At 39.8% G+C, this 65,463-nt stretch overlaps 2 protein-coding genes and 1 long non-coding RNA gene across 3 annotated transcripts; 2 read left to right on the top strand and 1 right to left on the bottom strand.

Annotated features, from left to right (window-relative positions):
- The first annotated feature begins 5,047 nt into the window (after nucleotides 1–5,047).
- Nucleotides 5,048–5,906, top strand: LOC120568661. Its single transcript, XR_005640743.1, has 2 exons — nucleotides 5,048–5,222; nucleotides 5,535–5,906. It is a non-coding gene; the product is annotated as an uncharacterized LOC120568661 (long non-coding RNA).
- A 30,691-nt stretch (nucleotides 5,907–36,597) lies between these two features.
- amy2a (amylase alpha 2A) lies at nucleotides 36,598–45,144 on the bottom strand. The gene is made up of 10 exons (XM_039816711.1): nucleotides 45,033–45,144; nucleotides 44,571–44,745; nucleotides 43,892–44,038; nucleotides 43,263–43,460; nucleotides 42,239–42,469; nucleotides 41,424–41,557; nucleotides 40,984–41,206; nucleotides 40,074–40,195; nucleotides 39,813–39,938; nucleotides 36,598–36,828 (listed from the first exon to the last, which is right to left on the bottom strand). Exons 2-10 carry the CDS (start codon nucleotides 44,736–44,738, stop codon nucleotides 36,639–36,641), a joined length of 1,539 nt encoding a protein of 512 aa, XP_039672645.1. The 5' UTR covers nucleotides 44,739–44,745; nucleotides 45,033–45,144; the 3' UTR covers nucleotides 36,598–36,638.
- Nucleotides 45,145–63,332: 18,188 nt separating this feature from the next.
- LOC120567855 lies at nucleotides 63,333–65,202 on the top strand. Its single transcript, XM_039814936.1, has 3 exons — nucleotides 63,333–63,703; nucleotides 63,817–64,080; nucleotides 64,202–65,202. Exons 1-3 carry the CDS (start codon nucleotides 63,447–63,449, stop codon nucleotides 64,227–64,229), a joined length of 549 nt encoding a protein of 182 aa, XP_039670870.1. The 5' UTR covers nucleotides 63,333–63,446; the 3' UTR covers nucleotides 64,230–65,202.
- Nucleotides 65,203–65,463: the final 261 nt, after the last annotated feature.

Raw genomic sequence — 65,463 nt, 5'->3', positions numbered from 1 at the left:
TTGGCCAGCACAAGCAGAAACAGCAAAAGCCATGAAGACAGAACCAGCAATACAGCACACTAGACAATGTCACAACATTTAGTCTAGTAGCTATGTGTGTCACAAGTTGTGTAGCAGTTATAAACATTCGAAGCAAAAGCTGAAAGACAGGTCTATGTTTTGCCCTTAAGGACTAAACATAGGAGCTCAAATATCCCAAATGCTTCACTCTAAAACATTTGAGGTCATCCTGTGTCGCTGAGAATTTTGGGTTGATTTCGAACTCGGCCACAACGATAGCACCAGTAAAACAAACTCCTTTGATTTAAAAAGACATGCTTAGCATTTATAGATCATTAGCACAAGAGATCTCTGATTAAATTCTGATAAGATCATGTCGAAAGCATGTCAAGGCTACTTCTGTTAATCATAAACATAACATGCAAACCCACTCTTCCTTCACTAAAATTGTATTAACAATCATGTTGCCTGGAAATAGAAATTGTGCTGTGTACATTGCATTTGTCCTTTATTAGAAATGTATCTACACAATATTTAATAAAACTCTCCAAATTACAGTACAGGCCAAAAGTTTGGACACACCTTCTCATTCAATGCGTTTCCTTTATTTTCATGACTATTTACATTGTACATTCTCACTGAAGGCATCAAAACTATGAATGAACACATATGGAATTATGTACTTAACAAAAAAGTGTGAAATAACTGAAAACATGTCTTATATTTTAGATTCCTCAAAGTAGCCACCCTTTGCTCTGATTACTGCTTTGCACACTCTTGGCATTCTCTTGATGAGCTTCAAGAGGTAGTCACCTGAAATGGTTTTCCAACTGTCTTGAAGGAGTTAGACAGAGATGCTTAGCACTTGTTGGCCCTTTTGCCTTCACTCTGTGGTCCAGTTCACCCCAAACCATCTCAATTGGGTTCGGGTCCGGTGACTGTGGAGGCCAGGTCATCTGGCGCAGCACTCCATCACTCTCCTTCTTGGTCAAATAGCCCTTACACAGCCTGGAGGTGTGTTTGGGGTCATTATCCTGTTGAAAAATAAATGATGGTCCAACTAAACGCAAACCGGATGGGATGGCATGTCACTGCAGGATGCTGTGGTAGCCATGCTGGTTGCAGAATGCCTTCAATTTTGAATAAATCCCCAACAGTGTCACCAACAAAGCACCCCCACACCATCACACCTCCTCCTCCATGCTTCACGGTGGGAACCAGGCATGTAGAATCCATCCGTTCACCTTTTCTTCATCACACAAAGACACGGCGGTTGGAACCAAAGATCTCAAATTTGGACTCATCAGACCAAAGCACAGATTTCCACTGGTCTAATGTCCATTCCTTGTGTTTCTTGGCCCAAACAAATCTCTTCTGCTTGTTGCTTCTCCTTAGCAGTGGTTTCCTAGCAGCTACTTGACCATGAAGGCCTGATTCGCGCAGTCTCCTCTTAACAGTTTTTCTAGAGATGTGTCTGCTGCTAGAACTCTGTGTGGCATTCATGTGGTCTCTAATCTGAGCTGCTGTTAACTTGCGATTTTTGAGGCTGGTGACTCAGATGAACTTATCCTCAGCAGCAGAGGTGACTCTTGGTCTTCCTTTCCTGGGGCGGTCCTCATGTGAGCCAGTTTCGTTGTAGCGCTTGATGGTTTTTGCGACTGCACTTGGGGACACATTCAAAGTTTTCGCAATTTTCTGGACTGACTGACCTTCATTTGTTAAAGTAATGATGGCCACTCCTTTCTCTTTACTTAGCTGATTGGTTCTTGCCATAATATGAATTCTAACAGTTGTCCAATAGGGCTGTCGGCTGTATATCGCCCTGACTTCTGCACAACACAAGTGATGGTCCCAACCCCATTAATAAGGGAAAAAAATTCCACTAATTAACCCTGACAAGGCACACCTGTGAAGTGAAAACCATTTCAGGTGACTACCTCATGAAGCTCATTGAGAGAACATCAAGGGTTTGCAGCGCTATCAAAAAAGCAAAGGGTGGCTACTTTGAGTAATCTAAAATATAAGACATGTTTTCAGTTATTTCACACTTTTTTGTTAAGTACATAATTCCATATGTGTTCATTCATAGTTTTGATGCCTTCAGTGAGAATCTACAATGTAAATAGTCATTGAATGAGAAGGTGTGTCCAAACTTTTGGCCTGTACTGTATATTAAGACCACACCTGCAATGGCAAGGTCCTGGTGTACAGTATGTGTCAAGTTATTTGAAATTGAAGGTGCATTACTGCTTTAATCTCCACACTGGATTAAAATGCCAGAGACAGAGTCTGGGCAAATCCATAGCTCTCTATTCATAGAGGAGTGCTGGCCCCTACTCATATGTATAATCTGTTTAGTATGCCCAGGCAGGTCTAGTGCCTTTCCTTCAGATGCTCATCCCTTTTCTCTCCTTCTATTGAATTGTAATAGGATATTTAAATTTAGAGAATGATGTTACACATTAGGGGGTGAAGAAACAATTCCCTGTGGTGACCATTACTCTGCAGACTAATGGGGGAACACCCTGCTGAGATATACAGCGTAGCGTTATCTGGTGACAAATGTTTGTTTTATGCATTGTGGTTTTCACATTGTGAGCTGCAAATTGATATTTTGGGGATTAACTCTTCCATGACTCTAAATGGTAATGTAAAAAAGCCTTGAATTCTTTTGTTTGATATTATAGATGCATTTCCACATTTATATACACTACTGTATATAAATCATTTAGGAGGATCAAACCAGCAAAGGGATTAATAAACTTAAAATAAAAATATTTAAATCCAAATCCATTTACAGACATATAAAAGCCTGGTACAATATGCTGAAATGATAACGTAATAACTTCTATCTGTGCTGAAAAAAGTATTGTAAATAAAAAAATATTAATTTTAAAAATGTTTCAGGCTGATTTTCTATTTTCATATTCCAGGCCATTGCCCTTCCAATTATCTTTCCTTAAGGAACAACACCAATTATTCACGTTATGTTGTTAGTTGTAGGGGCATGTCTTTAGAACATTACCACAAAAAGAGGACAAAAAAGGAGCCTGCACACTGAGGACCCTATTTTAACGATCTGAAACGCAAGTGTGAAACGCAAAATGCAAGCAGCTTTGTGGGCGGATCTTGGCCGCTGTTGCTATTATACCGGCGGGATAAATGAGTCTTGCACCCGACGCAAATCTTAAATGGGTTGGTCTGAAGTAGCTAGGTGTGGTTTGGGCGTAACGTGAAAATAACCAATCAGAGCGTCATCTCACATTCCCTTTAAGAGCAGGCGCGCTTGTTCCATGGCGGATTGCTATTATGACGGCGGATTTGCCTGGCGCAAGCTAGCGGGAGCTGTCCGAGATGCGGCAAAGTAATAAATGCCCGTCTTGGCCGGGTGGCGACGTTGCTGCGGCCTCTCGGGCGCATCTCCTCAAGTCTGGAGAGGATTGCTGCAGCCATGGAGCGTGGGCCTCCAAACGCACCACCTGCACCTGCTGTGCCCCTTCCTCCTCCCCCCACTCCATCTCTGTCCACCCGCTCCATCCGTGTAGATGAGAGAAGTGTATGCGCGTTGGGCACACGCTACATTATGGCCAAGCATGCACCCCTAAAATAGCATCTGAATAACGTGCTACTGACTTTAGACTAGCGCCACTGACTTTAGACCAGGTTTTTCCTGGTCAGTGGCGGAATTGTTTTCTGAAACTGCAGAATAGCACCAGGGAACGTTTGCGCTGGAACACGCCTCCTCTTTTCGCTGAACCGCCCCCGGGAGCGCAAATACATTCCCTAATTTACCGACGTGCGACTGTGGAGGGAAAAGTCCGCTGTGCGTGGGGTGCAAAATAGGAATGATACATGCGTCGGTGTACAAAGGCACTTGCGCTGAGTGCAAGATAGGGCCGTGAGAATGAAACATGTGTGCTTGTAACTCCTTTTCTTAACAAAAGAGTAAATATACTGAATATGCACCTGATAAGAAAGAGTGCTGATCCTTCCGCTGAATGTAGAGACAAAAGTTTTGTTTTCATTAAATTGTTGCACAATTGTTGCGAAACCTTCGCCCTAATGACTTTTTGTGGTGATAACAAGGTGATAACTTGTCACTGTTGTGGTTATAGCTTGTTCTGCTGCCCACAAGAGGTTGATAAAATCAATTGTTATTCCTTTAAATATATGGTTTTAGTTGTGTAACCTCAATCATACCTTAACCAGACTTAAGTGATCACAAGTGGATATTGAAGGACTAAACTCAAACACATTTGAGGTCAAACCTTTACAGATACAGTTTGTTAAGTTTGGACATTATTTCTGCTGTTTCTGTACAAAGCATGTATTTCTGATGCAAAATAGTCCGATATAAAAACATTATACACAGTTGCACAAGATTATTAGGAGATAATTTTGCAACTTGTGAATCAAAGTGATATTGTTATATTTGTGGGACTTTTTCGAAGCAGCAATGATACACAGAGTAAACCTACTCTTCACCGAGTGAGTGGACAGAGTGTGCGCCAGTGGTGAACTTACATAGTAACACAATCATGGGTGGATTACCAAACAGGCCTAGTGGGCCCATGGGCCCATAAGAGAGCCTCTGTGTGAAGTATGGAGCTAGATTTGTTTCTTTATTACATGCGAGAAAATAAATGATCTGAGAGGAAAAAAAAAGTTTGAGAGCAAAAGTTATCACACTGATAGCAAAAAAGCATTTTATGAGAGAAAAAAAAATATTTGAGAGAAAAAGTTTTCATACCAACAGCAAAAAATAATAATATTTGAGACTAAAAAAAGTTTTGAGAGAAAGTATTTTCTCATAGAACATAAAAAAATATAAATTTGAAATTTTTTAAATTATTTCTGAGAAAAGAAAATCTCTCTCAAAATACTTTTTTAAACTCTCAAATATATATTTTTTGCTATCAGTGTGAAAACATTTTCTCAAAAAAAAAAAAGTGTTTCTCTCAAAACGTTTTTCTTCTTGCTCTCAAAACCTAAGTCTTTGCTCTCGATGCAATTTCTTGCTCTCGTGTCAGGATTTTGCTCTCGCTGTGAAAATAATGTCATGGGCGGGGCCACGTTCCTATTGGCCAGTCGGGTGAGCACCGTCTTGTCTTGGGAGTCGAACTGAATCATTACACTGGCTGAGCAATGCCAGCCAGGGGTATCCAGATACATTGCGCAACAAGGAACAATGGCTGCCAGGTCGACCAGAGAGACCCATAAATGTAAGTATTTTCGGCTTAAAGAATTGATTTAAAAATTACGACAGTCTTGTTTTGTGCTCTACACAATCATGTACATAGATATTTGTAACTATATTTGTAACTGAAACGTTTTTAAAAATCGCTAGCTTGCTATGCTAACGTTAACGTTACATTGCTGATTTGCACAACAGTCCCGCATTTCTCTGCCTTGACTGCATGCATGTCTACATTGTTAACTAAACTCCATTAGCAGCGAAATTAGTTTGATATCAGTGCATAACACTACTTGCTTTGGAGACACATGCTTTACATATACTGTCCTGTATCACACAGGGACGCCGGAGGAAACCCAGCAGCTGATCCACTTTCTGGCTGAGAACGAGCAGTAATCATGTGTAATTCATTCCTGTTCATGTACCTGTACATTGTTGTTGGTTATGATACAGGACACTAATGAAAGAAATGGGGTTGGAGGGAAAGGTTACTGGCCAACAGGCATCACACTATGGTCTGGAATTTCAGAATAGCTGTAGTTTTGTTTGTTTGTGGTCTTGTGTGTCTTTTAGTTTTATACATTTGAGTGCCTTTTTTAGTGTGACATCTAAGTTATTGTTCTAATAGTTGATAATGGTTCTCTACATTTTTCTATAATGTTTTTGCATGTTATGTTTATTTTTTTGGGAAATAAAGACTTTTTTTAACAAAGTGTTTCTGAACATCAATGACATTCAAAACAGTGATAACTGAAACAGATAAACACACCATGCAGTGTATAGAAATATTGATTGCAAACAGACCTAAGTATATATGATGATGTACCCAAGTGGCGTCTCATTTCATGGGGTATGTTTTCAACAACCATAGTGTGCAACAACCATACAAAGACTATTTTACACAAAACTAGGTGGGACACTTTCAAACGGTATATCAATCACTATCTAACGTTGGCTAGCTATAGGGTTGCCACCTTCCATGCAGACTAGCTGAAAGTTGTACAGGAGGTTGTATATGATGATCAAGCAGTTACTCTTCAGGTGCTTTGAGGCTAGCAAGGGCAAAGGTAGAAACTAGCTCACTAAATAAGGAGTGAAACTATCTAAATCAACATATTCATTTGGCATTTGATTTAAAAATGGTACAAACCAGGTGAGTTTGCAAGTTTACCTAGCATGATGGCTAATTAGTGATTAGCTTTTCTAGCAATTAGCATGCTAATAATATAATACACATTCATAAATATGAGTGCTATTCTTTGTCCATGTCAATCTGACAAACGCATCAGTAATGGCAAACTAGCTTACATTTAGGGTTAGCCTATTTAATGTTTAATCTTCAGTGATGCTGAGCTTGCTCAGCCAGTGTAATGATTCAGTTCGACTCCCAAGACAAGACGGTGCTCACCCGACTGGCCAATAGGAACGTGGCCCCCCCCATCGACATTATTTTCACAGCGAGAGCAAAATCCTGACACGAGAGCAAGAAATTGCATCGAGAGCAAAGACTTAGGTTTTGAGAGCAAGAAGAAAACGTTTTTGAGAGAAACACTTTTTTTTTTTTGAGAAAACGTTTTCGCACTTAGCAAAAAAATATATATTTGAGAGTTTAAAAAAGTATTTTGAGAGAGATTTTCTTTTCTCAGAAATAATTTAAAAAATTTCAAATTTATATTTTTTTATGTTCTATGAGAAAATACTTTCTCTCAAAACTTTTTTTAGTCTCAAATATTATTATTTTTTGCTGTTGGTATGAAAACTTTTTCTCTCAAATATTTTTTTTTCTCTCATAAAATGCTTTTTTGCTATCAGTGTGATAACTTTTGCTCTCAAACTTTTTTTTTCCTCTCAGATCATTTATTTTCTCGCATGTAATAAAGAAACAAATCTAGCTCCATACCTCAGTGTATCTTCAGGACTTTGGAGGGGCTGGGTACTCTATGCAATATGTGCCCTTTAACCCTGTGGGGAGAACTCAAAGCAAGTACAAAACAACAGCAATATAAGCTATGTCTAAGGGGCCTCAGAGGTGGTCACAGACAAGGAAATCCTGTTGATATGCATCGATATTGTCTCATAATCCGCCCATGAACACAATACACACAATGCATAGTATGCTATCATTTTCACTGGAGATAAAGAGCTAACACTGCATGAAAAGTGGGATTTCCGTCCCCGTAAATGCCTGTAAACGCCCGGAAATCCCCCTAATTTTCGGCAGTTATCGACAATTTACAGTCTGCGAACATCACGTTCGTCTGTGCCACATATTGTCGGAAACGAACCATGACGTATGTGGAGAGCCCCCGCGGAGGTGTTAATGGGTCTAATTAGAATATGAATAGACGCCTGGCCAGAGAACGTCTGGCCTGGCTGAAATTTCCTCACTCACTATTGGCTGAAACCACTACTTTTAAACAAGAAAAATCTCTCGTGATTGGTTGACAGGTCTGTCACGGGTTAGGTTATTGGTCAACCTGGGCCATTATTATAATAAAATTATATTTATATATATATTTATTTATTATATTTATTTCATATATACTATGTTGTATATTCATGTCATGATTATCATAGTTAAAATGATTTGCCAGGAACGTGCGGTTTATTCAAAGATAGAGCTTTATTGACACAAAACGCAAACGCATTCAGAAAAAAACTGTACAGAGCATCGGAGACACACAGCACACACAACAAATATCCCTCGCTCACGAGAAGCAGCACCGTCCACATCTAACCCGCGGCCGGCTCGGAGCTGTTGGTAACCGGTGTTATAGCCCTACTGGTTTCTACACTAACTGGTTTCCGTATGTTGTGTTTACCTAACCGCTGCCGATGTGGTCCGCCTGTGTCACCAGATTCGTCACATAATCACAAACATATTACTGGTGATTTTCAAATCGTTTCCCAGATCTACTGTCGCAAAAATGTTTGTCTAAGTAATCGCCACATCACAGCCACCTACAACAAAAAAAAAAAAATTTTCAAGTTCGGGTCGAGCTGGTTTCGATCTTGTGGCATAAATATAATAGTTAACACCTAAGTCGGCAGCTCTACACAGTGAGCTATTATAGCTCTGGATGAAGTTGCTTCCAATCACCTATCTATTAGCTACGTCATCACCCAGGTAACAATTTGATTTGAGCTGATCTAAAACAACTGGTTACCTGGGCTTAGTTGAGGAAATACCCGATGGTAGTTTTCACGTTTCTTTCCTCACATCTACGGCCATATGGACTACTACTACTTCATCACAGCCACCTACTAAGCTACACATTGGGACTGATACATATGTTTTAACAGTAACGATAACTCGTGGTCTAATACTGTCGATATAGGCTACACAATTGTTACCACCGAGTCACAGAAAAGTGGTAGTAGGCTGCATGACTCAGTTTGAATGCATGGTCTTCATGATTTACAGTCATCGTCTCTCCTTCTGTGTAACCTATATGGTATGACATATAGTAGCCTAATATATACCTCAGAATTTGCAAAATAACGGCTTGTAATACAGTGTTAACCTACTTGAGTTTGGCCGCGAATTAACCAAGCATGTTAATGTGTCTCTAATCGAATCATTCCATCCAAACTGATGTAAAGTTGTTCTGAAATCTAACTCCGACACAGCAAAGTAGCTATTAGTATTTTTTAATGAGCTTATTCATCTTCAGTGATAGGAGTTTCTCTCTGGGTTTAACTAGTGATGGGCGAACGAAGCCCTGTGAAGCCTCTGAAGCTTCTTCCTGATTGTATTGCAAAATGATCCGAAGCATCAAAGCATCGAAGACAACACAGTGACATCTAATGGTCAGGCAGCAGAAATGACAGCGGCAATGAACTCGACACAGCCAAATGAAGCTTTCAACACAAACGTAGGAGAGACAGAATGGACACATGCATATGGCACGACATGACTGAACTTGAATTAACCCTTGTGTTTTCTTCCCGTCAACCTTGAAAGAAACACTTTTTCCCGACGTTTTTGATGCCTTTTTTTCACGGTTTGTTTAAGCTTTTTCCAACGTTTTAAATTGTTAAATTTTTCTTCTACACATTTTCAGCTTATTTCTATGCCCCATATTTTCTGATATAAACCAAAAATTAAAAAAAAACGGTTCAATGTGACCCGGAGTCAACACAAGGGTTAAATGACATGAACATGACATGACGGAATTAAAAATATAAAACCTATGTTTGAATGTTTGGATATAACATTATAATATATAAACTATATATAAACTACTGTGATCAGGATTTGAATGTAAGTAGGCCTATGTTTAATTAGGCTAAATATGGATTCAATAAACTGCAGCAACAATGCCACGTTCTACCGCTATGTAGAATTACGTACAGGTGTATGTAAGTATAGGCTAATTTCTATTAATAGGCTAATCAAATAAATTGCAAGCCACACTCATAAAACCCGCGATGTTCCAGTGAATCTAAACGGCAATTGTTACGCGAATCAGTGACAGCAAACCCATCCGAGTCTCAGTGACGTTCGGAAGCTTCGGACGTCATCAATCGTCTTATTTCAATTCGATACAAGCTCCAACACTGGGTTTCGAACCAGTGTGCTTTGCGGAGTGATACAAGCTTCGGTTGCCTCGGTGTCAAAACGTCCCATCACCAGGTTTAACCCAGTGCGCCCCTTGTGGACAAAATAAACACCAGCAATTACAACATGAGAAACATCACATTCATAGCCTTAATTATTACAAGCCACTTCCAAAAACGCATTCATAACGAATCAGTACAATTGCAAGAAAGGCGAAAAAGAAAGTTGATCTGTATATATGCCTTAATCGCCTCCCAGTGATTGCTAACATCAAAGGAACATTTTGTTTTGGGTTGATCTGAAACAATAATAGGCCTATAATTTCCTCATTGTAATATTGTAGCCTCCCTTCGGCGTAGGCTATACCCGACTCTGTTGCGATTCCTCTATCAACACTTTTTAAATGTAGGCTATAGCGTAATGTCCACAATCACATTATGTAACCTATATTAGTTTTTGGAAGTGGCTTGTAATAATTAAGGCTATGAATGTGATGTTTCTCATGTTGTCATATGCTGGTGTTTTATTTTGTCGACAAGGGGCGCACTGGGTTAAACCCAGAGAGAAACTCCTATCACTAAAGATGAATAAGCTCATTAAAAAATACTAATAGCTACTTTGCTGTGTCGGAGTTAGATTTCAGAACAACTTTACATCAGTTTGGATGGAATGATTCGATTAGAGACACATTAACATGCTTGGTTAATTCGCGGCCAAACTCAAGTAGGTTAACACTGTATTACAAGCCGTTATTTTGCAAATTCTGAGGTATATATTAGGCTACTATATGCCATACCATATAGGTTACACAGAAGGAGAGACGATGACTGTAAATCATGAAGACCATGCATTCAAACTGAGTCATGCAGTCTACTACCACTTTTCTGTGACTCGGTGGTAACAATTGTGTAGCCTATATCGACAATATTAGACCACGAGTTATCGTTACTGTTAAAACATATGTATCAGTCCCAATGTGTAGCTTAGTAGGTGGCTGTGATGAAGTAGTAGTAGTCCATATGGCCGTAGATGTGAGGAAAGAAACGTGAAAACTACCATCGGGTATTTCCTCAACTAAGCCCAGGTAACCAGTTGTTTTAGATCAGCTCAAATCAAATTGTTACCTGGGTGATGACGTAGCTAATAGATAGGTGATTGGAAGCAACTTCATTCAGAGCTTTGATAGCTCACTGTGTAGAACTGCCGACTTAGGTGTTAACTATTATATTTATGCCACAAGATCGAAACCAGCTCGACCCGAACTTAAATGATTATATTGTTTTTAGATCTTTTTTTGTTGTTGTAGGTGGCTGTGATGTGGCGATTACTTAGACAAACATTTTTGCGACAGTAGATCTGGGAAACGATTTGAAAATCACCAGTAATATGTTTGTGATTATGTGACGAATCTGGTGACACAGGCTGACCACATCGGCAGCTGTTAGGTAAACACAACATACGGAAACCAGTTAGTGTAGAAACCAGTAGGGCTATAACACCGGCAGCATTCGGTCTAAATTCTGTCCATTTATCAGACGTCTGTGGTGCGTTGTCCTGGAAGTCTATGGTGGCGCACTTCCAAATGTCCACCTCACCCACAGCCAGCACACTCTGTCTCGCTTCCAGCAGCTGTAAAATCAATCAATAAACACAATCAGTACTGCGCAATGCACTGCTTACGGACACAACACATCTATGAATGCACCTGAAAAATATTCCCGTGATGCCACATCTGGTTGTTTCTAGCTGAAGCTCCTGCGTGCTGTCTTGTAATATGTCTTACAGGCAGCTGGAAAACAATTAAATGAGAGTGGATGTGCATGAATTAAAAAAAACATAAGTTACAGTAAAATTAAACAAGGAAAGATGAAAAAGTAAAAAATACTTACACACAATGGCGTAATTATCAGCGTCATGTAAATCTGGACCGGCAGACAGCTCCGAGCAAATATAGGTCATATAGGTTAGTCTGTTAAAAAAAAAAAAAAAAAAATACGGTTAAGATCGGTATCTATGTCCTTATACAGAAAAATTAATGAAGTTCATTCAATGAAAGCATATTCTTTAAATCTTACCCTTGCTCCGGTTAGTAGCGCCTGCTACAGTTTGTCTCCGAGTTGTGAAGACTGCGGAGGTGACATGGAGGAGAGAAAAAATCGCTCCAAATGTCTTGAACAACTCCTGTGTGTTTCCAAGTGAAGTTTGACAGTGTACAGATAACTCTTTTACCAGTTGGCCTGAAATATTCCCATTTTTCGGAAGCTTTTGCTGTAACTCTCGGACTCATCTCCCGCAATCTCCCGCCGCTATTTTCAAATGGTAGCAGTGAGGACGGGGGTAGAGTGATAGAGAGAGACAAAGAGGAGCAGATTAACCAGCAGGGCGCGAACAGCGCACACACTGGTGTGGAGGTGAATTACAGTGAGATTTAATGGAATACTGGGAAAGTTTAATAACAATAGGACAATTGATGTCTAGATTATGAGGCCATTTGAGCAGAGCCAACAGCTTCATATGTCATGGACATGTGAATATGGTGCTGCATTCGCCTGTATTTTAAGAACACAAATGGTTGGGACCTTGTCATGCAATGACAAAGCTGATATGCTTTATGTGAAGCACATTCTGGTGTCAGCAGAAAGACTTCTCTTAGAAAACTGTACAGTGGAGCCTCTGTCTCCATTCCACCAGACAATGTTGGATGAGCAAGACGAAAGAAAGATCACTGTAGTCATGTCACTATGTACAGGGGTTGAGACTGTGAATGAATCATGGATTGCACATTTTACCTTTTGTGGCAAAGCCTGATTAAAACTAATTGTTGAAATAAATTATTTTGTGTATCTTTTTTTACATCTAATTAGTCATTACTAATGACATACACAGTAATTAATCTAGCATACTTTCATCAAATAAATCTACTAAAGAGTCTACAATTAGGCTATACTGAATCTGATCTATTTTAAGAGATTTTCTTAAAATTAAGTTAATACCTTTTAGAAAAATGTCACCTGGGGTAAAACTCCCCCTGCTACCCTGATTTGCATTTGTATAGCTCACAGCATTTTAATTTACATGTGAAAGCCTCCCCTAGAACTAGAGGGAGGGGGGGTCATGGGGGGACAACTGCCAAGCAAGGCCCACGTCAATTTCCGACAATTCACGGCAGTTTTCGGTGTTGCCTGTAAATTGCCGTACACAGCCATAAACCTGAAGTTCCACGACAATCTACAGTGCCGCATACTGACGAAAATCCCACTTTTCATGCAGTGTAATAAATTAACATTCAGCATTGAAGTACCAATACCATTTATCTCTTCCCTGGGTCAATTTTAGACTTTAGTCTTTATTTGCCGATTTTGGGGCATTTTAATCTGTTTTATTTGGAGTTATTATATTGTATTTTTTTAGCTACTGTATTTTTGACCATATACACAACCCCTCCAAATAACTGTAACATCAACCTCATGATCAACATCACAGTTAAATTTGACTTTGTTATTCAAGTTTAAAATTAGCAGTACTTGCTATTCAACTCTGTGACCTAAAGAGTTGATTTGTTTCGAGTTGATTAGTTCATTGTCAGGATGTTAAAATGTATAAATTCAGAGTTCACCAATCTCCACCAATCTCCACATCTCATAACATACATAAGATCTCTCAACATTGTGCTCCAAATATGTCACAACTCAAACATCAGGGAGCCTCCATCACATCCATCTTTCACACAGGAGTCAACCAAACTGCAGGGAAGCTTTACACATTTGTCAGTGTGTGAGAGACAGAAACAGAGTTTTTCCCTCGAAGAATAATAAATGATTGTATAAAAGAAAAACCATCATACATGAAATATCTAAAATGTTTCTGTAGAAAAAGAGATCCATGAAAAATGTCGATCACTGCTTTAGCAGGAAACATTTGTGCCCATGTGTTTACTCCGACACTCATGAGGTTCTCACATAAAGCATCCACTGCACTCAGACTAGACGGACTCAACTGTGTACAGCCTTTAGTTTGTAATACAAAGATGCTGCCATATGAATATACAACAGAAAAGAATTAATAATTTTGGAAGTTAACAAAAGAACCATATTTATTATGTAAACACAAAGGGTGACATAAATGCTTTAACAGACACGGTATAGTACAGAAACCTAAACTAAACAATTACACTTTCAAATGTTTGACGGAACAAGACAGAGATTGTAAATTAGATTTGAAATGAACTGTTTAACTGCTATTATTCAGTATGTTAATGTGAGAACAACTACACGTTGTATTTATATGTATGTCTGCATATGGTGGTGTGTTATGTACTCTCTACTGTCAATCTCCTAGAAGATTTTATATTTTATAAGTTCATATTCAACTAATTTGCAACAAAAATTAAGTTTAAATTGTTATGAACAGCATCTAGCTGGGGTGGTGCTGGTGCACTGGATATGACACATGTCTTTGGTGGGGGAAACCCCAGGTTCAATTTCCACTGCGATACATCTACCAATGTGTCCTTGAGCAAGACACTTAATCCCTAGTTGCTCCAGAAGCGTGCGACCTCTGACATATATAGCAATTGTATGTCGCTTTGGATAAAAAATATGCTCAAAACCTGAATGATACATTGCTAAATCACCCTTCTTAACGGTTTAACAAAATATTTTCCAATATTCAGTGTTGGTTGTCAGCTATTTTGTGACATAAAGTAGATACTGAAACAACTGCTGTAATGAAGCTGTAATGAATTATTTTTCTCATTTTCAACTATTCTCATTTTTAAAAACAAAGAAACAAAAGCAAAGCCAACATTGCATTTGTGGCTGTTTAGACCAAAGACAGCCTTGCATTTAAAAAAAACAAAAGCGGCGGTATTGGTGTTGCTTCAGTTACTGGTGAGAAAATGAAATACAATCCAGGAAGTCCAGTTTGACTAACAGTGTGTTGCCTCATCAGTTCAATTTTAGTCCAAAGCCTTCATTAGTAAAAGAAATCACATAATGACAAACAAGATTGTGTTCGACTTCTGTGTGCGGTTCAACATTTGGAAAGATATGCACAAATCTCCTAATCATAATATCTTTTTAAAGGAAATATGGCAAAATCTTTCTACAGCATTGCAGCATGCAAACAACAGAAGATGACTAGAAATGAGAGAAATTTGCTAAACACTCAAAATCTTAATGGTGACTGACAGCCATAAACACCTACATACATAAAGTGGAGTTCAAAGGTTTTCATTTGCATCCACAACAAGATGGTTTTTGACAATTTCCCAGCTGCTCACTGTGGGAAACTTTCTAGAGATAATGATCCTCCCTGACAGATTCGGTGCAATCAAACTTGTTTCTGCACGTTCTTTTCATTGTGCATACTCCTCCCTAACTAGGAGAATGCTTGTGTGTCCAAGAGAACGTTTAAAAAGGTAATACTGTGGGATTGCCATGAGTTTGTAAAATTAGTGAACAGCTTCTGAAAGATGCAGTAAAATGTCTAGCCATGTCACAAGTTACCCAGTTGATAAATTTGTGAATCCTTTTTTAGAATACGTTTTTTTCTTCATGTTTTTCCAATGACCAGCCCTCAAAGACAGATGTAGCTGTCGACAGGAGCTGGTATGTTTAAAGCTGTCCAGAGGAAGAGAGAAACCCAGGCAAGGAGAGATAGAAACAGAGACAGATTGACAGATGGAATGAGAGGCGCCAGTGATTCATAGCATGTCAAAGAGCCTTGTGATGGTGAGGGAAACAAAAAGAATCCTAAGAACAGTGGCATTGTTGTTCTCTTGTTCATTATTCCAACCACATGTGGTCTGCATGTTGATGCAATGTGGTGTTAATGTTTGAACTACTGCACCTTACATCTCAATTTGTGGCAAGAAAGGGTAGATGTAGGAGTTACACTGGATAGATTCGCTGTTGAGCAAATAGTGCATGTTGAGGTTATTGTGGCATTGTATTGCACTGACAACAATCTAAAAATACAATGGGCTTATTAGTATTTTATCTAATGTGTGGTAAAAATAAATACTGAGAAACAACACAATTGATTATAATCATTCTAAACAAAGGCATATAGATTATCTTTTTTTTATATATAGCTAAGCAATTTCCTGAAAAGAGGTTTGCTGTAGAGTTTACTGTACATACACCAGTAAATAGTGCATTTCTTGGGGACAATTTTCAGCCACAGATGAATATGCATTTGGTGCTTTAGTTAGTATTTACAGCAGCAGGATGATTTATATGAGATTGTCTCAAAATAAACTATTTTCATGTTAAATAAAATATGTCAACTATCCATGTAGCTCACTAATGTGTTTTTGATAGTAACATTAAAGGTCTACATCACAGACTACAAAACTACAAAAACCCAGTAGTTGCTGTCTAACATATAATGACCAATGATTCTACATTCTAGTGCTGTGATATAGCGTAAGCAGAAAGTATATGTATATGCTGTAAGCCAACAAAGCTGTTTAGCACTTTAAATGATACTTCAAATTCCTTACAAACTGTAATATTGCTGTGTAAGTGCAGTATAAGTAGCTTCTCACTCTAATCCAACTGAGTTCTCAGATTGCAATCCTTTTCCCAACACAGTCAGGCCAATCGACAGCACAATTGATTTCCTGATTAATGTCCCGGCCCACCTACTAGCATTGAAGCCTAGAGACATAATTTCCTTGTGAGCATGATCAATAGCTGCATCTACATAAATAAAGGCTGGAAGAAAATACATTTTGTTTAGTTAGGGCACTGAGGCCAAACACCTAGGTAAGGGACTGTTTGCTATTTATTTCAGGGGCCACCAGATGAGTTTTGGGACCTTTAGTCAAAATAGACACGATCCTCCCCTCGCCAGTAATGATTTTTCTATGACCCCCAAAAAACTATTTCTAAAAAAGACATGACCCTCCCTCAAAAATGTATCAATACCTTCTGTACTTGTTTGCAATTAGCAAAAATTATTATTGCTTTTTTTACAGCAATGACATACATGATTAAACCTCTGCTTTCTCATCTGATGCATCCCACTCCTCCTTTATGGTGTGGTGGCCATTTCAGTAGATTTACTCACCAACATTGTTGTGGAAACACAATAAGCATGGAAACTAAATGCACACTGCCTGCATTACTGCATTACTTCAAATAATAAGTTACTCCTCTAGTAAACTAGTATTCACATGAAATACAACAATAAAACATTGAGACCATTCAGCAAAGCACTCTGGGTAACATTCAACACACAAACTGGTTGCTATGGACTCGTCAATAGGCTTCCTCCACTTCGCCGTTTAAACAAAGTGGAATAAATGTATAAAAGTCCAAATCTACACAACACCTGCAATCAATTAGTAAGCTGACATCAAATGTGGCATTTAGGAAACCTTTATTGTAACCTTGGCACGGTAAGATGTCCAGACTACCAACATTCATTTTCATTTTTTACATCTTGCTGCTCCCGTCGTCAGCCAGGTAATATGTTTTTTACTAAAGCAGTATATGAAATCAGACGTATTACCTACCACCATTTAGTTGTTTTATGTTATTTAGCTAAGATATTTATAAATTATCTGGTCATGCCAGACGTAATTATTCCACTCATTTTTTAAACAATGCAATTATCTGTTTCAGCCACCAGGGGGCCAGTGCTCCCCGTGCCCCACAGCCAAATCATGGGTCAGACCCATCTGGTAGCGAAGGAGGGCTGAGACTGAGAGCTACATGGAAAAATATGCACCAAACAAGCCACTTGCTTTTTCTATGAATACAAAAGTTGGGTAACCCCCCTCCCCCCCCCTGCCCGGACAAAAAAATGTTGGATGACCCTCCCCTCAACAAAGAATAAAAAGACATGACCCTCCCCTATTTTCCTCCGGTGGTCCATTCCATAAATACCAAACGATCCCTAATAGCTTTTAACCTGTTTGCAGCCTCTGAATACTTTTATAAATTTACGTTAATAGAGTGCATACTGGCAGCGCCGGCCCGAGCCTTTTGGCAAGAATTTGATTTGGGGGCCCCCCCTCCCACCACGCGGAGTCACCTGTGCTTGACGATTATTGACACAAATGTCACGCTATAATGTTACATTATAAATTAATACAGTGAGGTTATGTATTAATAAAGTGACAGAGTATGAACTACTGTCCCCCTGGGCACAGATGCATAAGGACCCTCCCCCCCTACTCTATTTGTGCAAAAGTGGGTGCAAACCGTGAGGGGGGGGGGTCTGGGGTGCTCCCCCAGAAAATTTTGAATGTGATAGATGTGATTTCCTGTATTCTGGTGCATTTTTGGGATGGTCAGCTTGAGAAGGGCAATACTTAAATTTGTTCAGATTCATAGCCTTTTGCTTTTTGACTTAATAAGGTAGTGACTTCATACAACTACTTGGGCTTCAGGGCCAAACAACACGTTCAATCCCACAGGACTTCATGTTCTCTATTTATCCTGATAGGGATGCATATTTAGATTTTTTGTCCTGACCGATAGCCCGCCCGTGTTAACCACTTATTAACCGTTAACAATCAGCCGACTAAGTCCAAGTCCAAGTCAGCTGTGGGTTTGCCGGACATACACTGTGTTAGTAGGAAGTAGGGCTGGGCGATATGCCCTCAAAAAAAATCCCTGATTTCTTTCACAAAAAATCAGATTCATGATTTAAATCGATTCTTCCCCCCTACTTAAAATCAATCTGCAGATGACAAATAAATGACAAGATCTCACACACACACACACACACACACACACACACACACACACACACACACACACACACACACACACACAAGGGACATGTATACCATTATGATTATTTACGCCAATTTTATGCAAATTCATTTGAGTGTTTTCCCTACCATTGTATTGAGGGGGCGCCCTCCGTAAAAGAATGACAAATTTTAAGATAATTAAAGATATTATGCTATATATTCAACAAATTATATAATTATGCTATCAACATCAACTGATGCGTGAGATAAAGCTGTTTTCACACATACAGGTAATTCACTTCTCGTTCCTCAGTAAAAATTCAATTAATTTTGACTTTAGTTGTTTAGTAGTTTGACTTGCTCCTGTTTTTGAGTAACGTACATTAACATGCCATGGTCTCATGAGTGTAGCATACCTGTAGCAAGCTCCTTCGTAGTAACTAGCGGTAAAAAAAAAAAAAAAATGTGTTGAGCTGCAACCGAGTTCCTCAACACCGGGTCTCAACAGCTGACGGTGCTCCATGGTGCTCCGTCCAATACTCGCTCCATCAGGTCAGTGGTTAGTGTAGTTCAGTTATTCGAGAATAGGTGACTTTGAGCCGGGTAAAGAGCACCATGTGCTGCCGGTCATTTCGTGGAGATTACAGTTGAAATAAATAATGAAATAACTAGTTAAGAAAATAACTAATATTAGCCGCTGTCGCTGCCATGTTGTTTGTGTATCTCCATGGCAAACGCCGCGGGGAGGGCTGGGCCCATTCTGAACTACGAGGCCCAGATGGGACCGCGCGCGAATGTTAACAAGAAAAACAACACTCGATTGGGGGCCCTCTGGTGGCCTGGGGGCCCCAAGCAGCCGCTTAGTTCGTTTATGCCTTGGGCCGGCGCTGCATACTGGGAAAACAAAACAAAAAAGTAACAATGCAAAACATTAAGTAGAATAAAAAAAAAATAAGACATTCAAGGTTTGTAAGGTGTGTAATGCTCTCTTGCATTATGCTTTGCAGAAACTGATTCGACCTGCGTGTAACATTTCCTGGCGACTACAGTGCTACATGGTGGTGCGGAAGTTGCCTCAGTGCTGGACTGCTGACCTCTCCCTAGCGTGCCGTTACACGATGAGCAGAGATAAAATATGTAGCAGGCAGTCATCTAAATTTAGCTTCCAGCTCTTCCATCATCACTTTCTAAGTTTTGTGCTTAAAAAAGGTATCTTGGACTCATCATCATCTCCTAAGTATATTACAGGGTAATGTCTACAGTGTGAGATAAGTGGTGAGTGACTTTGACATAAAAAGGTTACATTTGAGTTCATAAAACAAGAAAGAGAATATACATATATTGTAACATACAGAGCAGATATCTATCTGAACATGCTATTTAATTTCATTTGGACCTAGACATGGTGGTTTTTATCTTTAAAGGTTGTTTTCTCGATTGCACAATGCTTTTCAAATTTTCAATAAACGCTTCCAACATAGAAATCTCAACAGTGGCTATCATTTATCGTCGCAGTCCCTGGTGTCGCAAAACGACCCTAAACAAACACTGTGATTCATTTGTAGTATGCCCAAGACCAGTGTTGTTTCCAGCCACTGATGACTTTGAGAGAATAATTAAAGTTTGGGCTGAGTGTTGCTCCGGGATATTTTACATGCAGTAGAAGGGATGGGACTGGGAAGCGGCCAGAGATATTGATTACTGCTGGGATTACAGCACCATGAGCATCGCTCTCTGTCCAACAATGTAATCATCAGCCTTCTACTTGTAATGCGCAGGTCGCCACAGCCTCACCAGGGGAAGGAAGGAGAGAGGCAGAGGGAGAAGTGCAAGTGGACGCAGAACAGATGGATAATGTTTCATCTGCCATTGTCCTTCAACTCATGATGAATTTAAGGTTGAAATTTGCAGACTGGGAATAGTTTTTTTATGTTTTTAAAGAAGGTTTAAAAGAGCTGTGCCACACAGTAATTACTTGGATATCAGTGCCTGGTGTGTATTTAATGTCAAAAATATCTTGAGGAAATAATTGTTTTGTCTAACACCTGCTCTGTTAAACAAATTTCATCCATTTCTGTGGAATAGGGCTGTATTCTTCCCAGAGTTTAAGCCGATTGTTTCTCCTTTGCTCAGTGACTGTCACCATGGCTGCTAGTTCTAGATTGGATTCAGAGAATGCATTGATGTAAGTTGGCAGATTCTTTAAAGAAAAAGCTCCTCTTTGCAAGTTTAATCTTCATAATGCATGACAGTGCTGATCCAGCAGTTTCCCATACTTTTAGACAAATATTTTTTACATATCTCTCAAAACTATTAACTTCCTCAATAAGAACTGCATTACATTCATATATATATATATATATATATATATATATATATATATATATATAAGATAACCAAATATCTTTCAAACATTGATTTTAAAATGTTCTTTAAAGGGTCACCTCCTCTCCTCCCTCTTTACATTCAACATTCAATCGGTGGCTTTATTTTTCATTACTATGATACATTAGTTGTGCAACTTGTTGTGTAGGAAGAGTCAGGTCAGTCATCTAGATATATAAATATGAAAAAATGCATGTAATTGCCAGATGCAGAACACTTAGTGATGCAATCCAATTCTTGCTTTGTGATCTGATCTCAGCCTTGTGTAAAAGCGATCCATACAGTGTGACCACATTCGTAAGTGGGTTAATCAGAATGACCTCTTTCACACACAGTCATTAAATAATATTGATAACAGCAGCAATAAGTCAAATTACAAATCTGTCAGACTCAAACATTGAGACATGTGTTATTACAGAAATACATTTAGGTTTACTTTTGTATCTGTGATAGATTTTTAAGCCTTCGCCTCCTGAGATTTAAAGGCGTAGTTTCTGTCGCCCCCATGAGGAATTCTTAGTAATGACAACAACACTGGTGGTGCATCCACATGACGCAAGCCTTCCGTGATCACACACCTCCGACCCCACCCATCCTCCACGCAGTTGCTTGTAGCCAAGGAGGACACGGAGGGTTAAAAAAACATGATGGGCTCTTCAGAAGGGGTAATTATCTTCACTTGAGCTTCTGCGCGCAAAAGTCGCCGAACGACACCATTTTCTAAACATAGCCATACTTCGAAATACAGAGAGAGTTTTGCGGAGCTGGTAGTTTTAATTAGCTTTGTATCAACTGATTTGGCAATGGCTTGAATGTAACAAGTGTTCTTTATTATGAAAAAGTTACGCACTAAAGCTTTAAAGTCCCATTTGTCAATGTATGACCATACAATTCCTATATAAATATTTTCTATTATTGTGGACGCTACACAGTCAGCTAAGTAAGTGTTCTTTGTTTGAATGCACTTGCACTTTAAAGAGGAAGTGCTCTTGAGGCGGTCAAGGGTATTTTCTTGGAGTTCTTTGAGACGCCTTAGCCCTAGGGCGTCCCTTAAAACAACTCCCCATCTGAGGCAGAGAAGCCGGGACATCTGAAGTAAGCGGGCCAGGTGACATCACTGTGTTCCTGTCTTCTCTTTGCAAAGTGTCACACTTGCAAACTGTCTGGCAAACTTTCCTGCAACTTCTTGACATAGATTCTTATATAAATGTTACTTCTAAGGTTAAAGTGTGCTGGAGTGGAAGGTTTAGCTGTAACACTTCTTAGTATGTGGTTTTATAATATCCGCCCATATAAAAGGCCCCTCTTGGTGCAGTTACTCTGTATAACCCACACAGCAGTAAAATCTTTCTGTGTCAGCCCAGACTAATTAGAAATGATGACAGTTTTAATTTGTACTGGGTAAATGAATAAAAACCAGAGTGTATTGTCTTCTCTTAAGGTTTGTATGTGTGTTGCATGCTGGGACATATTTATATTAATGAATCTATCACCAGATGGCAGCAGTTGGTTTATCATCATAGATGAGAGGCAGCAGTCAATGCTGTCAATACTCAATCGAGTCATGCCTGGTGGTGGTGGTTGGGATGTGGACCTAATCCCAGATAATGACACCATCCAGCCTCATATGGGGAAAAGTGGAGCTACTCGTCCTCGGGGCAGTGGGAGGGTAGGTAGATAAGCATCCTCTCTGTGGCTTCCATCTGATTAAATAGGATGACCAAGGAAACTGTAGGAGTTACTAAGGTTGTTTTTCGATACACCAAAACCTGCAAATGCTATTTTCGTGCAAAGACAGATATGCAGAAGTGCTCAAACTTTACTCTCACGTGCCTGGAAAAGTAAAATGGATATACAAATTTGGCTTGCAAAATGTGTCTCTCTCAACTTCCTCAACAAAACAAAATAACAGAGAACAAAAAAGTCTCCTCAAAACACAACACTAATTCTAGCTGAAGTACAGCTTGCATGTAAGCACCAGTAATTGTGTTGGGTCACCCCTTACAGATGCCAGTCAGTGAGATTACACCATTTGTTTAAATACAGCCTGGTCAAAAGGATAAACTCAAATCAAACGGAACTGAATTGCCACCTCAGTTTCCACCGTTTGTGTGTTTGCACTGGCAGCAGAAAACAAGGACAACTGGCACAATATTGACAATCATCAAACACAGATGTTCAAACCCATGCAAAGGTATTGCTGCTTATTTGGTTGTCGTCCAATGTGCAGAATTAGATAAGAAAACAAAAAATGAAAACATTGATTATCAGTCATATAGTCAGAACAATAGAGTGAAATTTTCATCAGGCTCTCAGTTGCAAAACATTCGCATTTAGGTTAGGGTTGAATCAACTCTGTGTTAACAACCAGGTTACTTTGCAATTTGCGATCAGTTAATGATCTCCCTAATACAACAACAAAATGAATGTGTTGGTTGTGAAACTGAGCAAAACATACGCTTCATGCTCGATCTGCATCACGAAAGACAGATGAAGCAGGAGTGTGAATTCCTTTGTTTAGGGAAAAGAGCATCTGCAGGGCTTCTCTGAGGTGGCACTTGTCATTGAAGGAGTAGAGAGAGATAACCTGGGGGGCTGCAGATAAGTGAATCTAAAGACCTCAATAAAGCCCAAGCCAGGACAGGAGAGAGACGCAGGCAGGTATTAGTCCATCCATCATTTCCTTCACCCGATCAGAGAGTACAAAAATATACCACTCTCATCTAATCTGCCTAGTTCTTTCTATCTTTGTCATCGGTGGCTTCAGATAACCGGCAGAGGCTAATCCCTGGATCATTGACGACTAGAGGTGATGGGCGATGTGGGTTTACTTCTGAACGTCTTATTCTCTAGTTTTAAAGGAAAAATAAAATAAAACCTGACCCTCTTTTTTCGTAGTATTACAAGCTCACCCCAAGTTTATTATTTTATCTAAACCACGTAGTTGTTACTATTTGGTTACCACTATCCTACTACCATCCCTAACAAGGAATTAATAAGCAACAATCACTATTAATGTTCAGAAAAAACATTATATATATATATACATACCACCAGCATGAACTGTACAAGGCAGGATGTATCCATCTTCATGTTGTTAACGTCAAATTCCAACCCCAACATCTGAATGTTGCAGCAGAAATCAAGACTCATCAGACCAGTCCACGTTTTTCCAACCGTCTATTATCCTATTTTGGAGAGTCTGTGTCAATTGTAGCCTCAGGTTTTTGTTCTTAACTGACAGGAGTGGCATCAACAACCATGCCACGTTCAAAGTTGCTTAAATCACCTTTCTTCTCCGTTCTGATGCCTGGTTTGAGCTTCAGCAGATTGTCTTGACCATGTCTACATGCCTAAATGCACTGAGTAAAGGTGGTAAATTGTGGCCTAATGATTCTTACAACAACACTGAAATAACTTTTGCTATGATATTAAGCAGACATAAAGTCTTACAAAATATTTTAATTCCGATGTGGTATCAACATGATTTTAGCTTCAATGCATCATGCCAACTCATGTTTGATGTGTCTAACAATGGCTGGTTCAGTAGAAAGAGATGTGTTCAGATATCATCTATTCATTACATTTTCGCTAATGAAATTTTGAAACAGCAAACAATTAGTCATGAAGGAGAGGTGACAAAATGCCAATGTATGAATCATTAATTTGATAAAATTATAACAAGTTTGATAACAAGCGCAACAATCTGACTTGTGCTTACATCAACATGCTGTAGTATAATGTCAGCACTTAGTAATCAGCTGCTTTGCGCCAAAGTGGCACTGGAAATATTGTAATTACAAATAGAGCACAAGCAAATTACTGAACATGTATGGCAGACATTGTGTGATGGTATTTAATGGTGGATGAGTCAGACTTTTCAAAGTTGTAGGAATGGGACGTTTATGGATGGACAGATGGGCAGTATTAAAAAAGTAAATCAGATTTGTTTGAATGTGTTGTTAATAAAATCCTTTGCAAACTTATGATTTTTATAAACTTAAATAACTAATTTGAAAAATAAAACTCCTGTTATTCCGTCCATTTTGTGATTGAGATGATGGTATACAGAATTATTCCTCAATAGTATACTTGTATAAGTTGTCAACCACATTTTAAATTTGGCTGAATAAATATGCTATATTGCACTTTTGATGGGCCATTCTGTGTGATGTGGTATGTGTTTTTACATGCAGTCCGCCCTTGATGGACTGTATAAGTATACCCTTACTGTGGTATGGTATGCTATTAAAAAATCCTCCCAAAGGCCTACATTGCCACCCATCAAAGCATAACAGGAAATGTTGCTGAGACTTGCTGCGGAAAGAATCAATAGCAAACTGACCTTTGTCACAACCTACACGACATTTAGCGTCTTACTTTAAGGTCATTGTGAGAGATCCTGGTTGTTCCTGCCCCATTTGATCTTTTATTGTTGGCTTTGATGAGGAGTATTAAAACAGGTCATTCGCTTTATGTCCATCTCTGTCCCATCAGCAGGCCGATGATGTTGGCTTCACTAAAACTCAAGCCAGAGGTCGACATCAGTGAATTAATTGTGGAGCGTGAGAGACGCTATTCCCCGACAACATATTGATCCTGGGGTGTTGAATATGCTAAACATTTGTCTGACAGAGGTGCTTTGAAAATCAGTGATACTACCTCCCCTGAATACCAGGAGTGAATCTGTAGGGGACTGCGGTAAATTATACTACTAATAAAGGATGCAGAACTGTGGTTGAGTATTTAATCATGTGGTCCTTTGCTTTTGTCACCAGCAATTACCATGTTAAATAAGTCCTTGATTAAAATTCTTAATACCTTTATTATTGATGTTTGCTTTTGTACTGAACAGGTTTCAAAATGGCTTTACCAGCTAAGACATGTAATCTCCTCATAGGGAAGATGTGTGTGCATGCAATCTTCTGCCTTTTATTTCTCTATAACTTTCTTTTAAAAAAAACCAGAAATCTTGTAATTAAGTGGTCTTTAATACTTAGTATTAATCTTGTTAAATTTACCAGTTAAGGCACCTTTTTTAAACATAAGTTCCTTCTCCTTAACACATTTTTCCTCTAGTCCCCTCTGTGGAAAGACTTTTGCTTCTGGTGACATCTGCTGGTGTTGATTTTGGAGGAAACTTCACAAAGTAAAGGAGGGTGATTTGTGGTACAGGTTATCCCATTTTGCAAAAGTTTGGTCTCTTCCAAATCCCAGCTGGTTTGTACCCAACTTTCCATCCTGTCATACATACCATATCAAAGTGCCTTGAGCATCCAAAACAACATAAAACAAGTTTTGACAGTCAATATTTGAGTTCCTTTCGGTTTAGACAACCAGAGTTGTATTTCAACAAACCAGACTGTTTTCCCCAGCCCTGCAGGGTACCTTGTCCATATTTGATGTTGAACTTTATCCTGTTGACTTGATTGCCCGTGAGTCTACAGTCTGTCATTAGTCTGAGGTCTGAGGGACAATGTTCCTCAGGTTCCAGCAGTGTGAAATGGAATGACTGTAAAACCTGTTTAATTATCTCTATTTCCATCCGAGGCCCATCTCAGGACTTTTGTACTACTGCAGAGTGAGACGCCCCCACACTGTGCCGCCTTCTGTGATTCAGAAGATGTGTTTGATAACCAATCATACTGTAGCAATGCTGTGGGAGGGAGAAATTTGGAAGTTTCATTTTGATTCTTGGAATTAGAGTATCACAAAGGTTTATATATATTTTGAAATTGTATTCATTAACTCCCCACTGTTTGCTTCAATGTCAAAGTTACTGTCAGAGTAATTGATTAGTAGTGCTCATTATGACATCAAACAAACACCTTGCAGCAAATTACAATTGATTACTTATCACCTAAACTTTACAGTACATTGTTGTGATTTATTTGAATGTATATATTATTAGATACACTACATTTACTGTGATTAAAATGGTGCTCTAGTCACTTAGCACAGATTCAAAAAAAAAAATAGCTTATTAATAGTCAACTCAGATGAGACAAGTACTTTCTGTCTTTAAGTCCCTACTGTAGTACAGTATGGGTCAAATTACAAAAGCACTAGATCCTAACCCACACTTCTATCAAACTCCACATCCTCGGTTTTTCACACAGGCTTTCTGTCAAAGGTCTGTAGTGTCCAAGCCTAACACAGGTCAGAACTAATGAGAGAATCAACCTAGTAGCATTCACCTAATTTTGCTTTTCCTACAAACTGGGTCAGAATCAAAGGTCCATTGGGGGGAGGGTGTTAACCACCCGCATCAGAGTGGCCAGAGCACTTTCTCTAATAGGCCTTTGAGAGATCTCATTAGCTGCATACATTTGAACTCAGATCTGCAACACGTAGCAAACTTTAAATTTAAAAATACTCAACTTGAGAATGCACACAAACAAGAAATGAAACGTGCAAAGAATTACAATCATGCCCTTGCCCTCCTGTTGGTAGAAATATTCTCATGTACACTAAGATACAAATGCTAAAATAATGAAAATGTATAATACAACAAAATTAATAACCGTATTACTAAAGTGTAAATATTGTTAAAATACCTTTTTCATACGTGCTTTTATTTCTTTATCATCTTCTCTCCTATTTCATTATACATTATATGTGTTCCAGCTGCTACACAATACAAACCAGCCATTCTTCCAACTAACATCATTGTCATGCAGCAGCTCTCAATTCAGTCATATCATCCCCTCACATCTCTGAACCAAAGCCCCCTCACAAAGCCTTATAAAAATCTGTGCCCTGGGAGAGAGCAAACTGTGGAATACCAAAGTGTGCCAGGTGCTGCGTTTAAAAAAGCAGGACTGGTTAAACAGAAATGCATTATTTAAAAGACAACTGAGAGGCATAAATAGAGTGAATGCATGACAAGGCCCTACATTCTGTAGCCCCTAATAGGCCCCCAGTGGTCTTGGTGTGGTCTTCTTGTGCAAGATCAGTCGACTCGGTCCCCCTCTGGCTCAGGATAGCATGCTGTTTGTCTTAGTTTAACCTTGAGCAGCTATTTTCCAGTCAAACCACGATAATTTAGCCCAGTCGGGCTGCAATGTGAATAATGAGCTGTGTTGAATGGCAATAAATGCTACTACAGCTACTGTATTGTGCACTGTTGGTCATGCCACATAGGAACTTTGATCGTTTTCTTTCAAGACACCAAGTCAAAAAAAATCTAGATACATTGCTGTGCTGTGCGTGTGCTCGTCTCTACTGAATGGATGAATTATTCCCTTTGATTGGACAAAGATGACTTCATTAACATTTACAGGACAGATTAAACTTCCGTCCAAACCGTTGTGCAGCATCCCCTGTAGGTCCTTGCAGTACCTGAAATATGGCTATCATAACCACAGCTCACCCTCACAATCACATCATTGTCATGTGACACAAACAATACAGTACAAAGGTAGCCACGCCAAGTTGTGAGCACATGGCAGAAATGAATCACTCAGAGTGAGCCATGTGGCAGGCCAACGCCCAACTAGCTGCTACAGAGAGAGATAACATAGGCCGAGTTACAGACCTAGTGAGTCAATATCCACTTGGGGCCATATCCATTCTGTACGGCAGCCTACAGAGAGACAAATGAGCATCAAACATGCTAAAAAGACTCACAAGTAATATCTGATTAGCTTTTCTGTGTTGATCATTGACAAGGTAAAATCCAGCAGTGCTGCAAATCAGCAAATAATCTTGTCTTACTGTAATCAGCCAGGCTAATGCATTTAATACAGTTGTTGATGAAGTCGGTGCGGCATTGTAGGCACTCCAAAGCTCTTCATATTGCACTTTCCCAGGTCTTATACCTCTCTAGGCTCAAGTAAGCAATCCTCACAGATTGCTGGAGTGCAGGTGTGCCACAGAGACTCACATCTCATTAAAACGTGCATTACCCCCTTCCTGTCTCCCTATCTCCGCTCCTACCCAACCCTGCTGTAACCATATGGACCCCATACCGGCTCTCATTATACAGCATAAAGTGAATTCATTCCCAGGAAGACAAGAAAGGCCCAGAAGTGTTTACGTGTTCAGAGTGGCATGTTAATAATCAGATCTGGGGGTGGAAAAAGGCTGTTATGCTGACTCATTCAATCATGTCTTAGAAGGGGATGATATGGCTTATTTGAGATGTGAGAAGGGGTCTATTATCTGACACTGGAGCCACATACAATAACTAATGTCAGGTTATCCTACGATTAAAATGTTTACTGAATCTGTTACAATGTTTTCAGTTGGTGTTTTTATGGTGAAAATTCCAGCAAAATATCATAATTTAAAAAAAACTAATGCATTTTGTCTTCATTTAGACAAAGAACATTTGAATATAGACGGGACAACAAAATATCAGCCAATCACACATATACTGCAAAAAAAAGCAGCAGGCAATGATGCAAATATAACATTTCATACAACAACACAACATTCACTACACTTACAAATGAGGCCACACCCACTTAGGAGACAGAAATTGTATACCATTTCATACCATTGGCGCGGCTTAAAAAAGGCTTTAGTTATGATAATCTTTGGTTTACGGCTAACCAAGCTAGCCTATACTACTAGCTGTCTGAGGCAAATGTGTCGCTAATACAACATTCTAACCAACCGGTAATTTACTGTTGGGCTAACTGTTACTGTATGTATTTTTCTCTTTTTACTTTTCCTCTTGTAGACTTTGTTTCATCCTGGCATGATGGACAACCTAGCTAATTTGAAATTTAGTCAATTGTGAATTTAGCTTTGTTCGTGTATTTGTTCATTTTCACAATACCTTGAATCTAACTCTTGTTTCATCTTTTTTTCTGATTTGTAATCACTATCATTGAATAAATGGTCTAATATGTTTTCACATTGACTCAAAATATATTTTAATACACTTAAAAATACATTTGAATACATGTTTTGAATGTATTTCCTCTGTATGTACAAATAACAATAAATGATAAAATATAAAAAATATTTTAGATTTGTTTTTCATACATTTGCAATTTGTCAATTTTTGAGACATAATCCAAGCATTCAGTATTCTGAAGGAAAGAAGATACAGAAAACATGCATGTAAACTGTTTGAAGAGTCAGCAAAAAGCTTTTTAAAGTCACACATGCACAGACATGTACCACTTACTCCATCCCTCTTCCTTTAATCCATTAGATACTCTGAAGTTACATGTCCTGCGAGGCGGGGGTGTACCGAGGCACTCTCAGCCCCCAGTCATTAACCCCCTCTCCATCTGCTGACACAACAAAGTGAACAGCCACAAAATAAGATGACAAGTGATAGAAAGAAATTAAGCAGGACCAAAGGGGAGGGTGGTGGAAAAGATGTCTTAAGCTTTCCTTAAAAAGACAGCGCACAGCAGGCAGCTCATCAGGAAATTGGGGTGTCAGCTAGCTGTCAGGGTGCATTGACCTAACAGGGTTAGTTTGCCGGGCAGCTGTCATTGACATGTCAATCTGGCTCTCAGCCAATCAATCTTTGGCCGAAAGGATAGCAGCTTTCAGAAAGAAGGGAAGAGAAGACCTTTCACTTATTCTATAATATATATTTTGAATAACATTTATTTAAAAAAGACATACTTTATTTACCTTCACTTTTAAAGTACAAAGAATTACCTGAATTTAAGCTCCTGACCATTTTGCTCACCATAATTATCAACGTATAAACTGCTGTATATGAAGTTACGGCTTTTGCATGACCCTTAATCTCTCCAATAAAAAGTTGACTTATTTCTCAGTCGGTACTCGCCTACCAAACCCTCTTGCTGTCTCTGAAGGTCAAGCGAGTGCTTGGAGAAAGTGTGTGTTGGTGCAGAGGAGGAGAAGTGCTGTATGCATTCAGTGCCGGCTCTGTCTGGGTGACCATGAAGCTGCCTATCTCCCCCTATTGCTCCCGCTCCCCTCAGCCTGGGCATGTCAGCTTTCTGGGGCACAGCGGCCTGGCTCCCCAGGGAGAGGAGACAAAGAAGGAGAAGGGTGTGAGATGGGTAGGGTATAAATAAAATAACACTTGTGTTTCACCTTGGAGAGGCTGGTTGCCTGTTGTTGTTTACCTATATGCAGATTTAAATCCAGAGAAGCTCATTAATATCCCTGGGAAATGTGACATCTTCCCTTGGGTTTACATGTCTTTAGCTCATGGATTGGTCATTTTATGGGAGTGCAGCATTGTGAGTGACAAGTTATCAACAACTAACAGTCAACTATGCTGGCAGGGAAGCTTGCTAATTCAATTTTCATGGCAAGCATACAGTACACAAAAAAGGACAGTCTTACAGTAAACAGCGTCATAACAAATATGGTAACCAATCATAAAATGCTGCACACTGCACATAGAATGGTGGAGAAAACCAACAAGTTCGGAAAGACATAGGATGGCGGAGAGAATTTACACAAAGGCCCATATTGCAAAAAGGTACTTGGCTACACCTGCCTCAACAGTGCCATGTGAGAGACTTTTCTCTTTGGCAGGCAAGAGGTCAGCGCTATCATCTGCAGAATGTGCAGAGTGCATAGGCTGCACAGACAATATTTGTTGTAAACTGACTGTTAATTGGGTTGACTGTTAGATATCGATGTAGGGAATATTATAATTGATTTAAATATTATTTCCAATTGGTTTTAACAGAAAAATGCCTAATTCTTTTAAAATAAATTAAACTGGGAATACCGTGGCAAAGCACTGGGCTGGCTGGGTCACAAAACAGATTTTGAAATATTCTGTCTAAACCAAGCCATGCAAGTTTAATGTTATGTGTTGCCCAGGGCTGCCATGTATAATTAAAGTGTTTCTGTGAACCCTTCCCCCTCCCCTCCCTGCAACGCCTAGTAAACACATAGGGAATTAGGTGGGAAAAGTGTTTTTTAATCACTTGCAAGAGATAAAAAATAATACAGGAAATGTAATATAATAGTTTAGCCTTAATGAGATATGAAACTACACTTACAATGTATAAGGTAAACAATATACCTCCAGCTTATATAGCAGTGCATGCATACATACACAGGGACAGAAAATTCAGAATGTGTATAGTAGTCTCCAAGAAGTTTCAAGAAGTCCACTCCTCTTAAAGTTCCAGACCCTGCATTATACTGTAGTATGTCAAAGTAGCAGTAATGACCTTGATGATTCTGCCACTCTGCAAAATCCAGATATGATGGGGCCATTCCAACACATCAATTATGAGAAGCGTTTGTTGAGGTAATGTGCTGCACGCAAGGCAATGGGCGGGGGTGGACGGGACCTGCTGCACTATTCATGTCACCATCTGCTTCCTTTCAGAAAGTCTTGCTCCACAGGCCTGTGGGCTCTGGAACCAGGCCGTGGGCTGCGTCCCTGGTCCAATTCCTCCAGCAGCGCTTGTAGTCACTGCACAAACATGTGATTTAGACCATCCAGATCTGCTGCCATCACTGTTTGGTCTCTTCTATACCACCATGTGCAATACAAACAGCCAGGCAGAGCACCTGTGCAATTGGAATCTGCTGGAATGGGGAGAGAAGGTAAGGAGCAGGGGACTTCCACAGCAATAACAGGGATCAATAAAGAAAGCACAAGGGCGACACCTGAAAGGGGTCCTCACATAAGATCACAAAGCCAACACATGAAATATAAATGCTGCTGAAATAGACAGGAATTCTTCTTGGAACAAATTTCCAAAGACCAAATGTGCTTTGTGTTTCCAATCTTTTCAGTCTGTGTTAAACCCCGTATCTAAGGCACTTCTATTGCCAACATGACTCAGGAAGCCGACCAATTTGTCTTAAGGTGATTAAGACCTGGCAATGGCCTAATTGAAAGCCTTAGTTTGCACTTCTCTGAGTGTGTTTGTAAAGTAAATCCGTGCTCTGGTTAAATGTAATTTCCACAGTGAATATCTATGAGAGGGGGTTATGTATCCTGATGGAGGCATCTTATCAGTATGCAAATTGAACGGCTCATTTTGCTCATTATATTAAATGAGCCGCGACTGAATGAGTTTGTCTCAATTATCAATTTCACAGTTGTGCTTGGCACCCCTTTCACAAAATGGTATTTTAGATACATATTGGAGTTTGGGTATAAGATTCAAGGCTAAGTAGGGTTTGTCACACTCTGCATTTAGGATGCCTGAGGTACAGACACACACACATGCACACCACAGACTAAATATTGGCCACCCTGTGGGGTGACAGCTATAAAAGATGACTTAGCCAGGCAATGATATCATTAAAGACTAAAGCAGAGAAATGCATGAGGACACAAAAGGCCAACCTTCACGTTGCTCTGTGTGCTGCTGTATAATCTGTTGATGGGGGGTATGAATAAGCTCCCTGCAAGGACAGCAAAGGTGTTGGAAAAGGGTAACTGTGACAGACCAATGTACTAATGTATCAACATAATTTCATGCTATTTTTTATTCTCTTTCATAGGATTAAATTGGAAAGTGCGTGTTTTTTTTTCCAATTCAAGTTTAGTTCAGTGTACTAAATATGTAGGAATATGCTTATTACATACAATTTTGCCGCATACAGATGATTATTGACCAATGTGACGCATGAAAATATGCTTATTGTGGTGTATTATTTCCTAATTATGCATGGGAACTAGTGATTACATTCTCATTCAATTAATTTCAGTTTCCCTTATGTAAAAAAATTATAATAATTTATGAAAATCTCTTTTTTAAAGGTCCCATGACATGGTGCTCTTTGGATGCTGTTATATAGACCTTAGGTAACCTTGCTTGTTATGACCTCATAACAAGCAAGATTCCAGATCGGCCCCCCAATTGGGGACCATAGGCAGGCTGGGGGAACACATATTAATGTTAAAAAAAACCTCATAAAGTGACATTTTCATGCCATGGGACCTTTAAGAGAGACCTTGCCAATAGGGCAATATGAAAACATTATGCATACAATACAAACAACATAAACAGGCTAAGACAATGCTCACATGCTATAAAAGAGTATGAATAATATCCAGTCAAGATGCAGGTATGACCAGGCCTATACTGTACAGTACAAGTTGGGCCACTAAACAGAGATATGGAGTGACAGCTATAGGGTGAGGAGGCTGAAAGCTTGACAGGACTTGCCAGTGACCAGAAAATTGATGAAGATTCCTGTTAAGAGCTTGGGATCAATACCTCTTTGCACTTTGTCAGAATGATTAGTTCAAAAATGTGATGCTAATATCATACAAATGGACAATGAAGGCAGGGTCTGTATCAGCTGGGAGCAAACACTGATGCTAAACACTACACAGTTTTGCATGGATTAAGTTTGTATGAGCGATATGGTCATACATCATTCACCTGTTTTATACTGTCTTTGACAATATATATAATTCATGCTCAATTCGTAGACTTAAACATCAATCATGAATTCTTTTCAGATCTTGAATAATTCTGCGTTGAATTTCAAGCAGTTAGGAAATACATTTCAAAGAGAGGAAAATGTCTCGTGGACTTTTTGGAAAACCTTCTGTTTCATAGTTCTTGCTTCAATACTGCCCCCATGTGACATGAAGCTGAATGTTACCCAGGTACCTCACAGAATCATATGTTGTGTTCATCATTACTGCAAAAAGATCAGCACCAATTTTTTTCTTAGTTCAAACTATGTTCAAAGAGCAAGGTAACTATTTTGGATTGAAAATTGATTTGTCATTCTGTAATTTAATATATTTTACATTGTTGCCCCTGTTCCTGGTATTATCAGAGCACTGCATGAACCTCACCTACACTGTCTTTTTGACTTTCTCGGAGCAGAGTGAGAGACAGCTGAATAGATCCAAAAACTCACTTGCTTCATCTTTAAGTTGATGACTGTCTTTCTCCTTGGGTGATGTGACAGGCAGGTCTGGTGCACCATATGAAATATGAAACAGGATGGGGACATCGTTGACAGCCATGTCACAAAGTATCAGTGAGGATGACAGGACCAAAGACCCCAGTCTGCTACGCTGACATCTCTGCAGCTAATCAGAAGGTACAGGCCCTCACAGCTGCCGGACCAAAAGTTGGAGAGAGGGTCAATTATTTAGCAGTGGCAATATGTTGAGGCTAGTCCAGCGTTAAGGTCTACTTCCATCCTTCTACTGTACTCTCCATCACTTTGACTTCCTTGCTGGCACATTTTGTGAACAAAAATTCATCACTTGCCATAGTGCTTTAAATTAAACAGAAATTCACAACTTACAACAAAATTAACAACAGGACTGCAACATTTAATAGACTTTCAGAAGTGAGGAGAATGCAGGTGTACAGTATAACCAATATGTTACTATTGCTTTCTATTATAATCTGAATGACCTGATTGACATTCTAAAGTGGTTTAACATGTCTATCTATGTATTGTGAGCATACATTACAAACCATATGACCCATCCGTGTTTACAATGAGTACATAAGACTCTCTTTTTCATTCATCGCTACGTCTTTTTCTTTCTATGAGGCATTTAAGAATTTCCCAGGTTTTCTCTGCTCATGGGTCACGTTGCCATGACAACCGAGATGAGCTGAATGTTCTGGCAGGCATCACCTTGGCTGTCTCACATCTGGTAGCTGGCACTCCAGTGTCACTGGCCCAGAGCTGCTGACAGTGGAGACTCAGTAGGTGGGCTGGGAAGGTGGAGACAGGAAGAAAGTGAGGGTGATGGGGCAGGAAGACGGGCAGTGGAAAGGAGGAAGTAAGGAGTCAAAGTTGGCTCATTGGCCCTCTGGGCCCCAATGATGCAGTAATGACCGATGCCAGCGTTGCACTTCACACTCAAACTGAAGTGCCTGCAGTGTGATGGCAAGAGTCGTCCCTGTGGAGGAGAAGAATACAAAATGCAGGAAGGACATTCACAGGCATCACAGGTCTTGTTCAGAACACTCTGACTGTATAACTGTCTGATTAAAAAGCCTGTAAAAAAAAAAGAAAAAGAAAACTCATTATAGGTAAATCTGTGTGCATCTGCTCCAGTGTAAGCTGCAAACATTAGCATGTCCTGCTAACTAGCTTACTAATAGTAGTATTGCTGAAACAGGCAAATTATGTCATTTGCAAACATTACATTTGTAGGATAACATTAAAAAGTCATTTTGAAACAGCATTTTCACTTTAACTTTAGCATTAGCTTACATTAGCTACAGCTGATCAAATCTTCTAGCGACATTTATCTTTTGAGCCAACAAAATCGATGGTTGTGGTTAGAAATGAGCAGCATTTGCTCACTTCTGTGTGAACTCGAAGACCCATTGTTTTAAAATTGACTGTGAATTTTTAGTGGTAAATCTGGCGCCATTATCATTGTAAATTGCATATGTGAAAACTGAACATTTTAAGCTGGTTAATCTAAAAGCTGATAGGCATAGCAACAGTAACTAACAGGACATGGCTCAGCAAACAGTCAGCTCATTCTAGAAAGTCTTTCCATTTCAATTTACCTGTCTGACTTCACCTTAAATTTACCAATATAGTTTGAGAACCAAATTACTGTTCTGGTCATTATTAGAATTTACGCTCTAACTCTGTGATCTCCACATACAGTTATGTGATGTGCATACCCTCAATAGGAAAGTACATTACCTAAACTTCTTAGTTTTCCACACGTGATACTGCAGTCAGTTCAAAGAGAAACTTCAATGCAGTGACAATGGTGTGTTACAGATGCAACAGTGCACATTTTCTCTAAAACATTATGTAGTAAACAAACAAAAATCAATGTTTTTAAAATGCGTTTTGTATCAGTAAAAAAGTTCATAATTTAAGTTTGAAAGTTTTATTTAAAGTTGTACATGATGGTTTTACAACTTGGAGTCAGCGTGAATGGCAACAAAGGGGTCCTCATCTCTGTTGCTTATCTTGAAGTGGGCCTGGCCATCCCCCCCAACATCGATCTGCTTCCCAGTGCACCTGCTTTCATTCTTCTGGCCAGAGATTATGTCACAGTAGGTGCCACCAGGCATGCCAGTTTTCAGGGTCACATCCAGGTCCCTGAAGGTGAAGATACATATTGTTTTTAAAACCCCCACAATATCAAAATGAAACTTATTTAAACTATTGAGATGTATTTTTTATTAAAACAGGATGCAAACAGGTGTAAGTCAATCAAGATCAATTAGGGAGAGAAAGGCAGTTCTATTTCTTTTCTCTCCTTATCTGTGCATATAAAATTAAATTAAATTAAAGACAGCTGTACATGCTGCCACACATTTGCAAATTATAAATGTTAAACAAATGATAAATAAATATTTAAAGGAAAGAAAAAATATACATATATTTAAAGGAAATTAAATAATAAAAATTAAAAGGGGATACAACAGATAGAAAATAAATCCTATTTGCATGCAGAACATGACACAAACCTTCTACATCTTGTCAAACAACACCTGTATAAAGTTTCAAAACTCTAGGCCTAACCTTATGGGAGCTAGGGAGTTTTCAGTATTTGGTGTCACTGGTGCCCCTGAACCTCTCCAAAACCTCTCCAAGTGACCAAATTTTGCTAAATGCTTTTACTCACTTACTCACTCACTTGCTAAATGCTTTTACTCACACACAAAAAACATACTAAAGCCTTAAGATGGCTTACAAAACCTTTCATTCAAATGCTGTTGATCAGAACTTGGATTAATTGTTTTAAAGAAAACTTTGTGATCCTTTTGAACTGAACGATTGCGTGGAATTTAACCGATCTAGCAACATATAGCATGTCTATATTGACAAAAGTTTTGAACTTTTGTGGTTAAACTGTTATTATGAAACATGTCCGAACTTATGTAAGTTACGTAACTGGGGCGCCGGCGCCCTGGTGGATATTAACGGGGTAATAAAAAGATGGGGTTGAGGCTGGATGTATATGTGCTTGCCCATAATATATTACCACAAGATATAGAGGGATAAATCATAGAGTAATATAGATCCATAAGGTTTTTTCTTAGATGTGTCTTACCCATTTTATACCAATATTTATGGCAACTTTGTTAGACACATAAGATGTGTTTTTTCCAGTTAAGCTGATCATTAATGATTACACCTAAAAACTTAGCATGGGACACATATTCGATCACATTATTATCAATAAGAATGGGACAAAGATGATCTGATATGGTTCTATTTTTAGGCTTGAAGATCATATAAGCACTCTTTTTAACATTAAGGATGTAAGACTTAATAGGAAGTAAGAAACATATTGGTATTGTCAGCATATAAAATGAAGAGTGTATCTTTTGATATCAAATGCAAATCATAATGTATATGAGGACCTAGTATGGAAAACCTGAAATTAGTTCCATTCCAAATTACATATTGTTTCCTGTTGAACAAGCTTTTAAACCAATTAAGTTCAGTACCTATAACACCATGAGTTTGAAGCTTATTATATATTATTATTATTATTATATATAATATATTATTATCTACGTTGTCAAAAGCTTTTGACAAATCAATCAATTGTTAATTCTTTGTTGTCTAAAGCTGTGACTATTCTGTCAGCTAATTGGACCAAGACCATAGAGGTAGAATGCTTTTCATGAAATCCATATTGATAGTCATATAGTAACTTGTTATCTTTTAAGTATTTGATTAATCTATTATATACACATTTTCAAGTATTTTACAGAAACATGGTATTAAAGAAATTGGTCTGTAATTTGAAAATAATAATGGACTGTCAACTTTGAATAATGGGATAACCTTGGCCCATTTAAGCTGGTCTGGTGCAACAGCTGTTTGAAAGGAACAATAAACATGTGACACAAAGGATGTAGTATATTAGGACATGACAGTTCTATGTAATGGAAGAAACCAAACGAGAAATATTAGAATGTTTTATTATTTGTTGGAAGTTTTGTATACACCTCGTAGTGCATGTTTATAACACAATTTGTTCAGGAGGTAGACATAATGTGATTTGAAAGACATAAGAGTCCAATGAACAATGTGTGAGATATATTTCATAAAACGGTTAGCTCAAATCAAGCAGTCTGATTGGTTCATGGCCGTGATATACAGTATAATAACCAAACACCACGGCTATGATGTTTTAATTGCTTTGCACAATAACTATCACTTCACTTCTGAAAAGAAAATATTATACTAACAAACCTGATACAAAATAGAAACATTTAAGGTTAACTTTGACGTCCTGAGTAGCCTAACTATGGACGAGTGGATTGAGCAGTACCCTTCTCCAGTACGGAGCGGCGTGCTCCGATCGGCGGCGAGCTCCTTGCACTGATGGCTCGATGGCACTTCCCCCTAACCTTCACCCTAACCATAAGCAGTGCCTAATCCTAGTGCCTTTCAGGCAGCGCTGCCTGGAAGGAGCAGTTGGGGGCAAAAAACACCGATAAATGCACTGACGCCACGGTGGAAAGCCTTGAACACCATTTATCTGCACACACTGTTATGACACAGCTAGAGCTGGTTTAAAATCAGCAAAGTATCCCTTTAAGTGTACAATATATTTGTCGCAGTACCTTTCCGTCAGACAGCTCTTTTCAACAGGGAACTGAAACTGTTATCTATGCCCATTTCTAAGCCACCAGACTCAATTTGACAAAAACAATAATTTTACCTAGCAGAACATGGGAGTTGCTGGTCTACTGCTGTCTCGGTTGGTTAGTTTGTTTAGCGTTATGCAAAAGAAATATCCTATGCTAGCTGCTAGTGTAGGCTAATGTCACCTACGTTATCAACTGCCTTTCTATGTGCAGACAGCCAGCCCAGGAGGGCCTATTTTATGGTGAACCTTATTATTCGCGTCAGACAGAACAACTCCCCTTAGCTGTGATATAATCATAACATACTATGGCCTGTCATGAGCTATTGCTTAATTTGTCTTACAGTCTGTAAGATGCTGACATGCATCTGCATTCAGTCCTATACATTTGGTTAATCTGGCTATTGCTTGATTTAAGTAGATGAAATTAGTATTTTGTCAGTAGCAGTTAGAGTACTTAACAAATAGTCCTTACCAGTCATCATTGTTGAAGACGATGAATCCACGATTACCACGCCCAAAGGCAACCTGGTTGCTCTGGTTGTCCCACCAGTTGGAGTGAGGCTGTCCATTGACCACATTGCGGAAAATAACCATGTTCCTAAAGGGGCGATATGACAAAATACAATCATGAAGTATAATGTACACAGTTTGCACATCCATACAACCAAGCCGAAGTGACTCCTTTTCTGTGTATAAGGTCAACAGTTCCCTCTCTTGCTTTTTGGGGACTCACTTGATCTGACGCCATCTGTGCTCACACACCCATCCATCTCCACAAGTCTGGTCAGCGTTGATAGGAACAGATTTGGTGGATCCATCTGCATGGCTGGGAGGGCCTATCCAGTCATTCTCATCCTACAAGATAATGATGGATTAATGAGTTTAACAAAAAATAATTCCAAATCAACACTATACATTGCATGTTATCATTGTTCCTGATTAAAGCGCCCATATTATGCTCATTTTCAGGTTCATAACTGTATTTTAATGTTGTACCAGAATAGGTTTACATGGTTTAATTTTCAAAAAACACCATATTGTTGTTGTACTGCACAGCTCTCTCTCACTGCTGCAGATCCTCTTTTCACCTGGTTTCTGTTTTAGCTACAGAGTGAGACCTCTTTTCATCTTCTTCTTCACTACTATCTTTGATTGCACTGCACATGCGCAGTAGCTCAGATGTAGAGCATGTCAGCTAGCTAACTCTAGAGACAGTTACAAGGCAGGATTAGCTGGGAGACTTCTAAATGAGGGCGCACATGTAAGTAGTTCTTTTGTAGATTATGGTGAACTTGTGTGTGTTGTAGCAGTGCTTTGCTATTGAGAACGACGTAGCATGCTAGCGTTAGCGTTAGCCGGCTAGCGCTAGCATTAGCCGGCTAACGCTAACGCTACGAGCTAACGGTTGTGGTTAGCCAGCTCATTTTGGACTGTGACGTCACAGTCCGAGGCCGATTTTGAACAGCTCACTAGGAGACTGAAAGCAGGACACATTCAGAAACCTGTATCTCACTCAAAACAGCATGGATGGATTTTTTTCAAAGTTTGTATGTGTGTGGAAGCACCAGAGACACAAAAGAACACCCCAAATCCCAGAAAAAGTGTTTTTTTCATAATATGGGCTCTTTAAAAGGAAAATCTACCTTTCCATTGACGATGTGGCGGTTCCAGCGGAAGCTGGACATCACCCTGGTTACTCCGTAAGGGTGGGCCAGCATGTAGCTAACAGCCATCTTGTGGAGCCTGGAGTCCCAGAAGGTAACAATGGCTGCACCACCAGCACCATGGCCTCTCTGGTTGTCGTGGTTGTCAATGAAGACAAGAGCATCGCCATTGGGCATGAAACCCCATCCCTCTCCCCAGTTCCTGCACAAAAGATTGTAATTTTACAAATCAGGAGTTCACTTCTAAAACATCCAAGTTTGGACACATAATTTTCTCTCAAAAAACTAGTAAGTAAGAAATTTGGTACAATCCAAAAATGTATGCAGCAAAGGGAATTGTAACTATCTCATGGTTAAATACATATTCTAATATATCAATTTCATATATGATTTAGGAACACCAGCAGAAAGACACATACCTGGTGTAAGACAGCTTTTCGCCATTCCACTTTCTGAATACAGTTCCCAGTTTGGCACCATATTTGAACTCAGTCACTCTTCCCAGATGGAAGTACTCTCTGGATGTGATGGGCTCACCTCCCAAGTCAATAACCTAGAGGGAAATCAGCACATAATCCACATCATCCATAGTATTCAAAGCAGATATGGTTTAGATTAACTGCACCATATCATTGAATTTTGGATTGACAAAAAGTAATCATTCGTTTTTAATTCAGCAGTAACAATAACCATATTTCTGCTGTTAAACATTCATGTTGTTAGTGGAGAGACGGATTTTTTAGATCTAAGGCTATTTTAACAGCTTACTACCTTTGCTTTTTGAGTTGAACACCTTCAGCTTTATCCTTTTATACTATAGGATCAGTAGTATTTGTATCTGTTGACTGCTGTTTTGCAGTCATAAATGTTGGTTATGTGGGCGGTTTGTATTCATCCAATCACATCCTAGTATGTAGATCTCAGCTGTCCATTGTGTATTTGAATACAAATTAGTTTTACTAGCAGCAGTTTTGTGTTCACTGGTACCATGTTTTCCAAGTTGAAATAAGTTCATCCAGCCTGTATTTGTTTGGCAGTTGAGTTCAAATATCAACAATCTTCATGCTGCATTGCTTACTGCACCTTTAATGAGATGACATGTGCATCTATAGTATATATGCATAACGCTACAGTAAACTACAAGTTGCGTGCTGGTAATTTGACAATTTTTTTTACCATTTTGGTATGAAAATCAAGTAAACTCCTTAAAAAAAAACAATTAAAAAAAAATGACCTCCTGGAAGATGAAGGGTTTGGAGCCACCAGGGAACCACGTGGTGTTGAGGTTTTTCAGAAGACCGTAGATAGCAGACAGGTCACCGGGCCACATGTGCTTGCAGGCATCCACTCTGAATCCAGCCACACCCATGTCAACCAGCTTGTTCATGTAGTCAGCCACCTTTCCCCTGACGTAATCTTTCTCCAGGGCGAGGTCCAATAGACCGACCAGACGACAGTCACGCACCTGGAGCGGCAAATACACTGTTTACATTGCAATCATTTGTTGTTTTTTGTTTTAAAACTCCTCAAAGTCACAGAATTAGTCAATGAGTAGGTTGACATGGACATGAATAACCTGTTTATGGTGTTTACATGAGCACAGAGAAATCAGGTTATTCATGTTCCCTGTATAAATGATAAATAATAGTAAATAAGTTACTGATTACTGCATTCTCTTTTTGCAGGCGTTACATGGAAGCTTCTGACTTAAAGGCAGTGTTGGTAATGTTAAAAAGCAAGCAAGATTTGAAAGTAGCATCTCCTCTGGGCTCCGTCTAACCCCTTGCCCTGCCCTCGGGGCTCCGACCCACACACAGACGTGCACGAGCACTGATGCATTGCTGCTTCAGAGCAAAGCGGAGAAAGGGCCGCAATTATACTTGATGCCGCATTCATATCATAGGCAAACACCTAATATTATCATACCCAATGTTTAAAACAAACATGACTACAGTTGACGCACAGATGAAGCACATTGAGCTCAGGCTCGTACACGACAAGGAGGCATTTAATTGGTTCTTTTCAAGCAGACCACGAGTGATTGGTGGACGTTTTTACAGGATTACAGCATTTATTGATTGTTGTCAGGGTGTAAAAAACATTTTAAACAATATATAAAACGTGTATATTGGAATAGTTTCAAACCCTGCCTTTAACACTCCCTTTTATGAATCTTTGAATGGGGTGAAAAAGTGCTGTGACATGAATGACGGTAATAAGCTGAAAATTACATCAGTGTTTCTAGTGACATTCATTACCTGATTGACATCACCATAGTTCTCAATCTCGCCACTGCCAGTCCTGCATTTGTTGTCATTGAAGTCAGCTTTGCTAAATGGGACACTGGGGAAGTCCCTCTTGCTAGCACTGAACCAGCTTCCACATGAAGAGTGGGTTCCCTCTCCACCGCCAGAGCCACACATGTGGTTGATGACAACGTCCACATAGATATTGACCTAGATACAAGATATAGGTGCAACACACTTGATAAACATCTCCCTTTTATTCCTCTTCACTTTTATTAGCACATTCATTCTCAGGTGACAGTAGTATGTCAAAGCTGCACTGCTCACTATTAGTTAACTGTGATGTTGGTGGTCTAAGAACTAAAGAATATTACTCTAAACAAAAAAGTGAATGATAATTCCTTAAGACAGACGCATTAATTCATTCAACTGATGCTCTTTCTTCAACAATATATTTTGTTCTAAAATGACAGGTGCCTGTTGTTATGAAACAGTTAGATATTTATGCATAAAGCGTCAAGTGTTATGAAATGTATCTGGTAAGAATTTGTTGTGTTGTACAACGCAATAGATTTATGAGGTGCTGTCAAACACAGAAGACCATTGTTCCTAATGCCTTTCACTAAATCATCGTAGTTTACCCCAACGTTGTTGCATCTGGTGATCATGTCTCTCAGCTCGTTCTCATTGCCGGATCTGGAGCACAGTTTGAAGCCGATTGGTTGGTATCTCTGATACCAGGGCCTCCAGGGATGGTCTAGCACAATGTGCTCACTTGGAGGGGAGATCTGGGCACGAACAGTAATCATCACTTTTAATACAGGAATTGTCTGCAGACCGAAGATCATTGTAAATAGGGTTCTATTTAATATACTAGCAATTTTCTACATGAACTTCAGTTTAATCTTCACAAGGAGTACTAATCAGCCTGTGTAAACAAAAATTTCAGGGAAGGCTAATAAAAGACACTATAAATGTGCATTATGGTAAATGTAGTGTTTGGAGCTTGATCCATAATAAAAGTCAGAATATGTCTATTTCTGATACATAGGTTTACCATTTTTGTCTTGTGAGTCCCCCAACTTTATGGAAGTGAAATACTAAATCACTGGAATACCCCTTTACATTTCAATGATTGAGTTTATGACACAATGGATAATATAAATGTAAATGTCTTTGAACAGCTTGTTTGTACTGCCCTACATGCATCTCCAACATGCATCGTGATTTTAGACCTCCTCAAAATAGAAAAATAACTGAGTATCCTCCTTCTCCAGACTAGAACCTATTACTACATATGTTCAGCCGTACTGTACATACCTGAACTCCACCAAAGCCATTGGGACCCAAGAAACGCTCACACTCTGCAGCAATGTCCGCCCAGCGCCACTCAAACAGGTGGACGATTGCCGTCCTGCCGTGCCTGAAGTGGGAGTTGTGCTGGGCAAGGCCGAGCCCGAACAGAGCCAACAGAATAAACAACTTCATGCTTTTCCTAGATAAGAAGAAAGCCACTCTCACAAGCTGCCTCACTGTTTATGTCTATTTATACTCATTTTCTCTCTGTCGCTCTCTCTCTCCAAGACCAATGAGAGAGCGACAAATATCGGCAGGTGCTTCTTTCTCACAGCTTTCTACCTTGTTTCCAAACTGGTTGAAGGATAAATATTTTCAAGGCACTTACAGCATGGTAACATGAGGTGTGCATAATGTCTTTACAGAAATATAGAAAAAGAAACTACAAAATACATATAAAACAAATATATATTTTAGAGCTCTTACCAGTTAGAACATAACAGGTTAGATTTATCCTGCTTCAGTATTTGTTCATGCAGTTCAATAACCAGATGATGTTGCAACAGTTTAAACTTTCCCTGAGTTACAACATGTTGATTTGAAAAAAAAAATCTATCTTGGGCAAAGCACATAAAAGGCTGATAGAGGCAGGTAGAGTGGCAGACGAGTGGGAAAATAAATACAGCAACATTTACTTATCCACATTTTTTTTATGTAATGAAAAGACTGTCCTTCACATGTAATTGGCAATTATCCCTAAATGTTAAATAACGCTGATAATAGAGAGTTTAGCACTGTCCAGGAGGGAAATAACTATTTAATGTCAATGCTAAATTTTGAGTTTTTGTATGGAAATTTGAAGTATACTTTGGATATTTTACAAGATATTAAAATGTATTGTTATGCTGTATCATCGTTTTGAAAGCTAAATATCTTCATTCAAGTACCCATCACATTGTGTAAAAAGATTCTTAACAAATTTAGGTTGTATGATCTGTTCATCAGGTCTTACATCTGATTGGTCATATTAAATTATATAATACACACACACACACATGCACACACCGCACACACACACACACACACACACACACACACACACACACACACACACACACACAACAAATTTAGGAGGTGCAGCAGTTACAAAACATGACATATCTTTTTTTAACTTCACCGTGTTATTATCTAGTTTTTATCAGAGAAAACCAACATGGATAAGCGAGGTGAGATGGGGTAGAAGGTCACATATGTAAAACAACCCTCCTGTTATCCTTAGGGTCAATTTGACCCCATTCAATGTTTAACATCTCTAAAAAAGTGCTTGACATCATTTTTTTTGCTTCATATGAATGACTTTTCCTAATTTAATGGGGACAACTGGGTAAACATAAAATTAACATGATGATATATTTTCAATGTCCTGTATGCATTTTGTACGCACCGGTGTTCCTTGGGGTCAATTTGACCCCAGGCTGTTTTAGCTGTAAAAAACATTGAAAATATGAATATTTTACACAAATTTGCTGAGATTGTTTTGGCTGTTATTGAGGTCACTTTCACATGCAGGTTGTTGCAATTTCACAATCTTCAATTCCCCTACCCCCACCCCACACACGCACCCATTCTCTGTGAGGGAGGAAAAATATTGTTCCCGCACTCTAAGAGAGGGAAGATATTGTTCCCACACTCTGAGGGAGGGAAGATATTGTTCCTGCACTCTGAGGGAGGGAAAATATGGTTCTCGCAGGGATGGTTTGTATCACATGATACACAGGGGAGGGGCGAACATATAAAAGCTCACACGCAGGCACCGCTGCCTTCTAAGCCATTTCTCTTGGTGCTCGATGTGCTCTCTCTGTACACTTACTTTCATTTGAAAATGGCCTGCAAGAAAAGGTTTTCTGTCAGCAAAGTTTTGTCACAGCTCTTTGACACTGAAAGTGACATAGAGGAGAATGTGTCCAAGACTGAGGATAATGTTTAGGAGGACCCTGATTATGAGGCATCCTCCTCTGAAGAAAATGAGACTCTTGGGGTTGACCCTTCTGTTGTCTCTCAACCACCAGCAGACACATTACCTTCCAAAAACGGAAAATTATTATGGTCCTTCTCCCCACTTGAATGACAGGGTAGACTTAGTGCTGCTGATGTGATAAAAATGATTCCAGGCCCCACCAGATATGCTGTCAGCCATGTCCACGACATAAAATCAGCATTTGAGCTTTACATAACACCATCAGTTGAAAAAGATATACTTGAGATGACAAATTTAGAGGGAAGTCGTGTGTATGTGGACAGTTGGAAAGATGTGGATGCAACAGACCTCCATGCCTACATTGGGTTGCTCATTTTGGCAGGAGTATACAAGTCAAAAAGTGAAGCAACAGCAAGCCTTTGGAATGCTGAAACTGGAAGGGCAATATTTCCAGCCACTATGTCTCTGAAAACATTCAATGTTTTCGTGACAAATTGGCAGCAATACGGGATGTATGGGACAAGTGGGTGCAGCGATTACCCTTTCTCTACAATCCAGGCACCCACATGACTGTGGATGAAGGTCTGGTTGCATTTCTTTTCAATTTAAGTTGAATCAAGGAGATTTTGTAGTGATTTTCATATGTTTCAATAGTCACGTAATAGGTATTCTGGATGTGTGTGTGTGTGTGTGTGTGTGTGTGTGTGTGTGTGTGTGTGTGTGTGGGGTGGGTGCTGTCAACATTTTCTAGTTGCCAGTTTAGGCTATCAACATACAAATTTGGTAAACGTTTTTTAATTACCAACATTTTCTGGAGGTTTAAAATCCTGGGGTCAAATTTACCCCAAGGATAACAGATGTTAGTAAATTTGAGGATAACAGGAGGGTTAAGTAAACCAGCCCTGAAAAAACACAAGCATTTTCCCATGTCAAATGTGACGGTGGATGGTAGTGCATAAGGCTAATCCTCAAAATGACTTTACGTGTTTCTGTTTCTATAAAGACAAACAACTTTGGGAGATAATCATTACAGTAAATATTTTACTTTTGATACTTACAGTTTTTTTCTATTGCTAAATGACAGTGGGCACAACTGGAGTCACATGTGCAAAACTCTAACTACAGTCTGCACAGCAGTAGTTCATGTGGACCAAACTCTAGTTTGTTTTTCATTGCTTGAACACAGTTTTCAAAACTCTACACACTTATCCCATGGCTTTAACCACAACCTGCACAACACTGTGGATTTAAAGCACTTTGTTCAAATGCTAACACACTGCTGTCAAAACTGTTACCCACACATTCAAAACAGAACAGATTTCATTCTGGTGCCTATCACACACTGCTGATTACAATGTTATCTGAAAGCCTAAGCAGGTGTCTTGTTTTAGACTAGTTAGTGAACATATATGGTATTTATACAGAGAATGCTCAGAAAGCCTTTTTTTGTATACAAACACCAAATAAGAATGAAACCATTATAGACTGTACCGTTTGACAGAAACAGGTAAAAGAGCAAAGATACCAATATGTCCAGGTAAGATGTCTGAGGTTATATACATAGCTATTACAGTAAAAATAAAAGTGAAAAACACTATATCTTTACAATAGTAAAACTGTGTTTTTACTGTTTTTCAGAAAGTAATAATGTGAAGGCAATGGAAACAACACATTCATTTGTATTTAGAGATGATGCAGACATCCAACGTGATGTTTTTTCCCAGTAATTCCATAAATTACTAGAGACAAAATACTATATTGAAGCAAACTGCTAATTTTCATTCCTTCTTGTTTACCTTAAGTAAAATTGGTATATTATAAAATCTATATTGTTTCCTTAAAAAACTATTGAGTAGTGTAAAGTCACTCAAATTGTTCAAACTGTAAAGATGAAAAAGTTTGTAATTTCTGTATTGGTGTTTGACGCAAGTGTTTTTACCCTTTAGTGTGTTCTGAGTGACAGTGTGTGTTATCTCAGTGAGGATTGTGCATAGTGTTTGGCTACACTGAGCCTGTTTTGAGACGTGTGTTAAGAGTTGTGTTGCTTTGAATGAGTTTTGCAGGTGTTACATGTGCCTCTTGTGTGTGTCTTGTTTTCTCCCTTGTAGTATCTGAAGAGCCTATAATGTTAAAGGGGTGATAGAATGCAAAACCGATTTTACCTTGTCATAGTTGAATAACGACAGTTTAGTGGGTAACTAGGCCATACATAGAACCTCAAAATCCCATTGACACCTCTTTCCTCTGCAAATCTCACAATTTGAAAATTCCTCTGAAAACGGGCAAATCTCAGCAAGCCGCCTAGATGACGTCAACTCGGCGGCTCCTCCTCATTTGGCTCTAGTCTCTCTCTTTGTCACGCCCCAACATTTACATAGGCTACACAACTGACCTCAGATCAATTAGTCTTCTGATTCTAGGTCGGGCAGATCTCAGAAATTGTATACATTGTTCATCTGCTATTTTACCATTAAATTGACTTTTCTATGCGAGAAATCAACTATGTAGAGGTCAAATATGGGCCATTTTACGAAAATTGATGTCTAATTGCAAATTTTGTCCGACTGTGTGTCGGAGTTCAGTGGCCGGTGCTGCCTGTGTAGCTGCCTCGCCGCCCGGCCTGCCTTCCTTCACAGACCCCAGCCTGCTGTGAAGTAGATAGAGCTCCGTCACGGCTGGCAGCCCACGGCACTCCATACCCGCGTAAAGTCACCGTTTTTGGAGCTAATGGACTACCAATCGCCGCTGCCCAGACAGAGCTCCAGGGCCTGCAGCTCCCCTCTTCCTGCTAAATGCCCCGTGTGTGTGAGTGAGAACACGGTCAGTGAGCTTGTTACGCCAGCAATCTCTTACCACAGGTTCCAGTTAAAGGTCCAATATGTAATATTTGTACTGTAATAAATCCAAAAATGACACCAATGCCTCATCCGATATTAAGGAAACATGTTAAACTGAAATACTATCTTTTCTGAAAAACAATGCTAATGTCAGTATTTTTTCTTTTTGAAATTTACATTCCGTGATGGAATTTATGTTTATGTTTTGATCTGTGTGTTGTTATCAACTGCCCAGTTTGACAGCCAGGCCGGGTTGCCAGATATACCTGTAAAAACGTAAACCCAGCACGCTACAGCTGTAACGGTAGTACAGCCATGAAAGCAGCACACAAACGAACAGGATCCATGGAGATAGATTCTACCCGACCTAAAAAAAAGAAAACAGCATGTTTCTAACAGTTGCGTGACCAGAGACGTAACAACCCCCTGGTAAATATTGGAGATGCATTTGAAAGATGGAGACAGCTTAGAACCCAAAAGGACACAGAATTGGCTTATTTCCTCCTGAACAGGTAAGCATAGCTTCAGGCTAATTTATCACAGCCACTAGGGACGGGCATTTTATGTCATTTCAACATTTGTGTACTCACATTGAATTATATAGCTAGAGTACCCGAGTTGGTTACTCGCAAAAACAATTGAGACATAGCCAGTAAAGTGATCTCGACTGGTCCTGGCTAATGCCGCCATGCTAACCCTGTTAACTGCTAACGTTACCGGGAGGACCAGGCAAGCGGGCCATGGCTGTTTACAACGTGTAGTTCAGCGGCTGGAGCCGACAACGGTGAGTTATTTTAAGCCACGAGAGGGGGGCTGTAAATCGGGAAGAGAGGACTGTGAGTTTGCAGTGTGTTTAGCGATTGTTACCTTAATTCTAAGCCAATGAAGTGTGTTCCGCATGGTTGTGGTATTTTTAGCGTTTCGTATTGTAATTCTAAGCCGAGGAAGTGTGCCTGACTGGCGTGTGGAGAGGACGGTGATGTTGTTGTGTTTTTAGCTGTTCATACTGTAATTTTAAGCCGAAATAGTGTGTCTGTCAGTTGGTTACAGAGCTCTGCGTGAGCACGGGCTTTTATGTCAATATAGCCAGCATATAACCAACGTTAGCTACTCTACTGTGCTGTGGAGTAATGTCTGGCAATGTGAGACTAGCATCTAACGTTAGCTACTCTGCTGTGCTGTGGAGTAATGTCTGGCTATGTGAGACTAGCATCTAACGTTAGCTACTCTGCTGTGCTGTGAAGTAATGTCTGGCTATGTGAGAAAAGCATCTAGCAACATTGTTGTGAATGCTGCGGTCTCAGCCTGGCAACCCCCGTGAACTTCGAGTCTGGGCAGGAGGGGGCGGGGGAAACCACTCTCCAGTATTTTGAATTGGTAGTGCAGTAACTATTTTAACCGCTAGCTGCCAGTATTACATACAATATTACATATTGCACCTTTAAAATATATATATATATATATATATATATATATATATATATATATATATATATATATATATATATAAAACTTATAATGTGTGTAATTATAATGTGTTGAGTTATTTAAACAAACGATCAGTGAAATAAACGCCTCTTGTCCGCGAGTCTCATTGATAGAGCCTGCGGCTGGATGTAGCTCTATCAATGAGAGCTAGCTAGCCTCCTCTTAGAATTCCTCTGAAATTCACAAAAAATTATACAATTGAAATCGGACACCGTTGTTAGCTTTATAAGACCTTTAGGTAGATTTTGTATAAGTGGCTTGACGAAATTCAAACTGTAAATATACTCGAATTACGCCAAAAATGAAGCTAACTATCCATGATTTGTAGCTACACATAGCTAGGATTGAAGGGACAGTCGAATTACACCGAAAATGAAGCTAACTAGCCGCAATCTGACAGTCGCAGCTAACGAAACCCCTAGCTAGCTAGTGTTCACAAAAATTCATTAAATTGAAATCTGACACCATTGTTAGCTTTGTAAGACCTTGGGGTAGCTGTGATACAAGTGCCGTGACGAAATTCAAACTGTAAATATAGCTACTATAGTTATGCCGAAAGTCTAGCTAGCTAGCAGCGATCTTTTCCCATTGTACTGAATGGACATATAGTTAGCTAACAAAACGGCTGACGTTCATAAAAATGCCTTACATTGAAAACGGACACAACGTTAGCTTTGTAAGACCTTGGGGTAGCTGTGATATAAGTGGCGTGGACGAATGTAAAAAAAAAAAAAATTTATGGGGGGGCCGGGGGGGGGGTATGAGTAATCCACAAAGGGTGACTTTGCCCTGGGTATGGAGCCGAGCAGGCTGCCGTTTTCTCGTCAGACTGTGTGGAGCTCCTAATTTTCGTAAAACGGCCCATATTTTGAGCTTTATATAGTTGATTTCTTGCATAAAAAAGTCTCAGAAGTGAATTTGGTAATGAAACATTGCAGTGTTTGGAATATGAGATTATGTCGCGTCTCTAATGTGTGTGTATTGGGGATTTGCTCAACCAATCAGCACACGTCTCTAATATGTGTGTATGGGGGATTCGCTCAACCAATCAGCGCGCGTCTCTAATGTGTGCGTATGGCAATTCGCTCAACCAATCAGCGCGCAGCTCATCTACATATTCATGAGCATACCATATTTGGAAGAAAAGCTCTTGTTACAAATAGGGCCAAAACACAGGGATGCATAAGGGCCAATAAAATATCAACCAGGCCATTTTCAGCCCAACCAATGTTACATACCCCATTAGGAGACCATAAGGAACAGTGTGAAATACTCTACATAATCATTCTATCACCCCTTTAAAGTCTGTATAAAGCTCAAATGTGCTGAGAAATCATGAGCACTGTGTTAGGGATGTAAGTAGGGCTGGGCGATATGGACCAAAAGTCATATCCCGATATATTTTGGCTGAATATCGATATACGATATATATCCCGATATTTTTTTCCGCGAATTGAGAGCAAATGTTCAGTCAAAGCCCAAATCAAATATGACATGTCACAAGTAGTTTCATAGAAACAGTTGCAAAATCAAATAAATAATAAACCGGTTTCTTCACCTGGTTCATGATTAAATGCTCAGCTGTTCAAATAACAATAAAATGTAAACCTAAATACTGTATAACAGGAGTAACTTTTTTGAAATCAAAGCTCCATAGGCTATTTGTGATTCGTTCCAAAGGTCAATTAAGCTTTTGATATTAATATAATCTACTTTGTTCAAAATGTAATGCCTCATGCCTGTAAGCCTAGGTTATAGTCCCATTCTTCCACTTGATACTGCTTCCACTTAAGTAAACTAAAAGATGAACTATCGACTACAAAACAAAGAAACTAATTAATGTGTTAATACAAAGAATATTTATTATTATCGGTTCACAGATCTGAGTCCAAACGGAAACTTCACCCTTCTGAACTAAGAGTTTCTGCTTCAAGGTGAAGTTTAAACAGACTGAAATGTCCAGGCTCATTCCTCCACTATTTATTTCTGTATGTATTTATGCGTTACATGTAATTTTAACGGGCACTGAGCTCCAGATCCTGCAGCCGCAGACGGTCGCTGCCCCGCTGTAGCTTCTTTCCGTCCGCCTGCCGCCGGCAAACTTAGTGGAACTTTCCGCCGATATCGACATACAGTTCGTCCTGGACTACGTGTAAGATCCTACCGATCACCACTCTGTCTTTGGCTGGTCCGATCTGGATCACGCGGGGACTGCGCGCAGCGAAGCGGTGGCTGTTTCTGGCCGGGAAAAAGGCGACGCTGCGGCACGTACGAGGGCTCTCCGCGGCCCTCCGCCCGCCGGAGCTCAGATTGCGGTCGAAGCGGCATATATAATCATAAAACACATTGTCACCTGTTAAATGTTATCCATTGCGGTTTGTTCTTTTCATTTCCTCTATCGAACATAATTAAGCAGTACAAAAGTCCGGCATCTTTAGCGTTGATCTGAATGCTTCGGACCCCTGTTCCAAGATGGCGGCGGGTTTTGACGTATGTTTAGAACCTCACGGCGACATATCTATGGGAGCAAGGATCACATTTGAACTATATCGATATATGCGATATGGTCTAATTCCATATCTCATATCGATATATTTGTTTATATCGATATATCGCCCAGCCCTAGATGTAAGTTCAATGATTTTCCTCTCAGCAGAGTGATGTGTTGTTTAGGATGTCCTATTTGATTCTGTGATTAGGTGGCTGAGTGAGATCAATGATTTTATGAGTAGTGTTGGAGCACCCCCCCAAAGAGACTCTGACCTCAAAGGGACTCAGACATTTACTTGCCAACTCACAAACTGTTTACTCTATCTAACATGTTACCTAAACGTACCCCTTATAAACCATGTTCTTGCTGCAGCAAGTCAGAGTGCATATTGGCTTTGTACTCTCCGGGTTTTGCAGGACTCGTCATTGATGCTGGAAACTTGATGTAATAAAACCTTTATGATCAAGTACAGTGTCAGTGGATTCCTCTCCACACATCACCACAGCATCGCTACTCAAAACACAACATCCTCTCTCTCTCTCTGTTTCTCATTCTGCCCTCCTCCCTCTGCCTGTTGCACACCTGAGTGTAATCAGTGCTCAGTTTCCCATTGAGGGGGTTTCTTTCATTTTGGGCAACGATTTGGCTGGGGGCAAAGTGCTATTAAAACCTAAAAAAGTAACTGCTGTTCCCCTTTCTGAACACCCAGATGGCCTGGAGCAGAGGTTCCCAGAGGGGTTTCCAGTTTGTGCTGTCTCTCGTGCGATGTCTACGAGACAGAAGCAAGGTTTGCCTGATGACGGGGTCGAGGTGGAATTGGCTGACAGTTTCATGGCTGATTCTGACTTTCTAGCTTCCTCGCCAGCAGTCTCTTATCCCGCTCCACCTCTATCAGTAGTCACTCCTGTGGTGTCGGCGGTTTCCTTTCCTGATAAGGAGCCTAGCTCTAAAGTGTGCATGTCACGAGAGAAGCTGATTGTTGAACAAAAACATGATTTGTCATTAGCTTCTTGTTTTGATACTGTCGGTCCAGCAGATGAAGTTGAGAAAATGTCCACCGGTTACTTTTTGAAGGACGGTGTGCTTGTGCGTAAATGGGTACCGCCGCATCTATCCGCACAGGATGATTGGGGGGGGACTCACCGACATGAAATTCTCAAACTTGGTCATGATAATCCACTTGCGGGCCATTTAGGAGTGAATAAAACATATGACCGCGTTTTGCGGTGTTTTTTCTGGCCAGGATTGAAACGTGATGTGCAACAGTACTGTAAAACATGTCATTTCTGTCAGATCTCGGGTAAACCAAATCAAACCATTCCGCCATTCCTGCTTTGTCCGATTCCCGTCGTGACGGAACCATTTGAGCGAGTAATTGCTGACTGTGTTGGTTCTTTGCCACGTACAATATCAGGCAGCAAGTTCCTTTTGAGCCTTTGTTTGTTCCTTTAAATGGAGGCCGTAACACAGGTGATGTGAACTGTTTAGCTCAGGTGACTGTTGGTAGTGCAGACTGTAGTTTGAGTTTAGCAATCGAAAAAAACTGTAAAGTACATTTTACTCGCTACTCTTCTTAAGTAACTATATGTAACTTTTAAATGTTTCTGAAACTGTAATTTTTCACCTGATGATCATAAATGAACTGTAACAGCAAACGAGACTAACAGTGAAAAGAACATTATTATTATTTAGTTTTTATTAAAGGTGCTCTAAGTGATGTGACGTGTTTTTTAGGCTACAACATTTTTTGCCACATACAGCAAACATCTCCTCACTATCCGCTAGCTGCCTGTCCCCTGAACACACTGTAAAACGCGGTCTCTGAAGACAGCTCAGGCTCCACAAACGGCAACAAAAACAAACTGTGCCAACCTGCCCCACGAACCATAACAAACAGTGTTCCACCCAATAACTGACAAGAAGGAACAGGTTGAGCCATCACTGCAGCAGCGTTAGCACGCAGGCTACTTCCACAATGCGTATTCATGACTCAACCAACTCCTTCTTGTCAGTTATTGTTTGGAACGCTGTTTGTTATGGTTCATGGGGCAGGTTGGCGCAGTTTGTTTTTGTTGCCGTTTGTGGAGCCCGGGCTGTCTACAGAGACCACGTTTTTTTACAGTGTGTTCATGGGACCGGCAGCTATTTGTATGTGACAAAAAATGTTGTAGCCTAAAAAAACGCATCACATCACTTAGAGCACCTTTAATGCCTTTGCACAGGTCAGATTTTTCCCGCAAAGTCACAAAATGATTTACGGCAGGTGGCTCTACAGTAACATATTCTGATGGGTCACAGATTTTAGCATAACACTGGAAAAACCTATGCAGCCAGCTAAAAAGTAGCAGGAGATTTTTTTATATAGGCCTAATTGTATTTTAATTTTCTTTTAGAAGTTATGTGTTGCAGTTATGGCTGATACTGGGGCAGGGCCATCACAGAGAAAAACGAAATTAAACAAAGAACAACTAAAAGCTAAAAGGGAGAGACGACAGGTGAAACCTGAGTCAAACTTGGTCTGCCTTTCAACATACAATTACGGGATGGTAAATTATTCAAAACCCACCCTGGAATGGCCCTCAGGTATGTAATATGTCTATTTCATTCATACTATAACTTTACAATGCACGATGTGGTTGTACGTCAGTAACCTACATTAAATTACGTCCTCCTTCCATTGAGCGCGGACGTTTTATTCCTTTTAGCCTGTGTTTGTGTTGGCCTACTATTTTCTTTTCCCTTGTCCCCCTATACTTGTATAAATCATCTACATAAGTCTAAGTTAGCTAAGTTATTATTACGTTGGTTGCTACAACAATCTATTACTGTAATGCTTTGGCTCATGACACATGACACAGTGACAGGGATACCCGGTTTATCTCACGATACATCCAAGTTACCGTATGCAACACTTGAAATGCAACGATGCATCTGTAACGTATTCTCTTATATGCAAAACATTCATCGCAAGTATATGACCTCCTGGTAACGCTAACTCAGTAATACAGTGGGTAATACAGCATCGTAAAGAAAAGTTGTTTACGACAGCAGGTGTGGTAAAAACACTACCGCTTTTGTCTAAAGCGGCCGCTAGAATCAACACAAACTAATGGCGTTTTTCCATTACATGGTACCTGCTTGACTCGCCTCGACTCTACTCGCCTCGACGCACTGTGCGTCCCTTTTCCATTGCAGATTTTAGTACCGCCTCAGCGTGGCTGGTTGTCATAGCGACTGCCGTGGGCATGGCTTGGTAGCGTTGCATTTCCCCCCCCCCCCGACTCATTTCCTGGTTCTCCTTCTCTGTAAACAACATGAAATCAACAAGATAGTTAACTTTTACTGCTCCAGATTTCCCACCGTGGTCAGAAAGAACAGGGCAGACACTTTGTTTCTCTCACATATATATGACTCTAGAGTCACTACTCGCTGCGGAGCTAATCGCCGTCACTCTTTCACTTCTCCCTCGCTCACCAGCTACAGCTACACACACACACACACACACACGGCGACTCGACACACACCAGCGCAGAAGTATAAACATCAGGCCACTTGTATGCTACAGAGAAAGCTCTGCGTGGAGCCTCCGGCAGCAAAAAAACACTGCTGGCTAAACAATGCCGTCTCTCGCTAGCAATGCAGTGATCAGTGACGATTCTTTCCGACCAGTCAGCAGTCTGCAGGGTTTCACGTCACATTTTCGGCTCGCCTCAGCTTGCTTGGAACCTCGACTGAGGAGGTACTATAAAAAGTACCTGTTGGCAGGTACCAGGTACTTTTTTTCGTAATGGAAAACCAAAAAAGGCGAGTAGAGTCGAGGCGAGGCGAGTAGGTACCATGTAATGGAAAAGCGCCATTAAAGTTACATATAACCAGATGTGTATAAAGTACTAGAGACCCATACTTGAGTAAAAGTACAAGTGCTCTATCAAAAAAGTGACTTGAGTAGAAGTTGAAGTGCTCTTTAAGCACCACACTTAAGTAGAAGTACTAAAGTATTCAACATTTTTTGTGCTTATGTATCGCAAGTAGTTTATTTAAAAATGTACTACTCAAGTACTGAAAGTAAAAGTACAAGTATTGTGTTATTTAGTTATTAACGAAAGCCGTCAAAAGCTTGAATATCATATTGTTTATATTATGTCAAATGTTTAGCCAAAGCTGTAGCCAAAGAAATTAACAAATATTAATTATATTATACGGAGCCCCCCTGGTCCCACTTTGTCAAAAAAAATTAATTATAACTATCTCGTGGCCACACGATACGATCTCGTGGCCACAAGATAATTCTTCTTCATATTTTATAGCCTATATTTATACTTTTTACATGTATATATGTCACAAAGTGGAGCCAGGCAGCCAGAGTTTTCTTATATAGTGTGGTGTTTCGGGTGTTTATACGGAACGCGCTCCAACACACCGGGAGCGCATTTTGATAATGAATGGCTGAGACACAAGGAGGAAAGAGGAGCGGATAGAGAGCGAAAAACAAACGTTGGGGACGCTACAGGAGTGCAGGACGGAGCACAGATAGACGGGCAGGACAGCGGAGCCGGAGGACAGCTGTGGATGGTTGGCGGATCGGCGCATTGGCGGGGACCCGACAGGACCCGACGGGTTCGGTCTTAATTTCTATTATTTTACACGGGCTCGGGCCGGGCTCGGGCTTGCGCTTCGGGTTGCATGGTAAATGAGCGGTCAGCTGATACGTTTCGATTAGCGTGAAAATGGATCCTGAGGAGGTGAAACGGAGGCTGGTCTCTGGAGGACTTAGCCTGTTTCTTTGTTCCAACTTCCAAGTGGCCTATAGCCTCCGTTAGTCATGAATAAATGATGTTAAAACATGTATAAATAAAAATTTTTTTACAAAAGACAAAAGGAGCTGTGTGCGTGCGGCGCAGTCTCTTTTCTTTCTCTCCTTTTCCGCCTAGTGGTGCGTGTGCCCTACTCTGTCGGGCTCGGGCCTTTTCGGGCCGTACTTTTAAGGCCCGATTACAGCTCTACTCCGCTGTCCTGCCCGTCTATCTGTGCTCCGTCCTGCACTCCTGTAGCGTCCCCAACGTTTTTTTTTTGCTCTTTATCCGCTCATTATCAAAATGCGCTCCCGGTGTGTTGGAGCGCGTTCCGTGTTCCTCCAGCATCTCTCCTGATGAGATCTGCCTCAGGTGCGCTGGGTGGAGTCTTCCGTTCTGTTCCAGGCAAACCAAAACACCACACTATATACAAAATAAAACACCCGAAACACCACACTATATACAACATAAGAAAACTCTTGCTGCCTGGCTCCACTTTGTGACATATATACATGTAAAAAGTATAAATATAGGCTATAAAATATGAGGAAGAATTATAAAGGACTATGGATATGCAGCCTACGAGATTTACATTACTGTATTAACAGAATTGTGATGAACAGTACTAGTAAATAAATAGAAGCAAAACTGCAGCAAACTATATTGCACACTACATATTAAAACAGAGAATATTGCACAGAATGTGAAGTATTGCACTACACTACAGGGTCCAGTTTAAAAACAAAGGGTCCATGTGTCAGACACTTCACTATCTTGAGGCCACGAGATAGTATCTTGAGGCCACGAGATAGTCATAATTATTTTTTTTTACAAAGTGGGACCCGGGGGGGCTCCGTAATATTATATTAAAAATAACAAATATTAACAAATACTGAAATAAAATGTACAATTATCAAACTGTGCAAGTAAAATTAACATCCTCTCCAGCACAGTAACGATTAAAGCCCCAAAAAACGTATCACACACTAGCTAGTAACATGTGTGATGTACAGGAAAGCAAGCTAGCAAAATACAGATACAGCAGCTTCACGTCACAGGGTCAAACATCCAGATAAACTAGCAGCTTCACATAACAGGGTCAAACGGTTAACATTCAGTACTCATTGCAGACTGAAACAACTCCGGAATAGATTAATCTGCTGCAACAATAGCTAAATAGAAAGAAACTTACATCGTCTCTTGACTTCTGTGGTTTCTGTCGGTACACAATCCGTTCTGCCTGCACGATCCGTTCTGCACATGCGCGATCCGTTCTGCTGTACGAGGATTCTGTCAGTACCCGATGTTCAGTACCCGATCCGTTCCACCTGCACAATCCGTTCTGCGCATGTGCAAGATGACACGTATGCCATGACGTAGGCGCAGATGATAATGCTGCGTTCATTCCACCACCACCTTGGAATAACGGCACTGCATGATCCACGCTTCCGGTCGACAGCCAAGCTAACGTTAGTTTAGCCAAAGAATTTCTAATATAGGAAGAAGTTCCACTCCTTCGTTACTTCCGGCTTCTGAACTGGTTGCAGTTCCACCAGAGTTCCATGTAGGGGGCGCTCACAGGCCAGTGCAGAATGAATGGGACTCTATGGAGCTATACCCCTAAAAATCCACTTTTCTCAGGATATAATTTTTTGTCTAGTAATTTGAATGTTGCATTCGAAAGGGGAGGCAAAGAAAATACACACTGCTGGGTGTTATATTTTTTAAAGTTGCTTTTTTGTTCTAAAAAGCCTTTTAAAATGTCAATGACGTCATACACATATACGGCCAGAGACACTGCTTTACGGCAAGCTCGGAGTCGCTTCCTTTTTTCTCTCGAGGCATCGACAACATAGCTAACAGGTTAGGCTCTCCCTGTCCAAATGCTAGAAAGAGGTTTGCTAATGTTTTAAAGACCACGCCGAAATATTCACTCTGACATTCAGGCTCTGCTTCAGATGCCGTCAAGCTGGATCTCCGATCGTAATCACTCCTTCACTGACCAATCAGCATTCATTAGCAGAATGCTAGCGTGTTATGGGCTACAACGCCTCACCCTGTAAGAAATCAAAAGGCCATAGGTACTCGTTCATTCAACTTTCAACCTATAATCCATGTTGAACTTGCAAAAACTACAATCAAATCTGAGGTTTCTCAACGACAATCGGGCGAAAGAGCCAAATTTAGCCATCTAGCTCCATAGGGTCCCATTCATTTTGCACTGGACCGCAATCACCCCCAGTGGAACTCTGGTGGAACTGCAACCAAATACGGTACAATGGGGCTGAATAGGGAGTGGAACGGCTTTCCGTAGACCGGCTTTGGTTTAGCTAACAGCTAATTCGGCTAACCGCTAGCTGAGACAGCATGTAATAACTTTAAAAGACCCTCAAAATAAAACTTGAAAATAACCGTTAACATATATAACAGCTGTTACGTCAGCTCTACTTTACTTGTGCTCATTTAAAATACAATCACTCAATATTTGTCTTTATTGTTATTACTATAAAGTCTTAATTTAGCTGTAGCCTGCTTTTCCCATTAAGTTTGACTTAACATTATTTTAGACTGAATCTAGCTGTCAGCTAGTGGTTAGCCAAATTAGCTGTTAGCTAAACTAACATTAGCTTCCCGGTGAAGGCTAGCCATAGGCTAGCGTGGAACAGATCGTGCAGGTTGTATCCTCGGTAAAACAGTATTATCTTGCGCATGTGCAGAACGGATCGTGTACCGACAGTTTCCACACAGCGAAATTTCGCTTTGCTCTCATTGAGGTTGAATGGAGACGAAATTCGCCCTGATTGGGCGAGATGCGAGCGAATCGCCGAGGGGAGCGAAATAAAGTTGACGAAAGTTTAACTTTATTCAAATGAGGACCACTCGAGAACCAATCAGGTCTGCGTATTTGTGTTTGGAGGCGGGAGTTACAAAAAAAGTGTGACAAAGATGGCGGAGGTTATCAGCTCTGTATAATGAAAATGTTTATGTGATTAAAATGTTTCTACACGAACATTGGTACTTGTATCAACACGAATTGTGATTTATATGACACACAAACTTAGTCAGGGCACATACACCACTAAATAGACCACTGTATATGTTAGTTTAAACACTCAAACTTTTCAGCTACCCGACAGGCTAATCGCTAGCATGTTCGGACACTGGATTTCATTGTAAAGCCTTGTATATATCTATGGTAAAGCCTAGCCAGGCAGCTAGCTAGCTAGGCTACTTGTGCATTTGTTTGATTACATGTTTTGGTGGCGAACACTGACACTTGTAGCAACACGGATTGTTGTTTATATGTCGCACAAACTTAAACAGGGCAAACACACCACCAAATAGACCACGGTAGATAGTTTAAACACTCATAATTATTCAGCTAGCCGACAGGTCAACCGCTAGCATGTTCAGACATTGCATTTCATTGTAAGCATAGCAAGGCAGCTAGGCTACATAGCCAGGTTACCAGAGCATTAATGAGCTAACATTTTACCAATGGTTTGCTGCTGTGCATTTTTACCGCCCTGTCTTCTGACAGCAAGGGACATTTAAAAAATGTTTGCGGTGTTGCGTGTTGTTTTTGCGACCACGCCAACTTTCGCTGGCTGAAATTCGTGTGGTGTTTCGCTGTGTGGGACCCCGGTCAGTGTACGGTCAGTGTAACGCTTATCAGTTAAATTTTCTAAGCACAAACGGACATTTGGAAAAACAGAAAAATGGGTTAAAATATCCACATTTTCAATTTTGGATCTTTAACCTCCAATTTTCTGTTTTTTCTTCAGAGGATCAGAAATTTAGAAAATTACAAAATTGCGTCTGGGCTCCAATTATTCAATACTGCAATGGTATTCTCTTCCTCTACTTTGCGGAATATGCAGATCATTAACTGCATATGGACCAAAAAAAACTAAAACTAGACTTTGGGGTCAGAGGTGCTTGCAACTGATGGTTTCAAGTGTGTGTGTGGGAGGGGGCTAGCTAGGCGGAACGAGGGAGAGAATACCATTGCAGTATTGAATAATTGGAGCTCAGACGCAATTTTGTAATTTTCTAAATTTCTGATCCTCTGAAGAAAAACAGAAAATTGGAAAAACTGTTTAAAGATAGTAGTAAAGTAGTGAAGTAGTTCTATTTCTTTATACAGCTCTGCATATAACCGTTTTAAGTAATATTTTGAATACAGGACTTTTACTTGTGTATTTTTGTGTTCTACAACTTGAGTAAAAGATCTCTATACATCTTCCATCACTGCGTTTCCTATTACTTCACAGTACCCTGGACCATGCACTACTAAATACTCATATACTCAATATAGACGCAGATTTAGTCATCTTCATCAAATGTGCAAGCCCAGTTACAGTAATAGTAATACTTATATTTGGTTTCTATAAGCTCAGAAATAAAAAGAAATATAATACTATAATGTATAGTCAATGTAAACTAAACACAAGGGTTAAAACGAGGCTCAAAATGAGATTATGTGTCATATTAACTGAAATACTACTGGACCACCCCATGGCACTATCACATTATAAACTGCCATTCTAATGTCAGTTATAACCCTGGTGGTTATAATGGGATGCACTTTCATATAGCAACAGCTCCCCCAATGGTTCTTAAGAGAAACTGCTTAATTTAAAGCATACACAGTATACAGTACAGTATACACACTGTATACCACTTTGTGGTAACCTCATGTCCTCTTACCCTCAAGCAAGTATAATAAAAAATTGTATATACTGGTAGTTCATTTGTTTATGCTATACAATTAATTAATGAACTGTTGATTAATCCTAAAAATTTGGAGGAAATGATCATTACAGTTTTTTTTATTCGCTTTGGTACTATTATCGCAAGTATGTGGTAAACCTCACAACTGTTCAAACATGTAATCACATGTTCAATTGACTAAGTACAACGCACAAAATTACACATTCACTTTTTCACCACACCTAATCAGTGTGTCATCAAGACTTACCTTTCATATGAAGTAATTGTCTTTCACAATGCAATGCTCACAATACTTTTGATATGCTTCTCATCTGATTTGTGTAAATACATTTGACCAACACTTAATCCAACTGATCTTAATGGTTAATCACTTAACCATTTGGTAAACCTATATATTTCCATTTCAGCAATACAGTATATGGATTTTGAGATCTATAGAAATAAAATATGTGTTTGTAAGAACATATAAAATAACCACACCTGATGAGAACTCGTTATTGCTAATTGATTTCAGATGGGGTAACCACAATTGGTCATTAGATATAAGTGAGGGTCTGAACACTGGCAATTTCTTTCAACATGGACCAGGATAGACAGCAAGGAATTGGAAGAGCTCGTGGACGAGGGATCTGTCAGAGAGGTGGGCATGGGGCCCATCAAAGGGTTGGTCATCGGAGAGGGGGAGGCAGAACTGTCTCTAATGAAGTCCGGGCCATCGTCGTTGATCATGTGGTGAACCGAGGCCTTACTATGGCAGAAGCTGCCAGATTAGTTGAGCCAAATCTAAAAAGATCAACTGTCAATTCTATCATCCGAACCTTTCGCCAAGAAAACCGGTAAGTGTGGAAGATGTATACTATTACATTCACAGGAAATTGTAGTGCATGTTAACATGTTACAGTATTTGTACAGCATGATCTATTGATAGTATTCTCCGTTCTATGCTTAGAATTAACAGAAAACCCCATAGTGGTGGCCGTGTGCTGACCGACCAGCAAGAGTTGGCAGTGGTGGAAATGGTGAGGGCCAGGAATGATATACGGCTGTCAGAAATAAAGCAGGAAATTGAGAACAATGACACCTTTGCCAATGTGGCATCCATCAGCCTACCAACAGTAGCCCGCCTTTTAAAGTGGCACCAGGTATCAATGAAACACATTTACCTGGTGCCTTTTGAGAGAAACAATGACCGGGTGAAACAACTAAGGGCTGAGTATGTTCAGATACAGCACTATACTGTATATTGTTTTACTGTTACTATTTGAAGCATCACTTGCATCATATGTATATTGGAACAACACTGTAAAAAGAACTAACCAAATTATATTTTTCAGAGGGTTATGGTGCTTGACGCTGATGTGAACCATCACAAGTACGTTTTTGTTGATGAAGCGGGCTTTAACCTTGCCAAAACTCGTCGCCGTGGACGTAACATTATCGGCCAACGGGCCACTGTCCAAGTGCCTGGACAACGTGGAGGAAACATCTCTATGTGCGCAGCTATCTCTGAAGATGGTGTCCTAGGACGTAGGCCATTACTTGGCTCCTATAATGCTGCACATCTTATTGAGTTTCTCAATGAAATTGAGCTGGCCTGTCAAGGTGAAGGGGTCACATATGTAATTGTGTGGGACAATGTCAGTTTTCACCACGCAGAGGTAGTTCAAGCATGGTTTCAGACCCATCCTCGATTCATGACCCTCTACCTGCCTCCATACTCTCCTTTCCTCAACCCTATTGAGGAATTTTTTTCAGCATGGAGGTGGAAGGTCTATGATCGCCATCCCCTTGAGCGTGCCACCCTCCTTCAGGCCATGGATGATGCATGTGATGACATCAATGTAGACCAATGTCAAGCATGGATTCGTCATGCCAAAAGATTTTTTCCAAGGTGCTTGAACAATGAAAACATTCATTGTGATGTGGACGAGAATCTATGGCCAAATGCTCAAGACAGGCTTGAGCCAAATTAATGTAATGTGTGCACTAATTATGTTTTGTTCTCATTTAGTTACATTATAGAAAATATAACTATGTTACAATTATATCTGAAAAATAAAAACTAATTTGCCCAAATGATTGTAGAGGATGTCTTCATTGATCCTTCACTTGATTACACATAGGAGAGATATTTTGGAAATGATAGATTATGTAAATGTAAGTAATGTAAGTGTATTGCCTAATGTGTAACTGTGTAATATGTATTTTATAGTACTATAGCATATTGATTTCAGCACTTCTAAGGCTGATTTGAAACCTGTATATTGCATTGTTTGCTGTTGGATGAACTGACTGTTAAAAGTACTAAACTGAAAGAAGATCATACTGTTGTGTTTCGGTGATTAAACCAAATGTTCATATTACAATAATCTTGTTTGAAACGATGATCATGTGGACTGAAAACATTACATTAGGTTTTGAAAGAATGACTAGCTGCGTTACAAGTGTGATCAGTTTGGATATTTGTACTAAGAGTTTTGAAAATGTACACCTTACTTGTGAAAATTGTACCAAAGCGATTAAAAAAAACTGTAACTACAAGTTTTGTAAACAATATATGCTGTATTATTGATTGTACTGGATTGATTCCCACATT

Source organism: Perca fluviatilis, chromosome 11 (assembly GCF_010015445.1).
Source record: "Perca fluviatilis chromosome 11, GENO_Pfluv_1.0, whole genome shotgun sequence".
In the NCBI taxonomy this organism is placed as follows: Eukaryota; Metazoa; Chordata; class Actinopteri; order Perciformes; family Percidae; genus Perca; species Perca fluviatilis.
The sequence above is the reverse complement of the archived record's forward strand: the minus strand, read 5'-3'. Positions and strand labels throughout refer to the sequence as shown.

Coding starts and splice junctions, on each gene's coding strand:
- LOC120567855 (XM_039814936.1), top strand. CDS start 63,447: ATGGACCAGGATAGACAGCAAGGAATTGGAAGAGCTCGTGGACGAGGG. Junction 63,704..63,816: donor ACCTTTCGCCAAGAAAACCG/GTAAGTGTGGAA, acceptor TTCTATGCTTAG/AATTAACAGAAAACCCCATA. Junction 64,081..64,201: donor GTGAAACAACTAAGGGCTGA/GTATGTTCAGAT, acceptor TATATTTTTCAG/AGGGTTATGGTGCTTGACGC.
- amy2a (XM_039816711.1), bottom strand. CDS start 44,738: ATGAAGTTGTTTATTCTGTTGGCTCTGTTCGGGCTCGGCCTTGCCCAG. Junction 41,558..42,238: donor AACCCTTCATCTTCCAGGAG/GTCATTTTTTTT, acceptor ATTTCCCTCTAG/GTTATTGACTTGGGAGGTGA. Junction 41,207..41,423: donor GAAAAGCTGTCTTACACCAG/GTATGTGTCTTT, acceptor TCTTTTGTGCAG/GAACTGGGGAGAGGGATGGG.